Source organism: Ranitomeya imitator, chromosome 2 (genome assembly GCF_032444005.1).
Source record: "Ranitomeya imitator isolate aRanImi1 chromosome 2, aRanImi1.pri, whole genome shotgun sequence".
Classification (NCBI taxonomy): domain Eukaryota; kingdom Metazoa; phylum Chordata; class Amphibia; order Anura; family Dendrobatidae; genus Ranitomeya; species Ranitomeya imitator.
Genome location: NC_091283.1, coordinates 65,238,777 through 65,310,865, shown reverse-complemented (window position 1 = coordinate 65,310,865; position 72,089 = coordinate 65,238,777).

Here is a 72,089-nt window from a genome sequence, read left to right as displayed (position 1 = left end):
GGTTGGAGCTCTTGATGCAAATGTGATCACCAAGCAGGTGTTTGAAGGTTTGGTGGTTAAGTCACCGAGGGTCCCAACCTTTTATCTGTTGCCCAAAGTCCATAAGGATGCCCTCAACCCACCGGGACGTCCTATCGTGTCTGGGATCGACGGCATTTGTGATCCTGTCTGTCGTTTCATTGATTACTATCTTAAACCATTGGTGGAAACGCTACCGTCCTTTATTAAAGACACGACGGACGTCTTGGCTAGGGTCGATGGCATCCTTGTGGACGAGGGCACGATATTTGTGACGGCCGACGTCGAGAGTCTGTATACCTGCATAGATCACTCTGATGGTTTGACAGCTGTCCGCCGCTTCCTGGGGGCCTCCGACCTGGGCGGCCCTCTGTGTGAGCTTATCCTCGAGCTGGTGGGATACATCCTCACCCACAACTTCTTCGTCTTCAAAGATACGTTTTACCTTCAGAAGCGTGGCACAGCCATGGGCGCGGCGTGTGCGCCCTCGTACGCCAACCTCTTCCTTGGCGCCTGGGAGAGGGAGGTCTTTGGCGACGGGGGCTCGCCGCTTGCTGCCCATGTGCTGTGCTGGCTTCGTTATATTGACGACATTTTGTTTTTGTGGGGGGGGTCTGCCCGCCAGCTCGAGGAATTTATGATCAGCCTTAATAAGAACCACTTTAACATACGGCTCACCTATAATTCTAGTGAGGCTGCGGTCGACTTCCTGGATGTCCGTTTGGAGGTCGATGCTGACCGGCGCATCCAGACGGATGTGTACAGGAAGCCGACCTCTGTGAATTCTCTACTACATGCCTCTTCCGCTCACTATTCTGCCACCATTAGGGCCGTCCCGGTCGGACAGTTCCTCAGGATGCGGCGGATTTGCTCTACTGATGCCCTTTCTGAGTCTCGGGCCTTGGATTTAAAGGAGAGATTTGCGGCCCGGGGGTATAGTCGCAGATCCATTAAAGCTGCATATGATCGGGCTCGCAATACACCACGGGGTGATCTTTTGCATTCCAACACTCGACGTTGGTCAATGGGTGGTGATGGGCGTATTAGGTTCATCTCCACCTACAATCATGAGTGGGAGAACATGAGGTCTATCCTGAAAAAACATTGGCCTGTCCTTCAGGTTGAACCCTCCTTGCGTGCTGCCCTTGGCTCCTTTCCCCCTCATGACCCCGAGGAGAGGTACTAACCTGAGCAATGTGTTGGTGAGGAGCCACTATATCCCGACCCCGGAAAAGAATTTCTTTGGCTCCAGTGGTCCCCGTCCAGGGTGTGTTCCGTGTGGGCGCTGTCTTGCCTGCGCCAATGTCCTGCGCTGCTCTGATTTTACCTCCAGCGATGGGTCTAGAACATTCCAAATTAGACAGCGTATATCCTGTGGCTCCACTAATGTCATATATTATGCGACGTGTCCGTGCCCCAGGATATACGTAGGTCTTACTACACGCGAACTGAGAATTCGCGTACGGGAGCATGTGCGGGACATTGGCGCGGCCAAGACGGCGTCCCCCGTGGTGGACCTTAAAACCATTCCCCGCCATTTCAAGTTGCACCATAATTGCAATGAGAAATTACTTGGGGTACGGGGCATTGATGTACTTCATTTGGGGATTAGAGGTGGGGACAATAAGAAAAGATTGGCACAAATGGAAACTAAGTGGATTGTCATTCTTGACACTGTAACCCCTAGGGGCCTTAATGAATCCCTTAGTTTTGCTCCCTATCTCTAGTCTCCATTATCCTCCTGTGGTGTGGTATATTCCATCATATGGGTTTTTAAGTCCCTCCGGTGGGCTTTTTTGTTTCTAATTTGTTTTTAATTATGTTTTTATTCTTTATTCTTTTTTCTTTATTAGTTCTTCACTTTATGTGTGCCCTGTCTGTGGCTCCCCTGGTCGTGGGCTACATCCATCCCCTTATACACAGTGCTGCTATCTACACTTGCCACATGTGCGGACAACAAGATCTTCCATCATCCAGCACTTGGCCTACAAAGCTCATGGAACATCTGCAGCACAAGCGATATGATACTGGCATCACAGTGGATCGGACGATTACTGAGCTTTGCTTCTAGTTATTATATACTGTATCCCTGTGCAATTTCCTGTCTATTGTGGCGCTTTTTCTGTATATACAGCTGGGGATTTGTTGCACTTACGTCACCTCTTTTTCGTACTTGTTCCTATTACCACATCAGTTGGGCACGTCCCCCTGCGGCCGTGCGCATCGCCCTGCGTGTGGGCGGCATCGGCATGTGGGCTGGCGTCCTACTTGTCTAGTGCACGGGTGTCTGGGGGCGTTTCGTCACCCGACCTTTGCACTGGGCTGGGCGCCAGGTCCTCCTGCCGAGCTTTCCCGCCGCAGCGCGCATGCGCCGATAGCGCCACTTGGATTGGTCTATATTGGACAGGTGACCGGGGTTAGGGAGGTTATAGGCAGGTCCTGCGTCATTTTTACTTACACTCCCCTTGAGGAAGCGGCGTGTTTGCGCCGCGAAACGCGCGTCGGGGCGTTCTCACCGGAGAGATCCCCTCATCCCTCTCCCCCCACGGGCATCAGGTGAGCTTACCTTGTGGATTTGTGCTTGCTATCAGGGCTGTTCTGGTCATTTATGGTCACTGACTGTGCGCTCTGTATCGGGTGTTAGTGCAGCGGCGATCCCCTTTCACACCATATCACCTCTACTGCTTGGTATATCTGTTTATATTGGTGTGAGGGGGAACGCCAGGGGTGTTTATACAGATAGTCTGTTTGGCTCTGCACATATGTAGTCACTCACTAGCTAGGCGCTTCCACCGCTGCAGGGTCTCCTTCCTTTTTTGGCCTGTGCACACTTGGCCGACACCTGTTTGGTGGGTTATATCCATTATTGTGGTCCCATTTATCTAATTCTACGATATAATTCTGTCTGCAGAGGTGCTCACCCTTATTGCCAGATTACATTCATCTAATTACCGTACGTTGGGGCAGTGGGATGTGGGATGCTTTTCTTCCCCTTTTTCATGTCATGTCATGGTTTACACGACTATATTTATTGTGTGTCTTATACCCTTTTTTAATTTTATTATATTAATAAAGATGGTTTTATATTATTACTATATGCTCCAGTTTCTCCTTTTGTCTCGCATTCTAAAATTTGCAGATTTCCTTGACATTTTCTTATTCATGGATTCAGCCGTAAAAGACCATTAAAGTGTTGCATCTTCAGATCGGTATCAGTTAAATTCCTAGGTCTCGGTTGCTAGGTCCATGCTTCTGTTTGATATGCCAGGGTGGGTTCTGCATTTGTGCCAGCAAAGGTCATGACCTACAATGAGTCACCTTGTGTGCCTTGACTTTGCGGAATCATGAGAAAACCTCTCCCGTGCCTACAAAACCCAGAAGTCTCTGTCAGGAAATTGAGCGCTGCCGACACCAATCCAAAGATGCGATGACAACAGGACGGATGGTGTTCAGGAGTGGAGGAGTCAAAGAGGTAAATATAAGTATTTTTATTATTTTACATATTACATTTATTATCCTCCGGGGTCTGGATAGAACCCAGAGCATAATAAGGAACATTACATTTTCAGAGGATAATTTCACCGCCGATTGAATTGCCAGCCAAAAACCACAAGAACGGACAAATTCGAAGTTTACCTGGTCCACTTGTCTCCAATAGTGAACCTTGATTGCTGTCTTGTTGATTGCTATCTGGCTCTGGCACTTCAATGACAGTTTTATCCACTCTTTAACTATTTAATATATAATTGTATATTTTGTTCCACAGCCCCAGGGGCATGAAGTCTTATAATATGTCAATAGAGCATAAAAATCTTAAAGATGAATGAAGCTAATTCAGTGATCTGAAGAGCACGCATGTACAAAGCAATTAATTGTCAATGGGACTTCTGGAAATAACCTGTACTTGGCTATCTCTGCCTTTATCAATGAATGGAGCCTTGTTCTTTAGATTATTCTTGGTAGTGGGGTCACCTGCATTCAGCAAGTGTTCTTTGGACAGGTGATAAGTTGGTGATCTGGGAGTAACCTTTTAAATGAAATTGGTAATATAGAAATGAAATGATCCCATTATATGAAGGAAACACTAAAAATGTAATAAATAAATATGAAAGTATTTATAGTACCCAGTATGGATGAGAAAATGTTCTGCTAACCTCTCACCCCAAAGCCATAACTCAGAATATATTTGCAGGTTTATAAGATGGCAAGAAAAACATTTAGCAAAACGCTAATCATTCGTCTAATAGACCGCAGTGAAAAACATGACAAAACTTCTCTTGTAAATTCTCTTTTGTCAGGCTTTTAACACATCAAACGTTGTCTGTCAGCACAATTGAAATAGCTCATGCATGGAACAGTGACAAAGGACAGGTTTTGCATTCTTAAAGCCAAATTACAACCATTTATTTGACTCTAAAAGTGATTGACCGGCAAGTATAAAAATAAATTAGAGGATAGGCAACTTTTTTTTCCTTTCTAGCGCACATAGCATAATAAGATTTCGATATTTGGAATTAAGCCTTGCAAATTACATTAGTTAACAGCTTTCCTAATTAATTTTAAGATTTCTTGCCATTAGTTTCATTACAACGGGACTTTTTAATATTTTTTTACAACGAAATTAAATCAAAAGTTAACTTTCCCCAAAAGATTATATAAAAATTATGTAAATTTAAAATTTTTGTAGCTCATTTGAAAATTACATTAGTGCCTTCTAGTAAGAATTTAACTATTAAATTGGGTGACGAGTTAATTAGATCTTCTTCTTTTCAATTTGTTAATTCTTTTCCAAAAGCTCAGCAACATTTTTAAGCTTTAATGTACTGTTTGGCGCATCTCCTCTTTTACTACTGAAATTGCAGTAGTGATTCATGCAAGAATCTTGCCAAAATAGGTCACTCCTGACTCCCGACATCCAGGCTAGAATGATGAATGTGAGAGTTTTAGCATGAGAGTACAATATTATGCAATGGATTTGAAACGATTGAAAGGATTATATTTTGTTGTTGTAAATTAAGTTGCATAAAGGTCATTTTAACCAATAAAAAAACAAGGTACAGCTAAGGCCAGAAATATTTGGACAGTGACACAAGTTTTGTTATTTTAGCTGTTTACAAAAACATGTTCAGAAATACAATTATATATATAATATGGGCTGAAAGTGCACACTCCCAGCTGCAATATGATAGTTTCCACATCCAAATCGGAGAAAGGGTTTAGGAATCATAGCTCTGTAATGCATAGCGTCCTCTTTTTCAAGGGACCAAAAGTAATTGGACAATGGACTCTAAGGGCTGCAATTAACTCTGAAGGCATCTCCCTCGTTAACCTGTAATCAATGAAGTAGTTAAAAGGTCAGGGGTGGATTCCAGGTGTGTGGTTTTGCATTTGGAAGCTGTTGCTGTGAGCAGACAACATGCGGTCAAAGGAACTCTCAATTGAGGTGAAGCAGAACATCCTGAGGCTGAAAAAAAAGAAAAAATCCATCAGAGAGATAGCAGACATGCTTGGAGTAGCAAAATCAACAGTTGGGTACATTCTGAGAAAAAAGGAATTGACTGGTGAGCTTGGGAACTCAAAAAGGCCTGGGCGTCCACGGATGACAACAGTGGTGGATGATCGGCGCATACTTAATTTGGTGAAGAAGAACCCGTTCACAACATCAACTGAAGTCCAGAACACTCTCAGTGAAGTAGGTGTATCTGTATTTTTTAAACAAACTTTATAATTTAAGTTTTAATCGCATCCCCAGGGAATACATAACTTCTACTGGTGAAAGAGGAGACATTATTTGTATATATATATATATATATATATATATATATATACACACACAAAAAAAATGTACACTTTATGAATTTGTATATTACATAGATATACTTTATAACTATAGTATAAACATATATATATATATATATATATATATATATATACAGGGTGGAGCGCGGTAATTTGCTTTTTTGCACTGCATGCTGTGGCGGCACTGTCGGTCGAAGAGAGGGGAGAGTGGGTGTGGCTTACAGTGGCTGATGGGAGATTTGTATTCCTCTGCCTTTCAGTTGCCATCATGCAGTGGACATGTGAGGAGAGGTCATTTTGTGTTGAAGCGTATTTTTCAAATGCCCACTCGATCATTGCAGTGCAGCGTGCTTTTCGTTTACAATTCGCTGTTCCTCCACGCGGACGTGTTCCTGGACGGCAATCAATTGTAAATTGGGTGAATGCATTCAGAACAGCAGGGAATGTGTCATGTGTACGAAGGGGACCTGAGAGAAGGATTACAACACCACAAAACATCGAGAGAGTTAGAGCAGCAGTACTGCAATCTCCGAAACGCTCTGCTCGGAAGCAATCATTTGCTCTTGGCATTTCAAGACGTTCTCTCCACCGGATTCTTCATGATGAACTGAATTTTCACCTGTATAAAATGTGCGTGGTCCAACATTTGTCAGCATGGGACTATTTGACACGGCGGACCTCTTGTGAAGACATGTTAGCAACGATACCCCGTGACGCAATTGTGTTTTTTTCTGATGAGGCACATTTTCACCTCAGTGGGTGTGTAAACAAACAAAATATGCGTTACTGGAGTGAAACAAACCCCAGAGAAGTTCACGAGAGACCTCTGCATTCGGACCGCGTCACTGTGTGGTGCGTCTAAGTCTAAGGTGTATATCAACCGTCCCAACACCTTGGAAGACCTAAGGAACAATATTGAAGCTGAAATTGGCAGAATACCAGTGGACATGCTTGTTAGAGTTCATGAAAACTTCAGAAAACGTATGCAGCAGTGTGTGGATAGCGAAGGTCGACATTTGCCAGATACACTATTTAAAACCATGTAATTTAAAAATTCCATTACTGTTCAGTATAATTAAAATATAAAATAAATTTTTCTAATGATCATAATTTTTTTATTTCATTCCCAAATCAGCAAATTACCGCGCTCCACCCTGTATATATATATATATACAGTACAGACCAATAGTTTGGACACACCTTATCATTTAAAGATTTTTCTGTATTTTCATGACTATGAAAATTGTACATTCACACTGAAGGCATCAAAATTATGAATTAACACATGTGGAATTATATACTCACAACAAAAAAGAGTGAAACAACAGAAATTATGTCTTATATTCTAGGTTCTTCAAAGTAGCCACCTTTTGCTTTGATGACTGATTTGCGCACCCTTGGCATTCTTTGATGAGCTTCAAGAGGTAGTCACTGGAAATGGTTTACACTTCACAGGTGTGCCCTGTCAGGTTTAATAAGTGGGATTTCTTGCCTTATAAATGGGGTTGGGACCATCAGTTGTGTTGTGCAGAAGTCTGCTGGATACACAGCTGATAGCCCTACTGAATAGACTGCTAGAATTTGTATTCTGGCAAGAAAAAAGCAGCTAAGTAAAGAAAAACGAATGACCATCATTACTTTAAGAAATGAAGGTCAGTCAGTCTGAAAAATTGGGAAAACTTTGAAAGTGTCCCCAAGTGCAGTGGCAAAAACCATCAAGCGCTACAAAGAAACTTGCTCACATGAGGACCGCCCCAGGAAAGGAAGATGAAGAGTCACCTCTGCTTCTGAGGATAAGTTTATCCGAGTCACCAGCCTCAGAAATCGCAGGTTAACAGCAGCTCAGATTAGAGACCAGGTCAATGCCACACAGAGTTCTAGCAGCAGACACATCTCTGCAACAACTGTTAAGAGGAGACTTTGTGCAGCAGGCCTTCATGGTAAAATAGCTGCTAGAAAACCACTGCTAAGGACAGGCAACAAGCAGAAGAGACTTGTTTGGGCTAAAGAACACAAGGAATGGACATTAGACCAGTGGAAATCTGTGCTTTGGTCTGATGAGTCATGAGTCCAAATTTGAGATCTTTGGTTCCAACCACCGTGTCTTTGTGCGACACAGAAAAGGTGAACGGATAAACTCTACATGCCTGGTTCCCACCATAAAGCATGGAGGAGGAGGTGTGATGGTGTGGGGGCACTTTGCTGGTGACACTGTTGGGGATTTATTCAAAATTGAAGGCACACTGAACCAGCATGGCTACCACAGCATCTTGCAGCGGCATGCTATTCCATCTGGTTTGCATTTAGTTGGACCATCATTTATTTTTCAACAGGACAATGACCCCAAAGACAACTCCAGGCTGTGTAAGGGCTATTTGACCAAGAAGGAGAGTGATGGGGTGCTACACCAGATGACCTGGCCTCCACAGTCACCAGACCTGAACCCAATCGAGATGGTTTGGGGTGAGCTGGATGTAGAATCTTGTATATCTCTCTGTTAAATACCATTCTACTACTCGCTGCCCATTGTTAAAGCTTACCTAGATCTTTCTGAATCCTTTATCTGTCTTCTCTATTGCTAGTTACTAAAGCAAGCATGAGGTGTAGCGGAAAACACATATTAAGCATGACAAATCTGAGCCTTCTCTTGCTCACCCTTTTGCTGCACTCTTGGCCTCTTCCTCTCAAACACGTTCAACAAGAGAGGATGTGACAGCAACACCACCCTCACCAGCAGTGTCACCGACAATGTCTAGACCATTCCATGGAAATTTTCAGCTCTCCATCCCCCAAAAACTTGCAAGAAAAAGGAAATTCCACCCTAACCAACCACAAGCCATGTGCCTGAATGTCAGCATTTCTAAATTACTGGTGTTTGAAATGCTACCATTACGGCTGGTGGAGACCACCAGTTTAAAAAAGCTGATGTTGATGGCTGTCCTGTAGTAAGTTGTTCCCAGCTGCCACTACTTTGCCAGGTATGCATTCCCTGCCCTGCACACACAAGTTTCTGACTAAATAAGATTTGCACTGTGCAACACCATCAGTGGCAAGGTCCATGTACAACAGATACATGGACCAGTAAGCACGGGCAGGGATACTACATATTACTAACTGCCCACTAGGTCAATGTAGAGGTGGCAGAGGCAGAGACGGAAGGCGTTCCAGCAAATGTCGTACCACCACCAAGGATTGCTGGACGTTTCTCGGTATATGTTTCCTCTTCCTCCTCCTACTCAGCTTCCTTCACCACCTCCTCATCTGATCACAGTAAGCCCTGTACTACCAATTTCAGCACAGCCAGAGGGAAACACCAGCAGCCTGTTCTGCAACTCACTTGTTTGGGGGCCAGCTCCTACACTACACAGGAGCTGTGGACTGGGATCAAACAGAAGACAGATGAGTAGTTGGTGCCCGTGAACCTCAAGTACAGTCTGGTGGTTTGCGATAATGGGTGAAATCTGGTAGCAGCTCTGAGCCTCGCCAGATTGACTCACATCCCTTTCTTGGCGCATGTGCTCAACTTGGTGGTGCAGAACTTCTTGAAGAACTAACCGAATATGTCTGATTTGCTGCTGAAAGTGTGTACAGTGTGTCGCCGCTTTTGGCATTCTCACGCTGCTGCTGCTGCTTGCCTGTCTGCGCTGCAGCTTCACTTTTGCCTTCCAGCTCACTGACTCATATGTCACATACTAACAAGGTGGAACTTCACCTTGCATATGCTGGAGAGACTGTTCAAGCAACAACAGGCAATAGTAGAGTTTCTACTGCAGCATGAATCGCTTGGCGGAACACCATGTTTCACGAATGAGAGGGACGTGTTTTGCGCTGCTTTGAATATTGACACTCTGCTGGATCCCTGCTACAAGGACAATGTACCATCCCTACTTTTTCGTGTGTGTTATTTTTTTAATATATTTACATACAGTTTGATATTATTAGTTATAATTTACAGTCATATAAAGAATATGTTTTTTGTGTGCAAATGTACAATATGCATGAATATTGCAATAAGGCCATGCAACATTTTATGACAAAAAAAAATAAAACATAAGTTTTGGATTTCATTTTTCATTTGTTTATGAATAACCATGTTTACATGCAATATACTGTAATAATACAACAGGTATTCAAATAAAACACAGAACAAAAAAATGACCATAACATTATACTGTAATTGTAGAGTAGAAACGAACAGAATAGCAGGGTTGAGTAGTCCTTCGCCATCTTGGTCAACTTCTCCCTCCTTGTCATATTTACACTCACAGATAGCCCTTGCTGATGTGATAATTTTATGAAAATAGCCAAGTTGGTGGACATTCCTCCCCCGAGTTGCACCTGGTGTGCGTGGCCCTCCCCTGTAATCCTTGTGGGTGAAAGAGTCGGTACCTCTACCAGCAATGTTGTCTGAGAGTAATCTTTTTAGCAAGTCTTCCACAACGGCCCTCTGACAGGCATGTATTGAACATGGCACATCTGCCTCTGACATGAGAGAAGCAAATATCTCCTTGTACCGAGAGTCAAGAAAGGTGCACAGCCAATATTTCATGTTGAACAAAATGTGTTTCACGTGAGGGTCTTGGGAAAGGCATCTGGACATGAATTCTGCCCTGTGTGGCAGACTACAAAGAGTCATACTTCCAGTGTCCTCACCAGGAAGAACACTAACCATCCTCTCCTCCTCACGATACATAGCCTCCTCCTCCTCTTCAAGCCATCCATGATGGACAGGCATGAAGCTGGGATTGGGAGTCCCCTCTGTAGTGCAGAGCAAAAACTTGTATTCCTCCTTATCCTCCTCCTGTTCCTTGTCATCACTCAATGTGGCCTGAGAATATTGTGTGAGGCTTGGCTGTGTGGTATTAGACACTGTAAAATCTTGCTCCATAGCCAGCTGCTAAGCCTTTAAAACTTCCTCTTTGAGATTTTTCAGTGAAAGTTTTAATAGACAAGGCAGCGGGATGGTTATGCTGATAATAGCATCATCAGCGCTCACCATCTTGGTGCAGTACTCAAAGTTGTGAAGATCCTCACATATGTCAGCGATCCACACCCACTCGGCAGTTGTTATATGTGGGGGTTGAGTGTTACTCTGATGGGCTTTGAGAAACTGGAATTCAGACACTGCCCTGCTGCTCACTAAGCCTTATCAAGATATGAATGGTCGAATTCCAGTGTGTGAGCAGGTCACATATCAGTCAATGACAAAACAAATTAAAGTGCTGCTGCAGCAAAGCTAGACCGGCGAAAGCCTGAGATGACTTTCGTAAATGTGTGCTGACACGGCATACCTTGGCAAGTAGGTCTGGCAAGTCAGGGTTTGTTTTTAAAAACTGCTGTATAACCAAGTTCAGAATGTGAGCCATGCATGGAATGTGTACCAGCTTGCTGAGCTTTAAAGTCAGCACCAATTTACGCCATTATCGCAGACAACCAGACCTGGTTGGAGGTTCAGTGGGGAGAGACACTGATTGGTCTGTTCTATTATCCATTTCAACAACTCGGCTGCATTGTGAGCTTCATCTCCTAAGCAGATGAGCTTCAGCAGAGCGTGCTGCTTTGCCAAGGCAGTGCTGCAGACTTCCTAGCTGGGGAGTGATGGGGAGGCTAGTTTCACTGAGGAGGAGGAGAGACAGGAACTAGAATATGAGGAGACTGACACCCTGATGGAAGTTGGGCCCGCTATTCTTGGTGTGGGCAAGATGTGTGATGTCCAAGCATATGACTCTGTCCCAGACTCCACCAGGTTAACTCAGTGTGCCATCAGGGAAATGTAGCATCCCTGTCCACAAGAACATGCCCACGTGTTTGTGCTTAGGTGGAACTTTCCTGTTACTGCATTGGCCAGAGCACAGCTGATATTGTGCAGCACGTGCTTATGTAACGTGGGGACAGGACACTGGGAAAAATAGTGGTGGCTGGGAATCGAGTACCGTGGGGCTGCCACTGCCAAGAAGTCACGTAAAGACTCAGCTTCCACATGTCAAAATGGCAACATGTCTAGGGCTAGCAATCTGGGTGGGTGGATATTTCTGCTTTCTGTAAAACGTCTGGGGCAGGGACAACTGAACACTGCTCTGGGACAATGAACTAGACGTGGTTGCTGACTGTTGTGTCTGTACAACTGCAGGTTGTGGGCAGGAGGCATCAGTGCCTGGTTCATGGACAGCAGATTGGAAAGGCACACAAGGGAAGGGGCTGTAGTGTTACGATCAGACACAGATTTTGTACCCAGGCATTATGCCCACCTACTGGGGTGCTTGTCTGACATGTGCTTTTGCATGCTGGTGGTGCTCAGAATGGCAGTGTTCTTGCCTCTTCTTAGCTTGGTTTGGCAGATGTTGCAAATAAAAGTTGTTTTAACTGAAGGAATTTCAGAAAAAAAACTGTCATACAGGGGAACAACGCATCCTTGGCCTGTTATCTAGCTGAGTGGGAAGGCTCTGTGGAACAGTTGACCAAGTTCTCTCTCTTGTTAAACCACTACCTCTTCTTGAATTTTTCATGCTACTGATCCATCCCTCTCTGCACTGCTGTGCTCACTAGGCGTACCACCATGACTGGTTGGATCAGTGGCCTGATCATTGACCACGTTGTCTTCCAAGTAATCAGTTTGATCCTCCTTCTGAGTTGCGATTTTAGGCTGAAATGAAAACTTTTTACTTTAGATTGCTAATATAACTACTATGATCACTATAGGATGTATTATACTTTGTCTTGCTTTATTTAAGCTCTAGATTTCTCATTTCTTACTCCAGACTGTCTGTAGGATCATCACAAGATGTACGTTACTCTGTACTATTCTATTTGATTCATAGATTTATCCTCACATCCAGTGTTTGCTTTTTTCCATCACCTGTGTGGCTAGGTTGCATTTCCAATTTTTTTATTGTTCTTTTAAATCATGTATTTCAATAAAATTACTTTTAAATTGTGAAAATCAGCATTGGAGGATTTTGTTTGTTCTGACATTTTTTTTAAAATTAATACTGGAAGCTTGAGCTAGCATTTCTTCTGCAGTGTTGCTATCAGTGTGTCAAGAGTGAGAGAAGAGGGTTGCATTGACAATCCAACACAATCGGCAGTACTTTGAACACATTTTATAAGTCGTCATAAACTTGTAAATAACTCATGAAAGAATAATATTTGCGTTAAAACCAAGCACACCATTGTTTTTCTTGCGATATTCTTAATAAGTTTGATGTTTCATATCACCCTCTTCCCATTGAAAAAATAAAGTTGGATCTAGAATGGTCGACTTCAAAATCGCCGACAAGGTCACCACCCATCTTGAAAGGTTTTCCCCCTCCCATATACTAATGTGCCACAAACAGGAAGTTGATATCACCAACTATTCCCATTTTATTTAGGTGTATCCATATAAATGGCCCACCCTGTACCTATCACACTAATGACAGTATAATTCTGCCACAATTTTAGTCCATGCCCGGCTGTTAACTTACAGAGATTTCAACAGTGCTGCTGTAAAAAGGCAGTGATTTATAAAAAGCTTCATTAAAAAACATCAGCAGTCATGAATGGGTTAAAACCAATACATGAGGAACCTGTCACTAGGTTTTCGCCTTATAAAGTATTGACAGCATGTTTAAGCCCTCTGTTACAGCCTTCTAGTATACTGTATGTGCAGTTGAAACCGGAACTTTACATACACTATATAAAAAGACACATATGCATGTTTTTCTAAACATCTGACATGAAGTCAGAAATTTTTTTTCCCATTTAGGTCAATTAGAATGAACATAATTATTAATATTTGCCAAATGCCAGAATAATGAGAGATAGAGAATGTTTTAAGGCATTTTAATTATGGAAAAGTCAAAAGTTTACATACACTAAGATTTCTGTGCCAGATTAATGTTTGCAAAATCACACAGGAACAAAGACCTTACTTTTTGGAGACATGTCCTGTGGTCTGATGAAATTAAAACTAAGCTTTTTGGGTATAAAGACGATCGTTATGTTTGGAGGAAAAAGGGAGAAGCTTGGAAGCCTAAGAGCTCCATCCCAACTGTGAAACACGGAGGTGGCAGCATCATGTTGTGGGGTTGTTTTGCTGCGGCAAGAACTTGTGCACTTCACAAAATAGATGGCATCATGAAAAAAGATTATATGGCAATATTGAAGCAACATCTCAAGACATCAGCCAGGAAGTTAAAACTTGGGCAGAAATGGGTCTTCCAAGTCGACAATGACCCAAAGCATACTGCCAAAATGGTAACAAAGTGGCTTAAGGATAACAGACTCAATGTTTTGGAGAGGCCATCACAAAGCCCTGATCTTAATCCTATTGAAAATTTGCGGGCAAAGCTTAAAAGGCCGGTGCGATCCAGACGACCTACAAACTTGGATCAGTTACACCACTTTTGTCAGGAGGAATGGGCCCAAATTCCGACCATCTATTGTGAGAAGCTTGTGGAAGGATATCCCAAAAGTTTGACCCGAGTCATTCAGTTTAATTGCGTTGGTACCAAATACTAATGAAATGTATGTAAGCTTTTGGCTTTGCAGTAAGTAATAAAAATGCCTTAACACATTGTTTCCCTCTTATTATTCTGGCACTTGACAAATATTAACAATTATGGTAATCCTTATTGACCTAAAATGGGAAAGGTTTATTCTGACTTCATGTCAGATATCGAGAAAAACATGAATATGTGTCTTTTTATATTGTGAATGTAAATTTCTGGATTCAACTGTATGTCCCCAATCCACTCTGTAAGGCACAAAAAGAGATTTTTTTATAATCACAGACAGCGCGGTCCGGACCAATGGGCATCTCTAGTCTTGTTCAGATGCTTCCTTACTTCGTACCTACTTACCTTCTTCCCTGTTTTATGTAGATGCGCATCTTTTGTCACCCACACATCATGCTCTTACGCAGGTCCACTTCTTTCTGCCCTGCCAAGAGCAGAGCACTGTAGTTAACACGCACCGGGGCTTTACCTACAGGTCATGGACAGTCTTTGGCCTTTCTCGGCTTACTAGAATGATGTAACAGAGGCCTTAAAGATGCTGGCAATTCTTTATATTGAGAAAATCTAGTGACAAGTTCCCTTTAAGAGTTTAATTTTCGATAGCTCAAGGTAAAGCTTGTAGTGTAAGCAATCTCCAAGAACAACCAAGGTGATCCAAAATTTGCTTTGTTGCTGACTTGTAAATATTTGAAATGATAAGACCAAGGTTTGGCAAATTACAGATTAAAAAAAAAAAAATAAGTAAATCACCACTTGTCACTTACATTTTCAAAGTTTCCTTTTTGTACAAAAAAAAAAAGAATTTTATTCTCCTATAGCCATAAAACTTCTATGTCAAATCTGAATGATTCTGTTCACCAATTCCTTTCATGCCAATTTGATGAGTGATGGGTACACATTGTGCCAGGAGTGACATTATAAATCATCGCTTACTTTGGCTTCTCCATTTTTTCCGACTTTTAGTCATTCATAGATTGTCCATTTAGCTCTCCCTAGACTCTGCTCACTCTTCCACTTCAGTGCTTTGTGAGAACTTTAAGCTGCCAAGTTTAACATAGTATGAAAATGTCAAAATCTGGAATACACAAATGGCAATCTGGTTCCAGTACTTTTATTTCATTATAAAACATTTGCAGCAATGTAAAGTTATTACATTGTGTCAGTTCCTTGCCTGGGTAGATGCTCACCAGCAAGATAATGTCATTGCAAGCCAAATGTCCCCGATCCATACTTACACTGAAATGTTTACTTTCTCTCCAGCATAACTCATTTGTTTTTATTTGCATTTCATGTTTTGAGCACAGGAAGAATTCAATAAGTTTTCTGAAAATTATAAAAGTTGAATTGTATCAAGAAAGTGAAAAACATTTTTAATTACCCTCAGTATGACATTTGCATTGATTACTAAAATTGCATTGTTGAGTTATGCTCATAGATATATTACATTTTTTTTTTTGCCATCGGTTTATAAAAAAAAATTTGCGAAAAATATTGTCTAAACATTTTTAATACCAATACTAGTCTCCATTGGTTTTACCAAGAAGAAATTAAAAAGGTATTCTAGCAAAAATAAGAAAATGTGGATAAGTGATAACTAGGGGAAATCAGGCAAAATTAGAATTGCCAGAAAACTTGATTAGCAGGTAAGTTATTGAATGTCCGTTATGATCTGGGATCTCCTTAGACTCCAGAGCCTAGTAAACCTTAGCAGAAAAAATAAAGTGAATATAACATTTTTTATCCCTCACCTTTTTGGCCCTTATACTCCTCTCAACCTTGCTGCACCTCTCTGGACCCTGATCTCCTTACCGCCACCTGTCTTGTCCTCACCTCATCATTGCTTATCATCTGCTTGTCTCTGCCACAATCTCTAAATCACTGGGACTCCTCATGGTAAGTTTGGGATTTCTGACTCTGATGAGAACTAGGAAGGCTCAAAAGTTCATGACTAGTGTTGAGCGATACCGTCAGATACTTGAAAGTATCGGTATCGGATAGTATCGGCCGATACCCGAAAAGTATCGGATATCGCCGATACCGATATCCGATACCAATACAAGTCAATGGGACACCAAGTATCGGAAGGTATTCTGATGGTTCCCAGGGTCTGAAGGAGAGGAAACTCTCCTTCAGGCCCTGGGATCCATATTAATGTGTAAAATAAAGAATTAAAATTAAAAATATTGATATATTCACCTCTCCGGCAGCCCCTGGACATCACGCGGGTAACCGACAGGCTTCTTTGTTTAAAATGAGCGCGTTTAGGACCTGCGGAATGACGTCGCGGCTTCTGATTGGTCGCGTGCCGCCCATGTGACCGCCACGCGACCAATCAGAAGCCGCGACGTCATTCCTCAGGTCCTAAATTCCTAGAATAAGGAGTTTAGTGCCTGAGAATGACGTCGCGGCTTCTGATTGGTCGCGTCGCGGTCACATGGGCGGCACGCGACCAATCAGAAGCCGCAACGTCATTCCTCAGGTCCTAAACGCGCTTATTCTAGGAATTTAGGGCCTGAGGAATGACGTCGCGTCTTCTGGTTGGTCGTGTCGCGGTCACATGGGCGGCACGCGACCAATCAGAAGCCGGACGTCATTCCTCAGGTCCTAAACGCGCTCATTTTAAACAAAGAAGCCTGCCGGTTACCCACGGTGATGTCCAGGGGCCGCCGGAGAGGTGAATATATCAATATTTTTTATTTTAATTCTTTATTTTACACCTCACTATGGATCCAATACCGATACCCGATACCACAAAAGTATCGGATCTCGGTATCGGAATTCCGATACCGCAAGTATTGGCCGATACCCGATACTTGCGGTATCGGAATGCTCAACACTATTCATGACATCATAACATCACAATGTGCCCTGAGACCTTTCATGTGAGAGCAACCATCTCAGGCCTCCCCAGAGCTAGAGGTCCTTCTAGATTTGGATTTCAGCTCTCACCGTGGTGATAATGAGATGCAAGGAGGACCAGATGGGTGATGGTGAGGAGCAAAGGGGTTGGAGAGGCAGGTGGAAAAGTGAGTATAAGTCTTTTTGTTTATTTTTAACCCTTTGATGGCCCCTTATGGTTCATAAAATGGCAGACAGATGCCGCTATATTGCTTGAGCCACGTGAAAGTGAATTATGATCAATCTTCATTTTGGTGGATTCAGATTTTTGGAATATTCTAATAGAATTCAATTTCACTCAAATATATTCGCTCATCTACAGTGATAATAATCAATAAATCAGTGGAGGTCCAACCACTGACAAACCCATCTATTTCCAATCCTGTGAATAGATGATAAGTTGTCCTTACTGGAATACCCTTAAATCACTACAGTGTTTGAGAAAGTGGAAACAGGGGCTTGATAATCACACAGGGGCTTAACCATCACAGTTCTGGGTCTCTCGGGACCCTATTTATGAAACTAGGTGTAAGTATGCTGTAGATTCTAAAAAACAGAATCACTTGCTGCCATCAACCTTACAGATACACAAACAGCAAATAGAGGACCCCATAGATATATAAATGGGTACTAAACCTGTAACCCTGTACTAAGCTGTGCATTAAAGGGACACTGTCACCTGGATTTGGAGGGAACAATCTTCAGCCATGGAGGTGGGGTTTTTGGGTTTTTGATTCACCCTTTCCTTACCCGCTGGCTGCATGCTGGCTGCAATATTGGATCGAAGTTCATTCTCTGTCCTCCATAGTACACGCCTGCGCAAGGCAAAATTGCACATTGTGCAGGCATGTACTACGGAGGACAGAGAATGAACTTCAATCCAATATTGCAGCCAGCATGCAGCCAGCGGGTAAGGAAAGGGTGAATCAAAAACCCCAAAACCCAGCCTCCATGGCTGAAGATTGTTCCCTCCAAATTCAGGTGACAGTGTCCCTTTCAGTCTAACATTTCTAAAAATTTTCTCAAGCATGCATTCAGAACGTGACACTAAAGGAAAATATTATTGCAATGGATTTATTTTTTATTACATTTATTAAACATGCTTTTTTTATTAAAAGTAACAGAAAATGATATGTTTCGAAATCCTAAAAAAATAATTAGTCCAGTTAATTGATATTAAAAATTTAATTTTTGTTTTATGTTTAGATTTTTAATTTAGTGTTTTAGCAAATTGCAAAAATATAAAGAAAAATAAAAACAAAAAAAATAACAGAAATGCTTGTCTGAACTGAGTCGTACCTTATGAACACTGGAAAGGTACTTCTGGCTCATTTCCTTTCACTAGTCACTTCTTTCTGACTCATGTTCTTTATTAGAATGTTTAAGTAACAGTGAGTAACAGTGCCCAAGAAATACAGGATGAGTCACATCTCTATCACACACTGAATCATCTTCATAGCAAGCACTTTACCGCGGAGATAAAGAGATTCAACGCAATCTCTAAATCTTGTTGTCTAATTGCTATAAAAATTTTATAAGTTCACAATAACTTTTTTTAGGCGGATTCTGCCTAGAACTTGCTTAAAAAAACTGCTAAAAAATGTCAAAACAAAAAAACATGCGCACAGCAATGTGAAAACAAAATTTCTGTGCACATGTTCAGTATTTTTCACTTGCTTGATTATATGTGGGGATTGCCTAGCAACCAGGCAACTCCCACATGTACTCAGCCTGGCTAGTAGCTGTAAATCATTCAGCTGCTATGATGAAAACTAAATCTCCGAGCAGTCATAAATACTCAGAGGTCACACGAGCGTGCTCGGGAAAACCCGAGCAACGAGTACACTCGCTCATCACTATTAGTGATTTATAGTAATGTACTGAGAAGCAGACAAAAATGAAAAAATAATGAAAAATGTAACAGGTTATTTCATAGTGGGATTCTGTATTGCGTCACATAATTGCTCTCAATGTGATAATGTATAATAAGCAAGAAAAGGGAACATGTTTGATAGTCCTGGTAGCAGAGGAAAGAATGCGTCATGTTCCTTTACAAATGTATTAACAGAACTTCAAAGTTAAGGAGAAAAAGGCAAAATGGTAGACCTAGATTTTTAACCTGCTCGCAACTAGTGCATTGAACAATGTGATGAGCGCCATAACTATTTCACATGGTGCAAAACAAACCTATGAATTTCAATTTACACTTCCCAGTGTTGCATAAGAAACTTCCTGACTCTCAGATGAACACTAAAGATGGATCCAAGAGGCAAAAAAAAGCTGAACATGACCAACTGTAGACAGAATGTGTAACACCACTGCCTGCATTCCTGCATGGATTCTCATTCCCCACCATCGCAGGAGCTTTGTCCTCTGCTGGCTGTGCATGTTTCCTGGTTGTATGCTTAAAGCACATGAGCAGGGACTTCTGGATTCTTAAAGAGACAATGTGTTAGGTGTTGATTTCCTCCAACTGCACAGGGAGAATCTCAAACCATGTCCTTTGCGGTCTCCCATTTTTCCCCAGCCCTAGTGGAGTCTGCTCAGCAGAGGCATCGGTCCCAGCATCTGGCTCAAGCTGATACTGTGCGTTTTGTTATGGCTGGCAATCAGGCAACACAGCGTGCAGTAATCAGCGCACATACAGAGATCTGGCAATAACCAAAAACAATAGGACGAGCTCTGAGACGTGGAATCTCTGTAGACTGCAGTACCTGATCTATCCTCACACAACTATAAGCAGCAGTGGATTGCGCCTATCACTACCTATGCAACTCGGCACTGCCTGAGGAGCTGACTAGCCTGAAGATAGAAATACAAGCCTGACTTACCTCAGAGAAATACCCCAAAGGAATAGGCAGCCCCCCACATATAATGACTGTTAGCAAGATGAAAAGACAAACGTAGGAATGAAATAGATTCAGCAAAGTGAGGCCCGATATTCTAGACAGAGCGAGGATAGCAAAGAGAACTATGCAGTCTACAAAAAACCCTAAAACGAAAACCACGCAAAGGGGCAAAAAGACCCACCGTGCCGGACTAACAGCACGGCGGTGCACCCCTTTGCTTCTCAGAGCTTCCAGCAAAAGTTAATAGCAAGCTGGACAGAAAAAACAGAAAACAAACTAGAAGCACTTATCTAGCAGAGCAGCAGGCCCAAGGAAAGATGCAGTAGCTCAGATCCAACACTGGAACATTGACAAGGAGCAAGGAAGACAGACTCAGGTGGAGCTAAATAGCAAGGCAGCCAACGAGCTCACCAAAACACCTGAGGGAGGAAGCCCAGAGACTGCAATACCACTTGTGACCACAGAAGTGAACTCAGCCACAGAATTCACAACAGCGTTTGGTTGCAGCTACCATCCCAGGTTCAGCCGTTGTAAGCAGCATTGATCAGCGGCGAGCAGACATTCCAGGAACTAAGTCCTGCTTTTTGTCTACTAAGCATGCCCGTGGGACAACCTCTCATTGGAGGTCAGGGGTCACATGCTCAGGTCCTGTAGCGGCTCCACTAGGAAGGTCCCGGAAGGCTACATCTATAAAAGGCTAGCATGGCCGCTCGGCCATTTGCTAGTATAAACCTGACTAGGTGTGTGAGTGCTGTGTGTTTGAGACTGATGAAAGCTCCTCAATGATCCCCATCCCTTTGGCTGTTTTTTGGGTATTAGAGTGAGTGGAGCAAACCGTCAGCACCATATCTAGGCGGCATAGCCGCGTTTATACCACCGGTCAGTGTAGGGTGGGAATTCCCGCTTGGATTCTGCATCTCACGCAGGGCGTCCTTAGCCGTGGGCACAAAAGCCACCGAGGGCCAGAGTGAGTCCAATCATCAGTATAGTGGGAGTGAATCATAGGGATCCCACTAGCATCTACCAGCGGCACCCTGCTAATAGGGCACAGCGTTCCTTTAGCGCCTCTGTGAAGCAACAGAGTTCGCTTCCATTCACACAGGGTGAAGTCTAACCCAAAAGTGCGCAAGCGTTCATCCACCATCTTGTTCCGCCATTAGGTTCCATCTCTGCACAGTGGACCCCGGGCTGCGAATGCACCTTATATCTCCCTTAATATTATTTGGTGCATTCTGCCAGCCCTAACACAGTGCGTAGGTTCTTAATGTGTCCTCGGCCTATTGCTGAAAGGCACTTGGTACTTAAGGCACCTCCACCTGTTAGAAGGTGCTTGAGCAACATGCTCTATCAGTATATTTTTGCAAGTGCTAAGTTGCCAGGTCTATTCCTGTTTCTGTCACCCTGGGGTCTGATTATGAAGGCCTGAACCTGTGGCAGTCCTTGTCTGAATTAGGACATATCACTCAACCTGTTTGCATCCAAGTCTGGATCTTTCCCTAAAACCTACAGTGTCTGAACCTGTTCCTATCTCTAATATCTGCAATGTCTGAACCTGTACTTATTCCTAAAACCTGCAGTGTCTGATCCTGTTCCTATCTCTAAAATCTGCAGTGACTAAACCTGTTCATATCCCTAAAACCTGCAGTGTCTGAACCTGTTTCTATCCCTAAAACCTGCAGTGTCTGAACCTGTACCTATTCTTAAAACCTGCAATGTCTGAACCTTATCCTATCCCTAAAACTTGCAGTGTCTGAACATGTTCTTTTCTTTAAAACCTCCAGTGTCTGAACTTGTACCATTTCTATAACCTGCAGGGTCTGAACCTGTTCCTATCTCTAAAAACTGTAGTGTCTGGACTAGGGTTGAGCGAAACGGGTCGAACATTTTCAAAAGTCGCCGACTTTTGGCGAAGTCGAGTTTCATGAAACCCGATCCGACCCCTGTGCGTGGTCGGCCATGCGGTACGCGACTTTCGCGCCAAAGTCGCGTTTCAATGACGCGAAAAGCGCCATTTCTCAGCCAATGAAGGTAAACGCAGAGTGTGGGCAGCGTGATGACATAGGTCCTGGTCCCCACCATCTTAGAGAAGGGCATTGCAGTGATTGGCTTGCTGTCTGCGGCGTCACAGGGGCTATAAAGGGGAGTTCCCGCCGACCGCCATGTTACTGCTGCTGATCTGAGCTTAGGGAGAGGTTGCTGCCGCTTCGTCAGAAGCAGGGATAGCGTTAGGCAGGGTCCATTAACCACAAAACCGCTTGTGCTGTAGCGATTTCCACTGCCCAACACCACCTTCGGTGTGCAGGGACAGTGGAAGCTCCCTTTTTTTTTTTTTCCTCAGCGCTGTAGCTCATTGGGCTGCCCTAGAAGGCTCCCTGATAGCTGCATTGCTGTGTGTACGCCGCTGTGCAAACCAACTGCTTTTTTCAAAGCACAAATCCTCTTGTTCCTTCCTTTCTGCACAGCTATCTTGTTTGTTTGTCCACACTTTTTATTTAATTTGTGCATCAGTCCACTCCTTATTGCTGCCTGCCATACCTGGCTGAGATTACTGCAGGGAGATAGTAATTGAAGGACAGTTCCTTTTTTTTTTTTTTTTTTTTTTTTTGTGGGAGATTAAGATTGACATTTCTGCTAGAGTGCCATCTCTGTCTGTGTCATCTCTCACTCAGTGGGCCATAGAAAGCCTATTTATTTTTTTGCTTGATTTGGGTTCCAAAATCTACCAGAAAAAATCACAACATCAATCAGTGGGAGAAAAATATTGGCCTCAGGGCTTGTGTGCCACTCCTTACTCCTGTGTGTGCCATCTCTCACTCAGTGGGCCATAGAAAGCCTATTAATTTTTTTGCTTGATTTGGGTTCTAAATTCTACCTGAAAAAATCAATAAATCAATCAGTGGGAGATTAATATTGGCCTTTGGGCTTGTGTGCCAGTCCTAAGCGTGCCATCTCTCTCTCTCTCAGATAGTGGGCCATAGAAAGCCTATTTTTTTATTATTTTATTGGGTTTATAAATTTTCCCTGGAAAAAAAAAAAAAGTGGGAGATTAATATTGGCCTCTGGGCTTGTGTGCCAGTCCTGAGCGTGCCATCTCTCTCACAAATAGTGGGCCATAGAAAGCCTATTTATTTTTTTGGTTGATTTGGGTTCATAATTCTACCTGAAAAAATCAATCAATCAATCAGTGGGAGATTAATATTGGCCTTTGGGCTTGTGTGCCAGTCCTAAGCGTGCCATCTCTCTCTCTCAGATAGTGGGCCATAGAAAGCCTATTTATTATTATTTTTTTTATTGGGTTTATAAATTTTCCCTGGAAAAAAAAAAAATGGGAGATTAATATTGGCCTCTGGGCTTGTGTGCCAGTCCTGAGCGTGCCATCTCTCTCACAAATAGTGGGCCATAGAAAGCCTATTTATTTTTTTGGTTGATTTGGGTTCATAATTCTACCTGAAAAAATCAATCAATCAATCAGTGGGAGAAAAATATTGGCCTCAGGGCTTGTGTGCCACTCCTTACTCCTGTGTGTGCCATCTCTCACTCAGTGGGCCATAGAAAGCCTATTAATTTTTTTGCTTGATTTGGGTTCTAAATTCTACCTGAAAAAATCATTAAATCAATCAGTGGGAGATTAATATTGGCCTTTGGGCTTGTGTGCCAGTCCTAAGCTTGCCATCTCTCTCTCTCTCAGATAGTGGGCCATAGAAAGCCTATTTTTTTATTATTTTATTGGGTTTATAAATTTTCCCTGGAAAAAAAAAAAAGTGGGAGATTAATATTGGCCTCTGGGCTTGTGTGCCAGTCCTGAGCGTGCCATCTCTCTCACAAATAGTGGGCCATAGAAAGCCTATTTATTTTTTTGGTTGATTTGGGTTCATAATTCTACCTGAAAAAATCAATCAATCAATCAGTGGGAGATTAATATTGGCCTTTGGGCTTGTGTGCCAGTCTTAAGCGTGCCATCTCTCTCTCTCAGATAGTGGGCCATAGAAAGCCTATTTATTATTATTTTTTTTATTGGGTTTATAAATTTTCCCTGTAAAAAAAAAAAATGGGAGATTAATATTGGCCTCTGGGCTTGTGTGCCAATCCTGAGCGTGCCATCTCTCTCACAAATAGTGGGCCATAGAAAGCCTATTAATTTTTTTGCTTGATTTGGGTTCCAAAATCTACCAAAAAAAATCACTAAATCAATCAGTGGGAGATTAATATTGGCCTCTGGGCTTGTGTGCCACTCCTGACTCCTGTGAGCGTCATCTGTCACTCAGTGGGCCCTAGAAAGCCTATTTTTGTTTTATTTGTTCTCTAAATTCTCCCTGAAAAAATCATTTTATTTTCTTTGGTTTCTAAATTATTCCTGAAAAAAATCATTTTTTTTGTATTTTTTTTTCTCTAAAGTCTCCCTGAAAAAAAAAAAAAAAAATCTGTGGGAGATTCATATTGCCCCTTCTGCTTGTGTGCCAGTCTTGACTCCTGGGTGTGCCATCTCTCTCTCTCTCCCCAATTGTGGGCCATAGAAAGCCTATTAATTTTTTTGCTTGATTTGGGTTCCAAAATCTACCAAAAAAAATAACTAAATCAATCAGTGGGAGATTAATATTGGCCTCTGGGCTTGTGTGCCACTCCTGACTCCTGTGTGCGTCATCTGTCACTCAGTGGGCCCTAGAAAGCCTATTTTTTGTTTTATTTGTTTTCTAAATTCTCCCTGAAACAATCATTTTATTTTCTTTGGTTTCTAAATTATTCCTGAAAAAAATATTTTTTTTTGTATTTTTTTTTCTCTCAAATCTCCCTGAAAAAAAAAAAAAAAAAAATCTGTGGGAGATTCATATTGCCCCTTCTGCTTGTGTGCCAGTCTTGACTCCTGGGTGTGCCATCTCTCTCTCTCTCCCCAATTGTGGGCCATAGAAAGCCTATTAATTTTTTTGCTTGATTTGGGTTCCAAAATCTACCAAAAAAAATCACTAAATCAATCAGTGGGAGATTAATATTGGCCTCTGGGCTTGTGTGCCACTCCTGACTCCTGTGTGCGTCATCTGTCACTCAGTGGGCCCTAGAAAGCCTATTTTTTGTTTTATTTGTTTTCTAAATTCTCCCTGAAACAATCATTTTATTTTCTTTGGTTTCTAAATTATTCCTGAAAAAAATATTTTTTTTTGTATTTTTTTTTCTCTCAAATCTCCCTGAAAAAAAAAAAAAAAAAAATCTGTGGGAGATTCATATTGCCCCTTCTGCTTGTGTGCCAGTCTTGACTCCTGGGTGTGCCATCTCTCTCTCTCTCCCCAATTGTGGGCCATAGAAAGCCTATTAATTTTTTTGCTTGATTTGGGTTCCAAAATCTACCAAAAAAAATCACTAAATCAATCAGTGGGAGATTAATATTGGCCTCTGGGCTTGTGTGCCACTCCTGACTCCTGTGTGCGTCATCTGTCACTCAGTGGGCCCTAGAAAGCCTATTTTTTGTTTTATTTGTTTTCTAAATTCTCCCTGAAACAATCATTTTATTTTCTTTGGTTTCTAAATTATTCCTGAAAAAAATCATTTTTTTTGTATTTTTTTCTCTCTCAAGTCTCCCTGAAAAAAAAAAAAAAAAAAATCTGTGGGAGATTCATATTGCCCCTTCTGCTTGTGTGCCAGTCTTGACTCCTGGGTGTGCCATCTCTCTCTCTCTCCCCAATTGTGGGCCATAGAAAGCCTATTAATTTTTTTGCTTGATTTGGGTTCCAAAATCTACCAAAAAAAATAACTAAATCAATCGGTGGGAGATTAATATTGGCCTCTGGGCTTGTGTGCCACTCCTGACTCCTGTGTGCGTCCTCTCTCACTCAGTGGGCCCTACAAAGCCTTTTTTTTTTTTTTTTTCCTAAATTCTCCCTGAAACAATCATTTCATTTTATTTGTTTTATAAATTCTTCTGTAAAAAATAATTTTTTTTTAATTTTTTTTTTTTCTGAAGTCTCCCTTTTAAAAAAAACAAACACAAATCAGTGGGAGATAAATATTTACATTTGCGCTTCAGTGACAGTCCTGCGTGTGTGCCATCTCATTTGTTGCCAACAACAACAGAGTGTGTAACATTGTGGCTGATTTTCGTTGTGGTCTCACCCACCTGTAAAGGGGTAGCTAAATCATACTGAAGTTATAGCTCACCGTGTAAGTTGTGTGACAGCAACAAATACCGTTCGTTTGGTAACGTTTTTAAAACAATGAGGAAGTCTGGTGGAAGAGGTCGTGGCCGGGGGCGTTCATTGTCAGCTAGTAATGAGGGTAGTGGTAGTGGTGGAGCATCAGGTGGTCGTGGGAAAAAAAATATTGCACCTAAGTCTGGAGCTGTGGAGCCAGGTTCGTCGTCTGGCTACACAAGGCCTCGAACCCTCCCTTTTCTGGGAGTAGGAAAACCGCTTTTAAAGCCGGAGCATCAAGAGCAAGTTTTGGCTTATCTTGCTGACTCAGCCTCTAGCTCTTTTGCCTCCTCTCGTGAAACTGGTAAATGTCAAAGCAGCGCGTCGTTAGTGGATGTTCATGGTCAGGGACAAGTCGCTTCCTTGTCCTCTTCAGCAAAAACAACAACAGAGAAGAATGCAGCAGGCGACACAACGGGTTACTCCATGGAGCTCTTTACACATACCGTCCCTGGCTTAGAAAGTGAAGCAGTTAACAGTCCATGCCCATTACAAGTTGAATCTGACATGGAGTGCACTGATGCACAGCCACAGCCAGACTACTATGCTGGTCCTTTGACTCAGACCACAACATTGCCCTCGCAGGGTGCTGATCAAGAATCAGACCCTGATGAGACTATGTTGCCCCATCACGAACGCTATACCACCGACCGACACGGTGACACAGACAAAGTTGCACACGAGCTACAAGAAGAGGTAATAGATGACCCAGTTCTTGACCCCGATTGGCAGCCATTGGGGGAACAGGGTGCAGGCGGCAGCAGTTCTGAAGCGGAGGAGGAGGGGCCGCAGCAGGCATCAACATCGCAACAGGTTCCATCTGCTGGGCCCGTATCTTGGCCAAAACGCGTGGCAAAGTCAAAACCTGTTGGAGGACAGCGTGGCCATCCGGTCAGTCTGCAATGCCTGAAAAGGTATCCGATGTTAGAAAGAGTGCAGTCTGGCATTTTTTTAAACAACATCCAATTGATCAGCACAAAGTAATCTGTCAAAAATATTCAACTACCTTAAGCAGAGGGCAGAATCTGAAAAGTCTCAATACAAGTTGCATGCATAGACATTTAACCACCATGCATTTGCAAGCTTGGACTAACTACCAAACGTCCCTTAAGGTTGTAGCACCCTCGGCCAATGAAGCTACTCATCAACGCAACATCCCTTCCGGCAGTGTAGGGCCACCATTTTCTGCACCACCTGCAGTATCTGTGCAGGTTTCTTTGCCAGGCCAAAGCAGTCAGGGTCAGGGAATCTCCAGTTTCGTAGTAGGAAACACTGCATCTAGGGCACCGGCGGCAACAATACCATCTCCCACCGTCTCTCAGTCTGCCATGTCCACCGGCACCCCCGCTAGTTCCACGATCTCCAGCTCTCCAGTCCAGCTCACCCTACATGAGACTATGGTTAGAAAAAGGAAGTACTTAGCCTCGCATCCGCGTACACAGGGTTTGAACGCCCACATAGCTAGACTAATCTCGTTAGAGATGATGCCCTACCGGTTAGTTGAAAGCGAAGCTTTCAAAGACCTGATGGACTACGCTGTACCACGCTACGAGCTACCCAGTCGACACTTTTTTCCAGAAAAGCCATCCCAGCCCTCCACCAGCATGTTAAAGAGCGCATCGTCCATGCACTCAGGCAATCTGTGAGCACAAAGGTGCACCTGACAACAGATGCATGGACCAGTAGGCATGGCCAGGGACGTTACGTGTCCATCACGGCACACTGGGTAAATGTGGTGGATTCAGGGTCCACAGGGGACAGCAAGTTTGGGACAGTTCTGCCTAGCCCACGGTCTAGGAAACAGTTGGCTGTAGCCGTTCGCACCCCCTCCTCCTCCTCCTCCTCCTCGTCCTCCTGCAGAAGCGAGAGCTCGTCCACAGACCGCAGTCGCACAACCACTCCATCCGCAGCTGCCACTGTTGCACACCAGGTCTCCCATTATGGGGCAGCTACTGGCAAACGTCAGCAGGCTGTATTGGCTATGAAGTGTTTGGGCGACAACAGACACACCGCGGAAGTTCTGTCCGAGTTCTTGCAGCAAGAAACGCAGTCGTGGCTGGGCACTGTAGATCTTGAGGCAGGCAAGGTAGTGAGTGATAACGGAAGGAATTTCATGGCTGCCATCTCCCTTTCCCAACTGAAACACATTCCTTGCCTGGCTCACACCTTAAACCTGGTGGTGCAGTGCTTCCTGAAAAGTTATCCGGGGTTATCCGACCTGCTCCTCAAAGTGCGTGGACTTTGCGCACATATCCGCCGTTCGCCTGTACACTCCAGCCGTATGCAGACCTATCAGCGTTCTTTGAACCTTCCCCAGCATCGCCTAATCATAGACGTTGTTACAAGGTGGAACTCAACACTGCACATGCTTCAGAGACTGTGCGAACAGAGGCGGGCTGTTATGTTTTTGTGGGAGGATACACATACACGGGCAGGCAGTAGGATGGCAGACATGGAGTTGTCAGGTGTGCAGTGGTTGAAGATTCAAGACATGTGTCAAGTCCTTCAGTGTTTTGAGGAATGCACACGGCTGGTTAGTGCAGACAACGCCATAATAAGCATGAGCATCCCCCTAATGTGTCTGCTGATGCAAAGTTTGACGCACATAAAGGATCAGGCGTCTGCACCAGAGGAAGAGGAAAGCCTTGATGACAGTCAGCCATTGTCTGGTCAGGGCAGTGTACAGGACGAGGTAGCGGGCGAAGAGGAGGTGGAGGATGAGGAGGATGATGGGGATGAGTATATTTTTAATGAGGAAGCTTTCCCGGGGTCATTGGAAATTGGTGGCGTGGCAAGGGCGGGTTCTGGTTTTTTGAGGGACACAAGTGACGTAGATTTGCCTGCAACTGCCCCTCAACCAAGCACAACCGCAGATTTGACAACTGGAACTTTGGCCCACATGGCGGATTATGCCTTGCGTATCCTCAAAAGGGACACACGCATTACAAAAATGATGAACGATGACGATTACTGGTTGGCCTGCCTCCTTGATCCTCGCTATAAAGGCAAATTGCAAAATATTATGCCACATGAGAACTTGGAACTAATATTAGCAACAAAACAATCAACTCTTGTTGACCGTTTGCTTCTGGCATTCCCTGCACACAGCGCCCGTGATCGTTCTCACACGAGCTCCAGGGACCAGCAGACCAGAGGTGTTAGAGGGGCAGAAATCAGAAGTGGCGTTGGCCAGAGGGGTTTTCTGACCAGGTTGTGGAGTGATTTTGCTATGACCGCAGACAGGACAGGTACTGCAGCATCAATTCAAAGTGACAGGAGACAACATTTGTCCAGTATGGTTACAAACTATTTTTCATCCCTTATCGACGTTCTCCCTCAACCGTCATTCCCATTTGATTACTGGGCATCCAAATTAGACACCTGGCCAGAATTGGCAGAATATGCATTGCAGGAGCTTGCTTGCCCGGCAGCTAGTGTCCTATCAGAAAGAGTATTCAGTGCTGCAGGTTCAATACTAACTGAAAAAAGGACTCGTCTGGCTACCCAAAATGTAGATGATCTAACCTTCATTAAAATGAACCACAACTGGATTTCGAAATCTTTTGCCCCACCTTGCCCGGCTGACACCTAACTTTCCTATGAAAAGGTCTTGCCTGTGGACTCTTCTGAATGACTTTTCCAATCTCATAATTTTCTGCACCTGATTGTCCAGCATACGACATGTTTACTCCTAACAAAATGGCCAAACTCCCCACACGGGGCCGTGGTATCGCCACTTTGCGCCAGCACCCGTGAGAGTGCTGTTTGTCTGAAGAGGTGGGTGTGCCCGCTTTTGGTCGACGGCACTGCCACTGGGTCCCTCATAGTACAATAAAGTGTCTCTGGCGGTGGTGGTGCGCACCCAACGTCAGACACACCATTGTAATATGAGGGGCCCTGGGCCTGTACCGCCGGCCACAAGACAGTTCCCCCCCCCAGCTCAAACAGTGCTCTACCACTAGCAAAATTATCTCTCACAGCTTCACCAATGTTTAGTCTATGCGCTGACATCCTTCAATGCCTGGCACTGACAATACCATTGTTTTGACATTTTTGTTATGTTAGGCCTTCGAAGCCTGTCTGCGGTCCGTTCTTTCTACAACTACTACACTGACCAGGCCACTGCTGGCCGTGTTCCCCTGGAACCAATTTAAACTTGCCTACAGCCAGCCCAATTTTGTTATGTTAGGCCTTCTTAGCCTGTCTGCTGTCACTCCTTCCACTAGACTTCCACTGACCAGACCACTGTTGCCCGTGTACCCCTGGAACCAATTTTAAATTGCCAACAGCCAAATGTTATTATGTTAGGCCTTTGATGCCTGTCTGCCGTCACTCCTTCCACTAGACTTCCACTGACCAGACCACTGTTGCCCGTGTACCCCTGGAACCAATTTTAAATTGCCAACAGCCCAATGTTATGATGTTAGGCCTTTGATGCCTGTCTGCCGTCACTCCTTCCACTAGGCCTCCACTGACCTGTCTACTGCTGCCCGTGTTCCCATGGAACCAATTGTAAATTGCCTACAGCCAGCCCATTTTATTACGTTAGGCCTTCGAAGCCTGTCTGAGGTCCCTCCTTCCACTAGGCCTCCACTTACCTGTCTACTGCTGCCCGTCTTCCCCTGGAACCAATTTTAAATTGCCTACAGGCAGCCCAATTTATTATGTTAGGCCTTCGAAGCCTGTCTGCGGTCCCTCCTTCCACTAGGCCTCCACTTACCTGTCTACTGCTGCCCGTGTTCCCCTGGAACCAATTTTAAATTGCCTACAGCCAGCCCATTTTATTATGTTAGGCCTTCGAAGCCTGTCTGCGGTCCCTCCTTCCACTAGGCCTCCACTGACCTGTCTACTGCTGCCCGTGTTCCCCTGGAACCAATTTTAAATTGCCTACAGCCAGCCCATTTTATTATGTTAGGCCTTCGAAGCCTGTCTGCGGTCCCTCCTTCCATTAGGCCTCCACTTACCTGTCTACTGCTGCCCGTGTTCCCCTGGAACCAATTTTAAATTGCCTACAGGCAGCCCAATTTATTATGTTAGGGCTTCGAAGCCTGTCTGCGGTCCCTCCTTCCACTAGGCCTCCACTGACCTGTCTACTGCTGCCCGTGTTCCCCTGGAACCAATTTTAAACTGCCTACAGGCAGCCCAATTTATTATGTTAGGGCTTCGAAGCCTGTCTGCGGTCTCTCCTTCCACTAGGCCTCCACTGACCTGTCTACTGCTGCCCGTGTACCCCTTGAACCAACATCATAAAATAAAAAAAAAAGTATTTTGCTTATAAAAAAGAAAATACTGGTGAGATATCAAATGCAGACATTTTAACATTAAAAACAAACACACAACTAAAATCTGGTACAGTACTAAAAATGGCCACCAGCTACAATTACTTTATCCTGCAAGTATTTAACTGAAAGGTTTTTTAAATTGAAAACACAGATATGGCATCCACCGAGTGTTGTCCTGTCGCGTCTTCTTTATATTATTGCCGAGAAGATGCAAAACAATGAAAATAATAAAATCATTAATTACCAAAATAATAGAGAAAGTCAACACCACATTGCAAATAAACATTCATTCCAAATAAAGAAGCAGGGCGCGTCCGAGGGTGAGTATATACCTAATAAGAATATAATCACCCTCGGACGCGCAATGCTTATTTCCAACAGCCTTCCTTCCTAAGAATCAGCCCTTCCGTGGTGTAGAGAGACGTTGTGTTACACTCCAAGGTGTTCCCCAGGTTGCCTTTCCTGAGCTTCGATCTTCCGGCTCTCGTTTAGTAGTTGTTGGAAACTACGCTGCATTAGGCCTTCAAATTGGGTATGGGGTGTAGAGAGATGGTGTGTTCCACTCCAAGGTGTTCCCCAGGTTGCCTTTCCTGAGCTTCGATCTTCCGGCTCTCGTTTAGTAGTTCTTGGAAACTACACTGCATTAGGCCTTCAAATTGGGTATGGGGTGTAGAGAGAGGGTGTGTTACACTCCAAGGTGTTCCCCAGGTTGCCTTTCCTGAGCTTCGATCTTACATAGTAACATAGTAACATAGTTAGTAAGGCCGAAAAAAGACATTTGTCCATCCAGTTCAGCCTATATTCCATCATAATAAATACCCAGATCTACGTCCTTCTACAGAACCTAATAATTGTATGATACAATATTGTTCTGCTCCAGGAAGACATCCAGGCCTCTCTTGAACCCCTCGACTGAGTTTGCCATCACCACCTCCTCAGGCAAGCAATTCCAGATTCTCACTGCCCTAACAGTAAAGAATCCTCTTCTATGTTGGTGGAAAAACCTTCTCTTCTCCAGACGCAAAGAATGCCCCCTTGTGCCCGTCACCTTCCTTGGTATAAACAGATCCTCAGCGAGATATTTGTATTGTCCCCTTATATACTTATACATGGTTATTAGATCGCCCCTCAGTCGTCTTTTTTCTAGACTAAATAATCCTAATTTCGCTAATCTATCTGGGTATTGTAGTTCTCCCATCCCCTTTATTAATTTTGTTGCCCTCCTTTGTACTCTCTCTAGTTCCATTATATCCTTCCTGAGCACCGGTGCCCAAAACTGGACACAGTACTCCATGTGCGGTCTAACTAGGGATTTGTACAGAGGCAGTATAATGCTCTCATCATGTGTATCCAGACCTCTTTTAATGCACCCCATGATCCTGTTTGCCTTGGCAGCTGCTGCCTGGCACTGGCTGCTCCAGGTAAGTTTATCATTAACTAGGATCCCCAAGTCCTTCTCCCTGTCAGATTTACCCAGTGGTTTCCCGTTCAGTGTGTAATGGTGATATTGATTCCCTCTTCCCATGTGTATAACCTTACATTTATCATTGTTAAACCTCATCTGCCACCTTTCAGCCCAAGTTTCCAACTTATCCAGATCCATCTGTAGCAGAATACTATCTTCTCTTGTATTAACTGCTTTACATAGTTTTGTATCATCTGCAAATATCGATATTTTACTGTGTAAACCTTCTACCAGATCATTAATGAATATGTTGAAGAGAACAGGTCCCAATACTGACCCCTGCGGTACCCCACTGGTCACAGCGACCCAGTTAGAGGCTATACCATTTATAACCACCCTCTGCTTTCTATCACTTAGCCAGTTACTAACCCATTTACACACATTTTCCCCCAGACCAAGCATTCTCATTTTGTGTACCAACCTCTTGTGCGGCACGGTATCAAACGCTTTGGAAAAATCGAGATATACCAGGTCCAATGACTCACCGTGGTCCAGCCTATAGCTTACCTCTTCATAAAAACTGATTAGATTGGTTTGACAGGAGCGATTTCTCATAAACCCATGCTGATATGGAGTTAAACAGTTATTCTCATTGAGATAATCCAGAATAACATCCCTCAGAAACCCTTCAAATATTTTACCAACAATAGAGGTTAGACTTACTGGCCTATAATTTCCAGGTTCACTTTTAGAGCCCTTTTTGAATATTGGCACCACATTTGCTATGCGCCAGTCCTGCGGAACAGACCCTGTCGCTATAGAGTCACTAAAAATAAGAAATAATGGTTTATCTATTACATTACTTAGTTCTCTTAGTACTCGTGGGTGTATGCCATCCGGACCCGGAGATTTATCTATTTTAATCTTATTTAGCCGGTTTCGCACCTCTTCTTGGGTTAGATTGGTGACCCTTAATATAGGGTTTTCATTGTTTCTTGGGATTTCACCTAGCATTTCATTTTCCACCGTGAATACCGTGGAGAAGAAGGTGTTTAATATGTTAGCTTTTTCCTCGTCATCTACAACCATTCTTTCCTCACTATTTTTTAAGGGGCCTACATTTTCAGTTTTTATTCTTTTACTATTGATATAGTTGAAGAACAGTTTGGGATTAGTTTTACTCTCCTTAGCAATGTGCTTCTCTGTTTCCTTTTTGGCAGCTTTAATTAGTTTTTTAGATAAAGTATTTTTCTCCCTATAGTTTTTTAGAGCTTCAATGGTGCCATCCTGCTTTAGTAGTGCAAATGCTTTCTTTTTACTGTTAATTGCCTGTCTTACTTCTTTGTTTAGCCACATTGGGTTTTTCCTATTTCTAGTCCTTTTATTCCCACAAGGTATAAACCGCTTACACTGCCTATTTAGGATGTTCTTAAACATTTTCCATTTATTATCTGTATTCTTATTTCTGAGGATATTGTCCCAGTCTACCAGATTAAGGGCATCTCTAAGCTGGTCAAACTTTGCCTTCCTAAAGTTCAGTGTTTTTGTGACTCCCTGACAAGTCCCCTTAGTGAAAGACAGGTGAAACTGCACAATATTGTGGTCGCTATTTCCTAAATGCCCAACCACCTGCAGATTTGTTATTCTGTCAGGTCTATTAGATAGTATTAGGTCTAAAAGTGCTGCTCCTCTGGTTGGATTCTGCACCAATTGTGAAAGATAATTTTTCTTGGTTATTAGCAGAAACCTGTTGCCTTTATGATCTTCCGGCTCTCGTTTAGTAGTTCTTGGAAACTACACTGCATTAGGCCTACAAATTGGGTATGGGGTGGAGAGAGATGGTGTGTTACACTCCAAGGTGTTCCCCAGGTTTCCTTGCCATTGCTTCGGTCTTCCGACTCTCGTTTAGTAGTTGTAGAAAAGTACACTGCATTAGGCCTACAAAATGGGTATGGGGTGGAGAGAGATGGTGTGTTACACTCCAAGGTGTTCCCCAGGTTGCCTTTCCTGAGCTTCTATCTTCAGGCTCTCATTAAATTGTGGTTAAATGGAACAACTGCATTTGGCATACTAGTTGGTTTGGGGCCTACTATCGGTGTCTGCCACTCCTTGCTGTTCTCCTGGTTTCCTGTCCTGAAATTCCATTTTCAGGCTCTCGTTAAGTAGTTGTTAATGTTAGACTGCATTTGGCCTACTAGTTGGGTTGGGGCCTACTATCGGTGTCTGCCACTCCTTGCTGTTCTCCTCCACTGAACAAAGCTGTGCCGCCTGTTTACTACGGTTGCCAATTTTGAACTGCATTTCGACTACTTACTGATTTGGCCCTACTCTCTGTGTCAGCCTCTCATTCCAGTTGTCCTCCACTGCAATGCCCCCTGGTTATTCCTGTGTTACCAATTTTGAACTGCATTTAGTCCACTTTATTCTTTGGGCCTATATCTGTGTTTCCACTTCATCGTGCCCATTGCCCAGCCAGTGATAGATGAGTCTGCTGGTACATTGACCCATAACGCAACATTCCCCGTGCATGCTACACAACAACATTGTGACCCTGCTGAAAGTCAGGTTGCTCTTCCCGCATACCATACCACCTTACACGGGGACAAAGAGGAAGGTGCAGATGAAAGTGCAGGTTCCTTCATCAGGTGGGGGGAGGAATACTAGTTGGCGACGTCACTGGCACAGGGCCTCTCATAGTACGCAAAAGTGTTGCTGCCGGTGGGAGGCGCCCCCGCCGTGCAAACACACCGCTGTACTTTGAGGGGCCCTGTGCCAGTGCCAATGCCAACAAGTGGGCCCCCCCTGCTTGCTCAGGATCACAGCACTTGCAAAGTTGAAATACTTACCTCTCCCTGCTCCACTGCCGTGACGTGGTCCAGATTTCCTGGGCCCACTAATTACTTGAACCAGCCCTACCCCACACAACTTTAGCCAAATGACCCCCAATTTCAAATGCCTTCCAATTATTATAAGGTAAATTACGCTTGACAAGCTTCATTAAGAAGAATGGATGGTTTTGACATTAAAATGGGCACTCTAGGTGTTTTCCTGGCCCCCACTCACTGCCGACTATGCTGCCCCATTGACTTGCATTGGGTTTCGTGTTTCGGTCGATCCCGACTTTTCGCCATAATCGGCCGATTTCACTCGACCCGACTTTTGAGATAGTCGGGTTTCGCGAAACCCGGCTCGACTCTAAAAAGGTCAAGGTCGCTCAACTCTAGTCTGGACATGTTTCTATCCCTAAAACCTGCAGTGTCTGAACCTGTACCTATTCCTAAAAATTGCAGTATCTGAACCTAATCCTATCTCTGAAACCTGTAATGTCTGAATGAGTGCCTATCTCTAATCTGTTGACACTGTGCAACATTAATACTTAGTGAGTACACTTGCTACTTCATTGTAAGTACCTTGTGTGAACTTGTCCCACCCTGTTTTGTCTTGTCTTGTCTTGAATTTGACCCTGTTTACTCTTTGTGAACAGTCATGTATTAGATGTCCGCATCTGCAGTTTCCTGTCTGTCCGCACTTGCAGTCCAGTACCCCCTTGCCAGTTCTTCTTGAAGGATAGAAAAAATGTAACGTTCCAGCTCCTTAAAATTAGTGGTTCTTTATTTATCCATTTAAAAATTTCTTCATCTCAATAAATCCTTGCACAAACAGGAATGCATGCCAGTGAAAAAAAGAGTTAAAGCGACGCGTTTCGATCTAATACGATCTTAGTCATTGCATAGCTGTGTGTGGCCAGGATTGTTCTTTTGTAATGTTCACTGGACACTCACAAACGCTATACTGGTCAACTGACTCTCCCAAAGGTCCTGATCGGGATTTCTCCCCAAGACTATACAGGTGACATATAATTTGATTAATAAAAAAAAAGACAGTGATAAACATTTGTATAACAATATTAAAAATAAATCCAGAAAGCTTCTCTGGTAAGGAGGCGTCTTTTTACATCTCCTTCCCGCTGAGGGGTTTTTACCTACCTGCTCTATAACTTGAACTAGCAGCGAGGATATATCACCTTCATGATAAGTATGGAAATGTTTAGCTACCACTGAGAAATTACGACTAGTGGAATTACTGATGCCTATGTCTCTTAGATGTTCCGATACTCTGGTTTTTAATTTTTTTGTGGTGCATCCTATATATGACATATTGTACAGTCAATTTTGTACACTACATTTTTAGTATTGCAATTGATGAACTCTTTGATGTAATACGTTTTTGATTCATCCGTATTTTTAAAGATTTTACTGTTTTTAGCGGATGAACAAGTACTGCAAGCAGAGACGCCACATTTAAAGAATCCTTTGCATTCCAGCCACGTTTTTGATGTGGACTTGGATGCAAATAAACCAGGGGATATCATGCTCCCAACGGTTGGTGCTCTTCTAGCCACCACATTTATACCGTCTTTTAATATTTTCGAGAGTACATCATCCTCATATAATATGGGCAATCTTTTTTGAACTATGTTTTTTTATGTCTTAAAACTGAGAACTAAACTGAAAACATATATATGGTTTTTGCTATCTTTTTTCTTATTTCTATTTATTTTCCCTATCTGGCACCAAATGGTTATCTCTTGATTTATTATCCACTATTTGTTGCGCCCTTTTTAAAGTCCAATTCGGATAATAACATTTTTTTAATTTTTTGTTTAAATCCTCAAATTCTACGCTTCTTTCTGCCTTTCTACTGCAATTTCTCTTTAGTCTCGTATATTCTCCTACCAGTATGGATTTCATCGTGTGTTTGGGGTGACTACTTTTTGCATGTAGAACAGTGTTCCCACTAAGAGGTTTGATATGCATTTTGCTCACTATAGTCTGATCCACTACCCCAATTAGCTCCAAATCCAAAAATGACATTTCATACCCGATACAATCAGTCTCATAGCCGGCAATCCATCTCCCTTATGTACTTTAGGTAGTCCATATATTATCGGTAATTTTGAATGTGGGACATACAGGTAATCAGCCTGTTTTTTTTATTAAGGACACCCAAACTTAAACCCTCATTTATAATGATATTGATTTCTTCATTGTATTTTCTTGAGGGATTATTGCTAAGTTTTTCATACGTCTCTTCATCTTTTAACATATCCAAAATTTTATCTCTATAGTCATTCCTGTCCATAATAACTATCATGCCCCCTTATCACTTTCTTAAAGATAATATTTTTCATTTCCTTTAACTCTTGAAGGGCTTTCCTTTGTTTGCATGAAAGATTGTTATTTTTCTTATCATTTATTTCCTCTTGTTGGTTGTCCTTCAATAATTTCAAATCCTTTTCTGACATCTCCTGAAATTTGTCCATGCACTCTGCCCTGGATTGTATGGGGTAAAAATAAGGATTTTTCATGTTGAAAGTTTTTGATTGATTGACGTGTGCGTTTTCCCTCGTCTCTTCTGTGGATAAACTTTTCAAACAAATAATCACCAATTGTTCCTTAAAGTCTAAATTACTATATTCATTGTCTCCATATCCGTCCAATCTCACTATTGCTTCCTCCTCATCTTTCGCAAAGTGTTTTTTATTGTCAAATTAACGATAAACTTATTCACATCCATGATAGTCATAAAGAGAATAAATTGAGTGTCGGGCACAAAATTAAGTCCCAATGATAGTACACTTAAGGTACCGTCACACATAACGATATCGTTAACGATATCGTTGCTTTTTGTGACGTAGCAACGATATCGTTAAGGAAATCGTTCTGTGTGACAGCGACCAACGATCAGGCCCCTGCTGGGAGATCGTTGGTCGCTGAACAAAGTCCAGAACTTTATTTCGTCGCTGGATCTCCCGTGGACATCGCTGGATCGGCGTGTGTGACACCGATCCAGCGATGTCTTCACTGGTAACCAGGGTAAACATCGGGTAACTAAGCGCAGGGCCGCGCTTAGTAACCCGATGTTTACCCTGGTTACCAGCGTAAAAGTAAAAAAAAACAAACACTACAAACTTACCTTCCTCTGTCTGTCCTCGGCGCTGTGAGCGTCGGTCAGCCGGAAAGCAGAGCGGTGACGTCACCGCTCTGCTTTCCGGCCGCTGTGCTCACAGCCAGTACAGGAGGAGTGCAGAGAAGCAGAGCGCCGGGGACAGACAGCGGAAGGTAAGTATGTAGTGTTTGTTTTTTTTTACTTTTACGCTGGTAACCAGGGGAAACATCGGGTTACTAAGCGCGGCCCTGCACTTAGTAACCCGATGTTTACCCTGGTTACCGGCATCGTTGGTCGCTGGAGAGCGGTCTGTGTGACAGCTCTCCAACGACCAAACAGCAACGCTGCAGCGATCCGGATCGTTGTCGGTATCGCTGCAGCGTCGCTTAATGTGAAGGGGCCTTTAGCTGATCCTTTGTTAATTTCTGCGATGATAAATTTACTACATTGCATTTGTTTAATGTCTCTGTTTCCTCTTGTACGTGGGGGTTACTCCTGGCATATTTCTTGTGTTTTCTCCCACCTCGTCTTTTCCATTTTTTGGCGAAGCCATACCTGTCCATCCTGTCTAAACTGGGTCCCATCCATTCCTGTAATCCAGTCGTACCTGGCAGTGACCCAGTGCTTCCTGGAGCTGTTCCTGTCGTCCAGTTTGAACTGGGTCCTACACCTGCCTGCCTATATATCAGACATGTCCGCTGTTATGGACCTGGTGGTTAGGAGCACCCGGAACGACCTGATGGTTAAACTCACACAGGACAAGCTCTGGGAAGTGGGAGCTCTGCTGACCGCAACCCCTAATCCTATCACACAACTAGAAATAGCCGTGGAGCGTACCTAACTCTGCCTAGATGCCTCTTCACAGCCTAAGAGCTAACTAGCCCTGAGAGAGAAAATAAAGCCTACCTTGCCTCAGAGAAATTCCCCAAAGGAAAAGGCAGCCCCCCACATATATTGACTGTGAGTTAAGATGAAAGTCACAAACACAGAAATGAAACAGGTTTCAGCAAAGGGAGGCCAGACTTACTAAACAGACTGAGGATAGGAAAGGTATCTTTGCAGTCAGCACAAAAAACTACAAAAAGACCATGCAGAGTGTGCAAAAAGACCTCCGCACCGACTCACGGTGCGGAGGTGCCACTCTGCATCCCAGAGCTTCCAGCTAGCAAGGCAAAATAATGATAGCAAGCTGGACAAGGAAACAATGAACAAATAATTAACTAGCAGGGACTTAGCTTCAGCTGGACTAGACAGGTCACCAGAAAGATCCAAGAGCGAACTGAACCAGTACAAGAACATTGACAGCTGGCATGGAGTAACGATCAGAGTGGAGTTAAATAGAGCAGCCAGCCTAAGAATAAACTAGGTCACCTGTGGAAGGAGCCTCAGAACCAGCAGCTCCACTCACAGCCACCAGAGGGAGTCCATGGACAGAACTCGCCGAAGTACCATTCATGACCACAGGAGGGAGTTCGATAACAGAATTCACAACAGTACCCCCCCTTGAGGAGGGGTCACCGAACCCTCACCAGAACCCCCAGGCCGATCAGGACGAGCCAAATGAAAGGCACGAACCAGATCGGCAGCATGAACATCAGAGGCAACAACCCAGGAATTATCTTCCTGACCATAACCCTTCCACTTGACCAGGTACTGGAGTTTCCGTCTCGAAATACGAGAATCTAAAATCTTCTCCACCACATACTCCAACTCCCCCTCGACCAACACCGGGGCAGGAGGGTCAACGGAGGGAACCATAGGCGCCATGTATCTCCGCAATAACGACCTATGGAAAACATTATGGATGGCAAAAGAAGCTGGAAGGGCCAAACGAAATGACACAGGATTGAGAACTTCAGAAATCTTATACGGACCAATGAAACGAGGCTTAAACTTAGGAGAGGAAACCTTCATAGGAACATAACGAGACGACAACCAAACCAAATCCCCAACACGAAGTCAGGGACCAACACAGCGCCGGCGGTTAGCGAAACGTTGAGCCTTCTCCTGAGACAATGTCAAATTGTCCACCACATGAGTCCAAATCTGCTGCAACCTGTCCACCACAGTATCCACACCAGGACAGTCCGAAGGCTCAACCTGCCCTGAAGAGAAACGAGGATGGAAACCAGAATTACAGAAAAAAGGCGAAACCAAAGTAGCCGAGCTGGCCCGATTTTTTCATTGTATTTTCTTGAGGGATTATTGCTAAGTTTTTCATACGTCTCTTCATCTTTTAACATATCTAAAATTTTATCTCTATAGTCATTCCTGTCCATAATAACTATCATGCCCCCTTATCACTTTCTTAAAGAGAATATTTTTCATTTCCTTTAACTCTTGAAGGGCTTTCCTTTGTTTGCATGAAAGATTGTTATTTTTCTTATCATTTATTTCCTCTTGTTGGTTGTCCTTCAATAATTTCAAATCCTTTTCTGACATCTCCTGAAATTTGTCCATGTACTCTGCCCTGGATTGTATGGGGTAAAAATAAGGATTTGTCATGTTGAAAGTTTTTGATTGATTGACGTGTGCGTTTTCCCTCGTCTCTTCTGTGGATAAACTTTGCAAACAAATAATCGCCAATTGTTCCTTAAAGTCTAAATTACTATATTCATTGTCTCCATATCCGTCCAATCTCACTATTGCTTCCTCCTCATTTTTCGCAAAGTGTTTTTTTATTGTCAAATTAACGATAAACTTATTCACATCCATGATAGTCATAAAGAGATTAAATTGAGTGTCGGGCACAAAATTAAGTCCCAATGATAGTACACTTAGCTGATCCTTTGTTAATTTCTGCGATGATAAATTTACTACATTGCATTTGTTTAATGTCTCTGTTTCCTCTTGTACGTGGTGGTTACTCCTGGCATATTTCTTGTGTTTTCTCCCACCTCGTCTTTTCCATTTTTTGGCAAAGCCATACCTGTCCATCCTGTCTAAACTGGGTCCTATCCATTCCTGTAATCCAGTCGTACCTGGCAGTGACCCAGTGCTTCCTGCAGCTGTTCCTGCCGTCCAGTTTGAACTGGGTCTTACACCTGCCTGCCTATATATCAGACATGTCCGCTGTTATGGACCTGGTGGTTAGGAGCACCCGGAATGACCTGATGGTTAAACTCACACAGGACAAGCTCTGGGAAGTGGGAGCTCTGCTGACCGCAACCCCTAATCCTATCACACAACTAGAAATAGCCGTGGAGCGTACCTAACTCTGCCTAGACGCCTCTTCACAGCCTAAGAGCTAACTAGCCCTGAGAGAGAAAATAAAGCCTACCTTGCCTCAGAGAAATTCCCCAAAGGAAAAGGCAGCCCCCCACATATATTGACTGTGAGTTAAGATGAAAGTCACAAACACAGAAATGAAACAGGTTTCAGCAAAGGGAGGCCAGACTTACTAAACAGACTGAGGATAGGAAAGGTATATTTGCGGTCAGCACAAAAAACTACAAAAAGACCACGCAGAGTGTGCAAAAAGACCTCCGCACCGACTCACAGTGCGGAGGTGCCACTCTGCATCCCAGAGCTTCCAGCTAGCAAGGCAAAATAATGATAGCAAGCTGGACAAGGAAACAATGAACAAATAATTAACTAGCAGGGACTTAGCTTCTGCTGGAGTAGATAGGTCACCAGAAAGATCCAAGAGCGAACTGAACCAGTACAAGAACATTGACAGCTGGCATGGAGTAACGATCAGAGTGGAGTTAAATAGAGCAGCCAGCCTAAGAATAAACTAGGTCACCTGTGGAAGGAACCTCAGAACCAGCAGCTCCACTCACAGCCACCAGAGGGAGTCCATGGACAGAACTCGCCGAAGTACCATTCATGACCACAGAAGGGAGTTCGATAACAGAATTCACAACAGTCCGCTAGCACCATAATATCTCATTGAAGGCTCAGCTGCAGTGTGACGAAGGTCAGTTCTGGTGTAGCACCTGGTCTCACCTCCCCAGCTCTTCTCGGATCACAGCACTACTTGTTACCATGCATCCAGAGTCAGTCTTGGAGAGGTACTTAGCCTCGGCCCTCCAGGCTCTCCTTGGTCCACAGCATAGTGGGACCACAATCCATGCTTGTGCTAACTAGTTCAAAAATGAACATAACAGAATAACCTCTGTCAGGTTCAAAGTTCAGCTTTACATAGCTGGATCTTGATGTGGTGATATTTATCGCTTAAACTGACAGGTATTGCACAAGTAACTGTAACCGGACAGGTTCCTGATGGGCCAGTATAGTGTGTGGATTGGCCGCCATAGGATAATTAAGGGAATGATGGTAGCATTCTTTTTAAATACAGTGTACATTTCTGCAAAGAAAGTGGAGAAAAACTTACCCTGGCTTAGAGACAGCAGTCATAAATCCAAGGAGAGATGAACAGCTGAACATTTTCGACTGTTGAGAGTTGTCAGCCTGTGTGCAGTGGCATCATTGTGGCCAAGAACTGGAGGAAGCAGGTAAGTGTGGAAACAGAAGGAGAAAGTAGACAGAGAGAAGATTAAGGAGAAAGAAGATAATCTGAAAAAGATGGAAAGGGGTCAAGAAGAAGAGAAGAAAGAAGAGAAGTAAGAAGAAAGAAATAGAAGTCAAGAGAGTGACTCCACTGGCTGCAAGCAAAGTGTCAGTGCAAGACTTAGGCAAAGTGAACTGATTAAGTGAGGCCACAAATAAGTGGATAGTAAAAAAGCCCCATCAGCCCCTTGGCCACAAGCTCACTCCTAGATTGCACAAAACCACACTCCAAGATATTATTCAGACAGTGGGATTGAGGTATGGTTCTTGCCTAGTAGATGAAAAGTGTTGTAAAAAAACAAATCCACAAAAGCAGGAAATGACCAATGTAAAACATCTAGCAGTAAGTCGGATTTTCATAAAAGCATCTGTATTTTTTGCTGCATCATTCTAAGAAGCATAGCAAAAACTGAACACCAATCAAATCTCCGTGTCTACTATGGAGTTGCCTAGGCATGTTTTTAGAGTTGCACCTCAGGAACAGTTCCTAGTTTAGTTCAGGAAATGTGTAAGGCCTGCTTTACACATCAGTGTCTCTAATATGTGTGGTGACAGTTTTCACACATACTGGAGACTCTTACACAAGTAGAATAATTCAAATCTATGGGTCTGCGCACTTGTCAGTGTGTCTCCATGAACTGTATTAATTTTGAATGCAGAGTTAGTAATGGGGGTGTCTGATAGACAGTTCTGCATTACTAACCACTAGTGTTGAGCATTCCGATACCGCAAGTATCGGGTATCGGCCGATACTTGCGGTATCGGAATTCCGATACCGAGATCCGATACTTTTGTGGTATCGGGTATCGGTATCGGATACATAGAGATGTGTAAAATAAAGAATTAAAATAAAAAATATTGATATATTTACCTCTCCGGCGGCCCCTGGACTCAGCGCGGGTAACCGGCAGGCTTCGTTGTTCAAAATCAGCGCTTTTAGGACCTGAGAATCACGTCCCGGCTTCTGATTGGTCGCGGGCCGCCCATGTGACCGCCACGCGACCAATCACAAGCCGCGACGTCACCGCAAGCTATTAACGCGCTCATTTTTAAAAATGAGCGCGTTAATAGCTTGCGGTGACGTCGCGGCTTGTGATTGGTCACGTGGCTGCGACCAATCACAAGCCGCTACGTCTTTGAAAGCCATTAACGCGCTCATTTTTAAAAATGAGCGCGTTAATAGCTTGCGGTGACGTCGCGGCTTGTGATTGGTCGCGTGGCGGTCACATGGGCGGCCCGCGACCAATCAGAAGCCGGGACGTGATTCTCAGGTCCTAAAAGCGCTGATTTTGAACAACGAAGCCTGCCGGTTACCCGCGCTGAGTTCAGGGGCCGCCGGAGAGGTAAATATATCAATATTTTTTATTTTAATTCTTTATTTTACACATTTCTATGGATCCCAGGGCCTGAAGGAGAGTTTCCTCTCCTTCAGACCCTGGGAACCATGAGAATACCTTCCGATACTTGATGTCCCATTGACTTGTATTGGTATCGGATATCGGTATCGGCGATATCCGATATTTTTCGGGTATCGGCCGATACTATCCGATACCGATACTTTCAAGTATCGGACGGTATCGCTCAACACTACTAACCACTGAACTTGATGTCAATGGACATAAAACAGCTGACATCAGCCCAAAAACTATTACCCCACTTGCTAATGCACTAAGGCAAGTGGGAAGAGCTGAGGCTAAGCATCAGATTTGGAATATCTAATGAATGTGCCATTTTGGGGCAGATGAGGGCTGAAGTTCTTAGTTTTGGAGGGGGAAAATATCCATGGCCCCTTCACAGGCTATTGATATCAGCCCCAAGCTATCTGTTTAGCCTTTGCTGATTAGTAATATTAGGGGGGACCCCATATCATATTTTTTTTCCATCTTCCCCACTTTTGACTAACCAGTAAAGGTTAAGCAGAGAGCTGTGAGCAGTTGTTAATAGGCTGGGAATCTTTATGGCTATTAGCACCTTCCCAGAATAACAACAGCCCCTAGCTGTCGACTTTCCCTCAGCTGATTAGGAAAATTAAGGGGGACTCCACTCTGTTTTTTTAATTAATTAATTAATTTATTTATTTCATATGCGCCATACACAGACGGCGGGTGCTGACTACAAGTCTCATCAGCGTCACCTGGTCGCGCTGATCATAGGGAGTTCAGGCATCGATGATGAGACTTCTAGTTAACGCTATTCCCAGGCAGCACGTGACAACTACAAGTGTCATCAGCATCACCAGGTCTCACTGATCACACGGACACCAGGCGACAATTATGAGAGTTTGATTCAGCACCCAGTGCCTGGAAACAGCTCTCACTGTACTTCATTTTGCCAAACATCGGTATGTGTCACACTGATGGTGCACATGGATGGCACAAGGACGGCACATGGTTCCCACACAGATGTGACACACGGACATGTATAGGACCAGTACTGTTTTTCCAGTACCGTTCATATCAGGACACGTGAAGGAGGCCTAAGAGTAGGAAATGTATTGCAAGAAGGTACTTCAAAATGTAGTGCATACACAGTGTGCAGACTGCAGCAGAGGCGTGTGTCTGTGTCTGTATACGTGTTGATGTAGAAGAGCAGTAAGTTGATTTAGTGACGTCTCCAATGACAGGCACTAATTTTTCCGTTTCTTGACCACTATGATTTTTTTCAGCCAGAATAGATCTCTGCAGAATGTAATACCCACACATCTATGGCTGACTTCTTCTAGGATGCCATCCCTGCATTTTCACCACATTTATACAAACTCTATAGTGCCATTGTGCTGCCATGGGGCCCTACAGACTACAAGTATCTTGTTTTTATTCCCCTTAAGGCAGCATTGAATCAAAATTAAAATATATTACAGTAGTGATAATCTGTGTCCCCTATACAATAGTAATTCTTTTGGTACCTTTGGTGGCCCCCTATATTAGTAAAATTCCTCTACAGTAAAGGGATAATACATTTAGTGGTGTCATCGTACAGAGATTAAACACAGTGATGTCACAATACTGGGATAATGAACAAAGTGATGTCACAACACAGAGATAATAAATAGTGATGTCACAGTACAGGGATAATACACAGTGATGTCACAGTGCAGGGATAATACACAGTGATGTCACAGTGCAGAGATAATAAACAGTGATGTTACAGTACAGAATGTACAGTGATCAGTACAGTGATGTCAGAGTAAAGAGATAATAAACAGTGAAGTCAAAGTACAGTGATAATAAACAGTGATGTCACAGTACAGAAATATGAAAAAAACACACTGATGTGGGAGTACAGGAATAAAACACAGTGATGTCACAGTACAGGGATAATAAACACAATGATGTCACAACACAGAGATAATAAACACTGTGATGTCACAGTACAGGGATAATAAAGAGAATTATGTCACACAAGTTATTACAGTACATGGATAATACATACAATGACATCACAGTACAGAGATATTACTCAGTGAGGTCAAAGTGCAGAAATAATATAGACAGTGATGTCCCAGTACAGGAATAATTTACAATGATATCATAGTACTAGATGGTGGCCCGATTCTAATGCATCGGGTATTCTAGAATATGTATGTATGTATATAGCAGCCACATAGTATATAGCACAGGCCACGTAGTATATAGGAGCCACGTAGTATATAAGAGCCACGTAGTATATAGCAGCCACGCAGTATTTAACACAGCCACGTAGTATATAACACAGCCCACATAGTGTATAGCACAGGCAACACAGTATATAACACAGGCCACGCAGTATATAACGCAGCCCACGTAGTATATAACACAGCCCATGTAATATATAACACAGCCATACAATATATAACACAGGCCACGCAGTATATAACACAGGCCACGCAGTATATAACACAGGCCACGCAGTATATAACACAGGCCACGCAGTATATAACACTGCCCACATAGTATATAATACAGCCCACGCAGTATATAACACTGCCCACGTAGTATATAACACTGCCCATGTAGTATATAGCAGCCATGCAGTGTATAGCACAGCCCACGTAATATATAGCACAGCCCACACAGTATATAACACAGCCCATGCAGTATATAACACTGGCGGCCACGACCAATCAGCGACGCGGGATTTCCGTTACAGACAGACAGACAAACAGATGGAATTGCCCCTTAGACAATTATATATATAGACTAGATGGTAGCCCGATTCTAACGCATCGGGTATTCTAGAATATGTATGTAATTTATTTATGAAGATTTTAGAATAATACATTGAATACACAGGATTCGGCCGGACTGCACCTGTCGCTGATTGTTCGCGGCCAGCCACGTAGTATATAGCACAGCCACGTAGTATATAACAGCCCACGTAGTATATAGCACAGCCACGTAGTATATAACAGCCCACGTAGTAAATAGCACAGCCACGTATTATATTGCACAGCCACATAGTATATAGCACAGCAACGTAGTATATAGCACAGCCCACAGAGTATATAGCACAGCCCATGGAGTATATAGCACAGCCCACGGAGTATATTGCACAGCCCACACAGCATATTGCACAGCCCACGCAGCATATTGCACAGCCCACATAGTATATTGAACAGCCTGCGTAGTATATTGCACAGCCCGCGTAGTATATTGCACAGCCTGCGTAGTATATTGCACAGCCCACGCCGTACCAAGCTCGCAGTGTATAACACAGGCCACGTAGTGTATAACACAGGCCACGTAGTGTATAACACAGGCCACGTAGTGTATAGCACAGCCCGCGTAATACATTGCACAGCCCACGTAGTACATTGCACAGCCCGCGTACTATATTGCACAGCCCACGTAGTACATTGCACAGCCCGTGCAGTACATTGCACAGCCTGTGCAGTAGATTGCACAGCCCACGCAGTACGTTGCACAGCCCGCGCAGTACATTGCACAGCCCGCGCAGTACATTGCACAGCCCGTGCCGTACATTGCACAGCCCGCATAGTATATTGCACAGCCCGCGTAGTATATTGCCCAGCCCACATAGTAAATAACACAGCCCACGTAATATATTGCACAGCCCTCGAAGTATATAGCAATGTGGGCACCATATCCCTGTTAAAAAAAAGAATTAAAATAAAAAATAGTTATATACTCACCCTCCGTTGGTCCCTGGATCCAAGAGAAGCATTACCATACAATATATAACACAGGCCACGCAGTATATAACACAGGCCACGCAGTATATAACACAGGCCACGCAGTATATAACACAGGCCACGCAGTATATAACACTGCCCACGTAGTATATAATACAGCCCACGCAGTATATAACACTGCCCACGTAGTATATAACACTGCCCATGTAGTATATAGCAGCCATGCAGTGTATAGCACAGCCCACGTAATATATAGCACAGCCCACACAGTATATAACACAGCCCATGCAGTATATAACACTGGCGGCCACGACCAATCAGCGACGCGGGATTTCCGTTATAGACAGACAGACAAACAGATGGAATTGCCCCTTAGACAATTATATATATAGACTAGATGGTAGCCCGATTCTAACGCATCGGGTATTCTAGAATATGTATGTAATTTATTTATGAAGATTTTAGAATAATACATTGAATACACAGGATTCGGCCGGACTGCACCTGTCGCTGATTGTTCGCGGCCAGCCACGTAGTATATAGCACAGCCACGTAGTATATAACAGCCCACGTAGTATATAGCACAGCCACGTATTATATTGCACAGCCACATAGTATATAGCACAATAACGTAGTATATAGCACAGCCCACAGAGTATATAACACAGCCCATGGAGTATATAGCACAGCCCACGGAGTATATTGCACAGCCCACACAGCATATTGCACAGCCCACGCAGCATATTGCACAGCCCACGTAGTATATTGCACAGCCTGCGTAGTATATTGCACAGCCCGCGTAGTATATTGCACAGCCTGCGTAGTATATTGCACAGCCCACGCCGTACCAAGCTCGCAGTGTATAACACAGGCCACGTAGTGTATAACACAGGCCACGTAGTGTATAACACAGGCCACGTAGTGTATAGCACAGCCCGCGTAGTACATTGCACAGCCCACGTAGTACATTGCACAGCCCGCGTACTTTATTGCACAGCCCACGTAGTACATTGCACAGCCCGCGCAGTACATTGCACAGCCTGTGCAGTACATTGCACAGCCCACGCAGTACGTTGCACAGCCCGCGCAGTACATTGCACAGCCCGTGCCGTACATTGCACAGCCCGCATAGTATATTGCACAGCCCGCGTAGTATATTGCCCAGCCCACATAGTAAATAACACAGCCCACGTAATATATTGCACAGCCCTCGAAGTATATAGCAATGTGGGCACCATATCCCTGTTAAAAAAAAGAATTAAAATAAAAAATAGTTATATACTCACCCTCCGTTGGTCCCCGGATCCAAGAGAAGCATTTACCAACGCTCCTCACGCGCTCCGGTCTCAAGAGTGTATTGAGGTCTCACAAGATGATGACGTAGTGGTCTCGTGAGACCGCTATGTCATCATCTCGCGAGACCGCAATGCATGGAGCGGTCACCGGGGCATCGCAAGGAGCGGGAAAGGCCTGTTCCTGATCCGGGGGGCCGACGGACAGTCGGTGAGTATACAACTATTTTTTTATATTATTATTTTTAACATTAGATCTTTTTACTATTGATGCTGCATAGGCAGCATGAATAGTAAAAAGTTGGTCACACAGGGTTAATAGCAGTGTTAACCGAGTGCATTACACCATCGTCAACGCTGCCATTAACCCTGTGTGAGCGCTGACTGGAGGGGATTATGGAGCGGGCACTGACTGTGGGGAGGAAGGAGCGGCCATTTTGCCGCCGGACTGTGCCCGTCGCTGATTGTTCGTGGCTGTTTTGCCACAACCAATCAGCGACTTGGATTTCCATGACAGACAGAGGCCGCGACCAATGAATATCCGTGACAGACAGACAGACAGAAAGACGGAAGTGACCCTAAGACAATTATATAGTAGATAGGAAAAATGAACAATCGTTTCCAGGTGCAGGAATAATGAACACAGTGATATCACAATACAGGGATAATACACAGTAATTGTTATGTAATTACATTGTGCTGATGGTTCTTTCTCCTTACTGCACTCCCTGCTACGTTTCTTGTGGCACCTCCTGCCTGTATTATTCCCATGTTGTCCTCTCACATAATCACATTGTTCTTTCATTTGTGATCCTGTTCCTTCCTCATCAAATTTTGGCACTTGATGTCCTGCTCTGTCCAGCAGGGAAAGAAGGGGTCTGGACTGACTTTTGCTAGGGTCCTTAGACCTCTGGAAAAAAACAACATCCAGTGAACATGAGGTTTCTCTACCTTTATCATTGCTGCAAATGATGCCCATAGCTCCCGTAGGGTTTGGGAGGTGGGATCCGTTCATGGCTCTGGAACCCACTGGGGTATTCACCAATCAGTTCACTTGTGGGCCGGACTAAGGCTACTAGCGCATTAAATTGAGTGATATTGACCCCTCTACTTCTTTATACCATGAGAGAAGTAGGCATTTTTTACACTCCGAAAAATTACAGTAGTTTAGTTTATTATGATGCTGCATTTAAGGAGAAGGAGCTTGGGGAAGGGGGACCAGAAAGAGAAAGTAGAGACAGAATAAAACAAGGAAAAAAAAAGAGACAGAAAAAGATAGAAGGGGGATCAATAAGATGATAGATATTTCTGCAACTAGAGAAAGAATTGTGCCTTTTATAATGACTTCTGCACCCAAAATGCTAATAGTTATGGCTTCTACCAAGGGGGATGTTCCTCACAGGCTTCTCTGGGGCAATGTCTTTAGGTTATTATGCATAATTACCCTGTGAGCAACGCCCCTTCATAAAGACCATAAAAGTAGCATATTGGGAGCACTAAATAAAAAAATGTCCATATCTCTGGAACTGTATGGCGGATTTAAAATAACAAAATGAAAAAGGAAGTATATTCTAAGCTATTATTCAGGTAAAAAAAATTGTGTGTCGGTGAGTGATTGCTATGCTGTTTTATGGAAACTGTCTTGCTGAGTTGTCTGTGTCTTACTTGACAGCTTGGCTGTCCAATCCTGTGATGGGCTTGCTGAGCTGTTGGTGCCTTGATTGATAGCTCTTATATCCAATTTGTGACTGGGAGCTGCGGGACTGATTCTGATTCTGTTGCTCTGAGTTCTGATCTTCTACTGCCTGACCTTTTGGACCATGTTCTGACTATCCCTTTGTTTTGTCCTTTTGGCTTTTGATCCACTATCTCTTGTTATTGACCCTGGACTGTGACCTGACTTGCGCCTTCATCTTTTCCTTTGGCTATCTACGTACTCTCTTTGCATTGACCCCTGAACGTCTGACTCTTCTGCCTCACGTTCTGCCCATAAGTAGTTACTAACATCACATTGTGTTGGCTCATATGAAAGTATTATTTGTGGTCAGCCTTAGTTACTAATTTAGCCTATGAGTTTTAAAAAGAGAAGGATGCTGATCGAGAGATATTTAGACGTAGTCAATACCATAGAAAAAAAATCTCAAAAAATCAATCTAATACTACTACTTTTTTCTTTCACCTCAATTTTACTTATGTATGATTTATTTTATCTTCTTTATGTCCGTGTTTCATTCTCACATCGCATACTTAGGCGTGATATTTTCATGTTATGGATTATTTATGATTGGCATCAAATTTCCAGAGAAGAAACAAACGTATTATTTTTTTTTTACTTGCGATAACATTCTGCAAACTCTGGTAAATAAAAAAGCTGAAGACTTTCCCTGATGGAGTAAACAATCTGGTATGTGGAGATAATTGTAGCACGGACCCTAAACTCTGATTAGGCCACATAGCTCATTACATAGAGAAGCTGGCATGTGAACAGCAAATTCTCATGTCTTCACACTCTCGAGTTTCTATTTACATAAAGGTTATTTGAAGAAAAAACCATTTTATTTTGGACGATGCCCCTTTAACCCACAGCATTTAAAGTTTTAACTAGGACATTGAATGTATAAATATATCTTTCCAAGACCTTTTGATGATGAAGTATTTTAAATAATCCAAAGCAAAGAATAGGAAAGAGAAAACATAAATATAGGTTTTATAACTAAATGTAACATGTAAGAATTTGCCAAAACAGAAGTCATCATAAGATGAGCAAATCTGTAAATTTGTTTAGTTTACCAGCCAATTTGCCTATTACTGAGTTGTATATCTTGCTTATAGTGGCATAATAGAATCAGATGGGCCAGGGTGCAAAATGTAGACCTGGGCCCCCACCTGCATGTCGGTCAGATGTACGGGTCCTTGTAGCATTCTAAATCATATAATGGTGTGTGTTCACCCCCATGTAATAATGTCTCCTGTCCTGGCTGTTCCCTATAATAATCTTCAACATCATGACCCCCATCCTGTAATAATATCTCTCATCCTATGCCCCCTCCTAGTATAATGTCCTCCTTCCTGTGCCCCTTCCTGTTATAATATCCCCATTCCTGAGCCTCTTCCTGTTACAGTGCCCCCCATCCTGAGCCGCATGCTAATATAATGATTCCTTACTGGTGTAATGCTTCCCATCCTGGGCCCTTTCTTTCTATATTGCTCTACATTCTAACTTTACTAACTATGTTACTATAATTCTGGGCCCCTTCACTGTGTAATACTCAGCATCCGGGGCTCCTTCTTTGTACAATGCTTCCCATCACATGTCCTGGTATAATGTTCTGCCTCTCTTTTCCAATACATTAACTAAAAAAATAAACAATTAACACAAAGCATGTTAAACTGCATGCATGAAATATTGAATCCACACAAAATTTTGAAAGTTTTTTAAGGAGTTTAATATACCAGCAAAATGTAACAAGAACAGCAGTGTATGGATGATGAATTGAATCCCTAAACATTTTTAGAAGGGTTTTGGTGAGATTAATTTACCAGCGAAATATAACAAGAACTACATTGCAGTGTATGGATGAATTCTTGAACCCATAAAAAGTTTTGGAAGTTCTTTTTAGAGTTTAATGTACCTGCGAAATGCAACGAGAACCGAGTGACAGTGTATCAATGAATCATTGAATCTATAGACATTATTTCAAGTTTGTCTTATATTTATATAAGACTGAACAGGAAGCACATATTGCTGTATGTATCAGTAATTGAATCAATAAAACAAAGCAAAAATGTGTTTTTGGAGTTTTATGCAATACTCACTGAAATTTAACAGAAAGCACATAAAACTATATGGATGAGTAATTGAATACAGACAAATTTCTCTCTGCTTTTTAGTAGTGTTATATAGGGTTGAGCGAAACGGGTCGTTCATTTTCAAAAGTCGCCGACTTTTGGCAAAGTCGGGTTTCATGAAACCCGATCCGACCCATGTGCGGGGTCGGCCATGCGGTACGCGACTTTTGCGCCAAAGTCGCGTTTCAATGACGCGAAAAGCGCCATTTCTCAGCCAATGAAGGTAAACGCAGAGTGTGGGCAGCGTGATGACATAGGCCCTGGTCCCCACCATCTTAGAGAAGGGCATTGCAGTGATTGGCTTGCTGTCTGCGGCGTCACAGGGGCTATAAAGGGGCGTTCCCGCCGACCGCCATGTTACTGCTGCTGATCTGAGCTTAGGGAGAGGTTGCTGCCGCTTCGTCAGAAGCAGGGATAGCGTTAGGCAGGGTCCATTAACCACCAAACCGCTTGTGCTGTAGCGATTTCCACTGCCCAACACCACCTTCGGTGTGCAGGGACAGTGGAAGCTACATTTTTTTTTTTCCCCTCAGCGCTGTAGCTCATTGGGCTGCCCTTGAAGGCTCCCTGATAGCTGCATTGCTGTGTGTACGCCGCTGTGCAAACCAACTGCTTTTTTCAAAGCACAAATCCTCTTGTTCCTTCCTTTCTGCACAGCTATCTTTTTTGTTTGTCCACACTTTTTATTTAATTTGTGCATCAGTCCACTCCTTATTGCTGCCTGCCATACCTGGCTGAGATTACTGCAGGGAGATAGTAATTGTTGGACACTCCCTGTTTTCTTTTTTTTTTTTTTTTTTTTTTTTGTGGGAGATTAAGATTGACATTTCTGCTAGAGTGCCATCCCTGTGTGTGCCATCTCTCACTCAGTGGGCCATAGAAAGCCTATTTATTTTTTTGCTTGATTTGGGTTATAAAATCTACCTGAAAAAATCACTACATCAATCAGTGGGAGAAAAATTTTGGCCTCAGGGCTTGTGTGCCACTCTTGACTCCTGTGTGTGCCATCTCTCAGTCAGTGGGCCATAGAAAGCCTATTTATTTTTTTGCTTGATTTGGGTTCTAAAATCTACCTGAAAAAATCATTACATCAATCAGTGGGAGAAAAATATTGGCCTCAGGGCTTGTGTACCACTCCTGACTCCTGTGTGCATCATCACTCACTCAGTGGGCCATAGAAAGCCTATTTTTTTTTTTTTGCTTTATTTGGGTTCTAAATTCTACCTGAAAAAATCAATAAATCAATCAGTGGGAGATTAATATTGGCCTTTGGGCTTGTGTGCCAGTCCTAAGCATGCCATCTCTCTCTCTCAGATAGTGGGCCATAGAAAGCCTATTTATTATTTTTTTTATTGGGTTTATAAATTTTCCCTGGAACAAAAAAAAAAAAAGTGGGAGATTAATATTGGCCTCTGGGCTTGTGTGCCAGTCCTGAGCGTGCCATCTCTCTCACAAATAGTGGGCCATAGAAAGTCTATTTATTTATTTTTTTTTTGGTTTTATAAATTCTCCCTGAAAAAAAAAAGGGAGATTAATATTGGCCTTTGGGCTTGTGTGCCAGTCCTAAGCGTGCCATCTCTCTCTCTCAGATAGTGGGCCATAGAAAGCCTATTTATTATTTTTTTTATTGGGTTTATAAATTTTCCCTGGAACAAAAAAAAAAAAGTGGGAGATTAATATTGGCCTCTGGGCTTGTGTGCCAGTCCTGAGCGTGCCATCTCTCTCACAAATAGTGGGCCATAGAAAGCCTATTTATTTTTTTTTTTTTGGTTTTATAAATTCTCCCTGAAAAAAAAAAGGGAGATTAATATTGGCCTTTGGGCTTGTGTGCCAGTCCTAAGCGTGCCATCTCTCTCTCTCAGATAGTGGGCCATAGAAAGCCTATTTATTATTTTTTTTATTGGGTTTATAAATTTTCCCTGAAAAAAAATAAAAAGTGGAAGATTAATATTGGCCTCTGGGCTTGTGTGCCAGTCCTGAGCGTGCCATCTCTCTCACAAATAGTGGGCCATAGAAAGCCTATTTATTTATTTTTTTTTGGTTTTATAAATTCTCCCTGAAAAAAAAAAGGGAGATTAATATTGGCCTTTGGGCTTGTGTGCCAGTCCTAAGCGTGCCATCTCTCTCTCTCAGATAGTGGACCATAGAAAGCCTATTTATTATTTTTTTTATTGGGTTTATAAATTTTCCCTGGAACAAAAAAAAAAAAGTGGGAGATTAATATTGGCCTCTGGGCTTGTGTGCCAGTCCTGAGCGTGCCATCTCTCTCACAAATAGTGGGCCATAGAAAGCCTATTTATTTATTTTTTTTTGGTTTTATAAATTCTCCCTGAAAAAAAAAAGGGAGATTAATATTGGCCTTTGGGCTTGTGTGCCAGTCCTAAGCGTGCCATCTCTCTCTCTCAGATAGTGGGCCATAGAAAGCCTATTTATTATTTTTTTTATTGGGTTTATAAATTTTCCCTGAAAAAAAATAAAAAGTGGGAGATTAATATTGGCCTCTGGGCTTGTGTGCCAGTCCTGAGCGTGCCATCTCTCTCACAAATAGTGGGCCATAGAAAGCCTATTTATTTATTTTTTTTTGGTTTTATAAATTCTCCCTGAAAAAAAAAAGGGAGATTAATATTGGCCTTTGGGCTTGTGTGCCAGTCCTAAGCGTGCCATCTCTCTCTCTCAGATAGTGGGCCATAGAAAGCCTATTTATTATTTTTTTTATTGGGTTTATAAATTTTCCCTGAAAAAAAATAAAAAGTGGGAGATTAATATTGGCCTCTGGGCTTGCGTGCCAGTCCTGAGCGTGCCATCTCTCTCACAAATAGTTGTTTTATTTGTTTTATAAATTCTCCCTGAAAAAATCATTTTTATTTTATTTGGTTTCTAAATTCTTCCTGAAAAAAATCTTTTTTTTTTAATTATTTTTTTTTTCTAAAGTCTCCCTGGAAAAAAAAAAAAATCAAATCAGTGGGAGATTAATATTGCCCTTTCTGCTTGTGTGCCAGTCTTGACTCCTGGGTGTGCCATCTCTCTCTCTCTCTCCAATTGTGGGCCATAGAAAGCCTATTATTTTTTTAGCTTGATTTGGGTTCCAAAATCTACCATAAAAAATCACTACATCAATCATTGGGAGAACAATATTGGCCTCTGGGCTTGTGTGCCACTCCTGACTCCTGTGTGCGTCATCTCTCACTCCGTGGGCCATAGAAAGCCTATTTTTTCTTTTATTTGTTTTCTAAATTCTCCCTGAAAAAATAATTTTATTTTATTTGGTTTCTAAATTCTTCCTGAAAAAATCATTTTATTCTATTATTTTTTTTTCCTAAAGTCTCCCTGAAAAAAAAAAAAATGAAATCAGTGGGAGATTAATATTGCCCTTTCTGCTTGTGTGCCAGTCTTGACTCCTGGGTGTGCCATCTCTCTCTCTCTCTCCAATTGTGGGCCATAGAAAGCCTATTATTTTTTTAGCTTGATTTGGGTTCCAAAATCTACCTGAAAAAATCACTACATCAATCAGTGGGAGATAAATATTGGCCTCTGGGCTTGTGTGCCACTCCTGACTCCTGTGTGCGTCATCTCTCACTCAGTGGGCCATAGAAAGCCTTTTTTTGTTTTATTTGTTTTCTAAATTCTCCCTGAAAAAATCATTTTATTTTATTTGGTTTCTAAATTCTTCCTGAAAAAATCATTTTATTCTATTTTTTTTTTTTCCTAAAGTCTCCCTGAAAAAAAAAAAAAAAAACAAATCAGTGGGAGATTAATATTGCCCTTTCTGCTTGTGTGCCAGTCTTGACTCCTGGGTGTGCCATCTCTCTCTCTCTCTCCAATTGTGGGCCATAGAAAGCCTATTATTTTTTTAGCTTGATTTGGGTTCCAAAATCTACCTGAAAAAATCACTACATCAATCAGTGGGAGATAAATATTGGCCTCTGGGCTTGTGTGCCACTCCTGACTCCTGTGTGCGTCATCTCTCACTCAGTGGGCCATAGAAAGCCTTTTTTTGTTTTATTTGTTTTCTAAATTCTCCCTGAAAAAATCATTTTATTTTATTTGGTTTCTAAATTCTTCCTGAAAAAATCTTTTTATTCTATTATTTTTTTTTTCTAAAGTCTCCCTGAAAAAAAAAAAACAACTAATCAGTGGGAGATTAATATTGCCCTTTCTGCTTGTGTGCCAGTCTTGACTCCTGGGTGTGCCATCTCTCTCTCTCTCTCCAATTGTGGGCCATAGAAAGCCTATTATTTTTTTAGCTTGATTTGGGTTCCAAAATCTACCTGAAAAAATCACTACATCAATCAGTGGGAGATAAATATTGGCCTCTGGGCTTGTGTGCCACTCCTGACTCCTGTGTGCGCCATCTCTCACTCAGTGGGCCATAGAAAGCCTTTTTTTGTTTTATTTGTTTTCTAAATTCTCCCTGAAAAAATCATTTTATTTTATTTGGTTTTTAAATTCTTCCTGAAAAAATCATTTTATTCTATTATTTTTTTTTCCTAAAGTCTCCCTGAAAAAAAAAAAAAAACTAATCAGTGGGAGATTAATATTGCCCTTTCTGCTTGTGTGCCAGTCTTGACTCCTGGGTGTGCCATCTCTCTCTCTCTCTCCAATTGTGGGCCATAGAAAGCCTATTATTTTTTTTAGCTTGATTTGGGTTCCAAAATCTACCTGAAAAAATCACTACATCAATCAGTGGGAGATAAATATTGGCCTCTGGGCTTGTGTGCCACTCCTGACTCCTGTGTGCGTCATCTCTCACTCAGTGGGCCATAGAAAGCCTTTTTTTGTTTTATTTGTTTTCTAAATTCTCCCTGAAAAAATCATTTTATTTTATTTGGTTTCTAAATTCTTCCTGAAAAAATCATTTTATTCTATTATTTTTTTTTCCTAAAGTCTCCCTGAAAAAAAAAAAAAATCAAATCAGTGGGAGATTAATATTTACATTTGTACTTCAGTGACAGTCCTGCGTGTGTGGCATCTCTCTCATTTGTTGCCACCAACAACAGAGTGTGTAACATTGTGCCTGATTTTCGTTGTGGTCTCACTCACCTGTAAAGGGGTAGCTAAATCATACTGAAGTTATAGCTCACCGTGTAAGTTGTGTGACAGCAGCAAATACCGTTAGTTTGTTTACGTTTTTAAAACAATGAGGAAGTCTGGTGGAAGAGGTCGTGGCCGGGGGCGTTCATTGTCAGCTGGTAATGAGGGTAGTGGTAGTGGTGGAGCATCAGCTGGTCGTGGGAAAAAAAATATTGCACCTAAGTCTGGAGCTGTGGAGCCAGGTTCGTTGTCTGGCTACACAAGGCCTCGAACGCTCCCTTTTCTGGGAGTAGGAAAACCGCTTTTAAAGCCGGAGTAGCAAGAGCAAGTTTTGGCTTATCTTGCTGACTCAGCCTCTAGCTCTTTTGCCTCCTCTCGTGAAACTGGTAAATGTCAAAGCAGCGCGTCGTTAGTGGATGTTCACGGTCAGGGACAAGTCGCTTCCTTGTCCTCTTCAGCAAAAACAACAACAGAGAAGAATGCAGCAGGCGACACAACGGGTTACTCCATGGAGCTCTTTACACATACCGTCCCTGGCTTACAAAGTGAAGCAGTTAACAGTCCATGCCCATTACAAGTTGAATCTGACATGGAGTGCACTGATGCACAGCCACAGCCAGACTACTATGCTGGTCCTTTGACTCAGACCACAACATTGCCCTCGCAGGGTAATGATCAAGAATCAGACCCTGATGAGACTATGTTGCCCCATCACGAACGCTATACCACCGACCGACACGGTGACACAGACGAAGTTGCACACGAGCTACAAGAAGAGGTAATAGATGACCCAGTTCTTGACCCCGATTGGCAGCCATTGGGGGAACAGGGTGCAGGCGGCAGCAGTTCTGAAGCGGAGGAGGAGGGGCCGCAGCAGGCATCAACATCGCAACAGGTTCCATCTGCCGGGCCCGTATCTTGCCCAAAACGCGTGGCAAAGCCAAAACCTGTTGGAGGACAGCTTGGCCATCCGGTTAAAGCTCAGTCTGCAATGCCTGAAAAGGTATCCGATGCTAGAAAGAGTGCAGTCTGGCATTTTTTTAAACAACATCCAATTGATCAGCGCAAAGTCATCTGTCAAAAATGTTCAACTACCTTAAGCAGAGGACAGAATCTGAAAAGTCTCAATACAAGTTGCATGCATAGACATTTAACCACCATGCATTTGCAAGCCTGGACTAACTACCAAACGTCCCTTAAGGTTGTAGCACCCTCGGCCAATGAAGCTAGTCAGCAACGCAACATCCCTTCCGGCAGTGTAGGGCCACCATTTTCCGCACCACCTGCAGTATCTGTGCAGGTTTCTTTGCCAGGCCAAAGCAGTCAGGGTCAGGGAATCACCAGTTTCGTAGTAGGAAACACTGCATCTAGGGCACCGGCGGCAACAATACCATCTCCCACCGTCTCTCAGTCTGCCATGTCCACCGGCACACCCGCTAGTTCCACGATCTCCAGCTCTCCAGTCCAGCTCACCCTACATGAGACTATGGTTAGAAAAAGGAAGTACTTAGCCTCGCATCCGCGTACACAGGGTTTGAACGCCCACAAAGCTAGACTAATCTCGTTAGAGATGATGCCCTACCGGTTAGTTGAAAGCGAAGCTTTCAAAGCCCTGATGGACTACGCTGTACCACGCTACGAGCTACCCAGTCGACACTTTTTTTCCAGAAAAGCCATCCCAGCCCTCCACCAGCATGTTAAAGAGCGCATCGTCCATGCACTCAGGCAATCTGTGAGCACAAAGGTGCACCTGACAACAGATGCATGGACCAGTAGGCATGGCCAGGGACGTTACGTGTCCATCACGGCACACTGGGTGAATGTTGTGGATGCAGGGTCCACAGGGGACAGCAAGTTTGGGACAGTTCTGCCTAGCCCACGGTCTAGGAAACAGTTGGCTGTAGCCGTTCGCACCCCCTCCTCCTCCTCTTCGTCCTCCTGCAGAAGCGAGAGCTCGTCCACAGACCGCAGTCGCACAACCACTCCATCCGCAGCTGCCACTGTTGCACACCAGGTCTCCCATTATGGGGCAGCTACTGGCAAACGTCAGCAGGCTGTATTGGCTATGAAGTGTTTGGGCGACAACAGACACACCGCGGAAGTTCTGTCCGAGTTCTTGCAGAAAGAAACGCAGTCGTGGCTGGGCACTGTAGATCTTGAGGCAGGCAAGGTAGTGAGTGATAATGGAAGGAATTTCATGGCTGCCATCTCCCTTTCCCAACTGAAACACATTCCTTGCCTGGCTCACACCTTAAACCTGGTGGTGCAGTGCTTCCTGAAAAGTTATCCGGGGTTATCCGACCTGCTCCTCAAAGTACGTGTACTTTGCTCACATATCCGCCGTTCGCCCGTACACTCCAGCCGTATGCAGACCTATCAGCGTTCTTTGAACCTTCCCCAGCATCGCCTAATCATAGACGTTGCAACAAGGTGGAACTCAACACTGCACATGCTTCAGAGACTGTGCGAACAGAGGCGGGCTGTTATGTTTTTGTGGGAGGATACACATACACGGGCAGGCAGTAGGATGGCAGACATGGAGTTGTCAGGTGTGCAGTGGTCGAAGATTCAAGACATGTGTCAAGTCCTTCAGTGTTTTGAGGAATGCACACGGCTGGTTAGTGCAGACAACGCCATAATAAGCATGAGCATCCCCCTAATGCGTCTGCTGATGCAAAGTTTGACGCACAGCTGAGGAAGAGGAAAGCCTTGATGACAGTCAGCCATTGTCTGGCCAGGGCAGTGTACAGGACGAGTTAGCGGGCGAAGAGGAGGAGGAGGACGAGGAGGATGATTGGGATGATTATATTTTTAATGAGGAAGCTTTTCCGGGGCCACTGGAAATTGGTGGTGCGGCAGAGCCGGGTTCTGGTTTTTGGAGGGACACAAGTGACGTGGATTTGCCTGAAACTGCCCCTCAACCAAGCACAACCGCAGATTTGAGAACTGGAACTTTGGCCCACATGGCGGATTATGCCTTACGTATCCTCAAAAGGGACACACGCATAACTAAAATGATGAACGATGACGATTACTGGTTGGCCTGCCTCCTTGATCCTCGCTATAAAGGCAAATTGCAAAATATAATGCCACATGAGAACTTGGAACTAATATTAGCAACCAAACAATCAACTCTTGTTGACCGTTTGCTTCTGGCATTCCCTGCACACAGCGCCCGTGATCGTTCTCACACGAGCTGCAGGGGCCAGCAGACCAGAGGAGTTAGAGGGGCAGAAATCAGAAGTGGCGTTGGCCAGAGGGGTTTTCTGACCAGGTTGTGGAGTGATTTTGCTATGACCGCAGACAGGACAGGTACTGCAGCATCAATTCAAAGTGACAGGAGACAACATTTGTCCAGTATGGTTACAAACTATTTTTCATCCCTTATCGATGTTCTCCCTCAACCGTCATTCCCATTTGATTACTGGGCATCAAAATTAGACACCTGGCCAGAATTGGCAGAATATGCATTGCAGGAGCTTGCTTGCCCGGCAGCTAGTGTCCTATCAGAAAGAGTATTCAGTGCTGCAGGTTCAATACTAACAGAAAAAAGGACTCGTCTGGCTACCCAAAATGTAGATGATCTAACCTTCATTAAAATGAACCACAACTGGATTTCGAAATCTTTTGCCCCACCTTGCCCGGCTGACACCTAGCTTTCCTATGAAAAGGTCTTGCCTGTGGACTATTCTGAATGCCTTTTCCAATCTCGTAATTTTCTGCACCTGATTGTCCAGCATACGACATGTTTACACCTCACTAAATGGCCAAACGCCCCACACGGGGCCGTGGTATCGACACTTGGCGACAGCACCCGTGAGAGTGCTGTTTGTCTGAAGAGGTGGGTGTGCCCGCTTTTGGTCGACGGCATTGCCACTGGGTCCCTCCTAGTACAATAAAGTGTCTCTGGCGGTGGTGGTGCGCACCCAACGTCAGACACACCGTTGTAATATGAGGGGCCCTGGGCCTGTACCGCCGGCCACAAGACAGTTCCCCCCCCCAGCTCAAACAGTGATCTACCACTTGCAAAATTATCTCACAGCTCCACCAATGTTTAGTGTATGCGCTGACATCCTTCAATGCCTGCCACTGACAATACCATTGTATTGACATTTTTGTTATGTTAGGCCTTCGAAGCCTGTCTGCGGTCACTCCTTCCACTATGCCTCCACTGACCACACCACTGCTGCCCGTGTACCCCTGGAACCAATTTAAAATTGCCTACAGCCATGTGTTATTATTTTAGGCCTTCGATGCCTGTCTGCGGTCAATCCTTCCACTAGGCCTCCACTGACCACACCACTGCTGCCCGTGTACCCCTGGAACCAATTTAAAATTGCCTACAGCCAGCCCAATTTTTTTATTTTAGGCCTTCGATGCCTGTCTGCGGTCCGTTCTTTCTACTACTACTACACTGACCAGGCCACTGCTGCCCGTGTACCCCTGGAAACAATTTAAAATTGCCTACAGCCAGCCCATTTTTTTTATTTTAGGCCTTCGATGCCTGTCTGCGGTCACTCCTTCCACTAGGCCTCCACTGACCACACCACTGCTGCCCGTGTACCCCTGGAACCAATTTAAAATTGCCTACAGCCATGTGTTATTATTTTAGGCCTTCGATGCCTGTCTGCGGTCACTCCTTACAATATGCCTCCACTGACCACACCACTGCTGCCCGTGTACCCCTGGAACCAATTTAAAATTGCCTACAGCCAGCCCAATATTTTTATTTTAGGCCTTCGATGCCTGTCTGCGGTCACTCCTTCCACTAGGCCTCCACTGACCACACCACTGCTGCCCGTGTACCCCTGGAACCAATTTAAAATTGCCTACAGCCATGTGTTATTATTTTAGGCCTTCGATGCCTGTCTGCGGTCACTCCTTCCACTAGGCCTCCACTGACCACACCACTGCTGCCCGTGTACCCCTGGAACCAATTTAAAATTGCCTACAGCCATGTGTTATTATTTTAGGCCTTCGATGCCTGTCTGCGGTCACTCCTTACAATATGCCTCCACTGACCACACCACTGCTGCCCGTGTACCCCTGGAACCAATTTAAAATTGCCTACAGCCAGCCCAATTTTTTTATTTTAGGCCTTTGATGCCTGTCTGCGGTCCGTTCTTTCTACTACTACTACACTGACCAGGCCACTGCTGCCCGTGTACCTCTGGAACCAATTTAAAATTGCCTACAGCCATGTGTTATTATTTTAGGCCTTCGATGCCTGTCTGCGGTCACTCCTTCCACTAAGCCTCCACTGACCACACCACTGCTGCCCGTGTACCCCTGGAACCAATTTAAAATTGCCTACAGCAATGTGTTATTATTTTAGGCCTTCGATGCCTGTCTGCGGTCACTCCTTCCACTAGGCCTCCACTGACCACACCACTGCTGCCCGTGTACCCCTGGAACCAATTTAAAATTGCCTACAGCCATGTGTTATTATTTTAGGCCTTCGATGTCTGTCTGCGGTCACTCCTTCCACTAGGCCTCCACTGACCACACCACTGCTGCCCGTGTACCCCTGGAACCAATTTAAAATTGCCTACAGCCATGTGTTATTATTTTAGGCCTTCGATGCCTGTCTGCGGTCACTCCTTCCACTAGGCCTCCACTGACCACACCACTGCTGCCCGTGTACCCCTGGAACCAATTTAAAATTGCCTACAGCCATGTGTTATTATTTTAGGCCTTCGATGCCTGTCTGCGGTCGCTCCTTACAATATGCCTCCACTGACCACACCACTGCTGCCCGTGTACCCCTGGAACCAATTTAAAATTGCCTACAGCCAGCCCAATTTTTTTATTTTAGGCCTTCGATGCCTGTCTGCGGTCACTCCTTCCACTAGGCCTCCACTGACCACACCACTGCTGCCCGTGTACCCCTGGAACCAATTTAAAATTGCCTACAGCCATGTGTTATTATTTTAGGCCTTCGATGCCTGTCTGCGGTCACTCCTTCCACTAGGCCTCCACTGACCACACCACTGCTGCCCGTGTACCCCTGGAACCAATTTAAAATTGCCTACAGCCATGTGTTATTATTTTAGGCCTTCGATGCCTGTCTGCGGTCGCTCCTTACAATATGCCTCCACTGACCACACCACTGCTGCCCGTGTACCCCTGGAACCAATTTAAAATTGCCTACAGCCAGCCCAATTTTTTTATTTTAGGCCTTCGATGCCTGTCTGCGGTCACTCCTTCCACTAGGCCTCCACTGACCACACCACTGCTGCCCGTGTACCCCTGGAACCAATTTAAAATTGCCTACAGCCATGTGTTATTATTTTAGGCCTTCGATGCCTGTCTGCGGTCACTCCTTCCACTAGGCCTCCACTGACCACACCACTGCTGCCCGTGTACCCCTGGAACCAATTTAAAATTGCCTACAGCCATGTGTTATTATTTTAGGCCTTCGATGCCTGTCTGCGGTCACTCCTTCCACTAGGCCTCCACTGACCACACCACTGCTGCCCGTGTACCCCTGGAACCTATTTATAATTGCATAGAGCATCCTTTTTTTAATAGTAGGCGTACAAAGTCTGTCTGCGGTTCACTATTGAAATTGTCCTCCACTGCCCAGAGCACTGCAGCTTGTGTACCCCTGTAACTTTTCTGCTGCAGTGAGCCACATTTTTGGTTTGAGTCCTACTACCTGTGTCTGTCTGCGCCACTCAATTCAGCTGTGTTCCTTTGAAAAAAGCTGAGCGTCAATAGTCTTGTTTTCAGCCTCTAGGAATTTTAAAACTGCATTGGGTGTACAACTTTGGTAGGGCCTACTAACGGTGTCTGCCTCCCCAAGGTGTTCCCCAGGTTTCCTCTCCATTGCTTCAATCTTCATGCTCTCGTTTAGTAGTTGTTGGAAACTACGCTGCATTAGGCCTACAAATTGGGTATGGGGTGTAGAGAGATGGTGTGTTCCACTCCAAGGTGTTCTCCAGGTTGCCTTTCCTGAGCTTCAATCTTCATGCTCTCGTTTAGTAGTTGTTGGAAACTACGCTGCATTAGGCCTACAAATTGGGTATGGGGTGTAGAGAGATGGTGTGTTCCACTCCAAGGTGTTCCCCAGGTTTCTTCTCCATTGCTTCGATCTTCATGCTCTCGTTTAGTAGTTGTTGGAAACTACGCTGCATTAGGCCTACAAATTGGGTATGGGGTGTAGATAGATGGTGTGTTCCACTCCAAGGTGTTCTCCAGGTTGCCTTTCCTGAACTTCTATCTTCAGGCTCTCATTAAATTGTAGTTAAATGGAACAACTGCATTTGGCGTACTAGTTGGTTTGGGGCCTACTATCGGTGTCTGCCACTCCTTGCTGTTCTCCTGGTTTCCTGTCCTGAAATTCCATTTTCAGGCTCTTGTTAAGTAGTTGTTAATGTTAGACTGCATTTGGCCTACTAGTTGGGTTGGGGCCTACTATCGGTGTCTGCCACTCCTTGCTGTTCTCCTCAACTGAACAAAGCTGGGCCGCCTGTTTACTACGGTTGCCAATTTTGAACTGCATGTCGACTACTTACTGATTTGGGCCTACTCTCTGTGTCAGCCTCTCATTCCAGTTGTCCTCCACTGCAATGCCCCCTGGTTAGTCCTGTGTTACCAATTTTGAACTGCATTTAGCCCACTTTATTCTTTGGGCCTATATCTGTGTTTCCTCCTCATCCTGCCCATTGCCCAGCCAGTGATAGATGAGTCTGCTGGTACATTGACCCATAACGCAAAATTCCCCGTGCACGCTACACAGCAAGATTGTGACCCTGCTGAAAGTCAGGTTCCTCTTCCCGCATACCATACCACCTCACACGGGGACAAAGAGGAAGGTGCAGATTAAAGTGCAGGTTCCTTCATCAGGTGGGGGGAGGAATACTAGTTGGCGACGTCACTGGCACAGGGCCTCTCATAGTACGCAAAAGTGTTGCTGCCGGTGGGAGGCGCCCCCGCCGTGCAAACACACCGCTGTACTTTGAGGGGCCCTGTGCCAGTGCCAATGCCAATGAGTGGGCCCCCCCTGCTTGCTCAGGATCACAGCACTTGCAAAGTTTAAATACTTACCTCTCCCTGCTCCACTGCCGTGACGTGGTCCAGATTTACTGGGCCCACTAATTACTTGAACCAGCCCTACCCCCCACAACTTTAGCCAAATGACCCCCAATTTCAAATGCCTTCCAATTATTATAAGGTAAATTACGATTGACAAGCTTCTTTAACAAGAATGGATGTTTTTGCCATTAAAATGGGCAGTGTAGGTGTTTTCCTGGCCTCCACTCACTGCCGACTATGCTCCCCCATTGACTTGCATTGGGTTTCGTGTTTCGGGCGATACCCGACTTTTCGCGATAATCGGCCGATTCCACTCGACTCGACTTCTAAGATAGTCGGGTTTCGCGAAACACGGCTCGACTCTAAAAAGGTCAAGGTCGCTCAACCCTAGTGTTATATATACCACTAAAATGTACCCAAAAACATGTAATGCTGTATGGATGAGCAATATAGTACCGATACATTTATGAACAACATTTTTGAAGGTTATATACCACCAAAATGTACACAAGAACAAGTAATACTGTGTGGATGAGCAATATAATACAGATAAATGTTTGAACAATTTTTTGGGGGGTTAGAATAGATACCAATGAAACGCACTCAAGAAAAAGTAAACTCTATAGATGAGAAATATAATGCCGATAATGTTTTAACAATTTTTTCAGGGTTAGATACCAACTAAATGTACTCAAGAACATGTAATGCTTTAGAGTAGTGTTGAGCATTCCGATACCGCAAGTATCGGGTATCGGCCGATATTTGCGGTATCGGAATTCCGATACCGAATTCCGATACTTCCCGCGTATCGGATACCGGAATCGGAAGTTCCCAGAATTCAAACTGAACGCAGCAGCCAATGAGGAATGATTGGAAGTGTGGGCACATCCTATTTAGCATGGTGGGCATGTAAGTACTGGCAAGGCTGTGATTGGCTGCTGAAATGATGTCACTCTGCACTATAAAAAACGCTGCCGCCATTTTGCGCTCACTCTGCTGTGATTTCAGTTAAGGACAGGACGCTGTGTTCTAACTGAGGGCCAGTTGAGCTAGCTAATTGCTTTATTTTCCTTTCCAAAGGCTAATTTAGCAAAACGCTGTGTGTTCTTCACTGTTCACCTTGCTCTTGCCTTGCAGCGCTGTTTTAACAGTGTTCTGCAAGGTCTCTGTGTGTGTGTGTGTGCAGCTCACTCTGTAGTCTGTGTGCAGCCATATACCCGGTTGTATTCAGCTCAGGGGGGGTTCACACTGCCTCACACAGTTGTCCTTTTTTGCCCATAGTGCAGCCTGCTGCACATTTTTTCTCAAATTTCCTATTAGTGTTTTTCCACCAGTCTCCAGCTAAATTGTGGAAAAACACTACATAGGATAACCTAGAGGGGAGTTTTTGGGCCTTGCAGCGCCATTTACGGCTGTCTGCACGGTCTCCGTGTGAGCCCAGCTCGCCCTGTAGTCTGTGTGCAGCCATAGCCGGTTGGATTCAGCTCAGGGTTCGTTACTGGCTCATACCTTGAGAAAAATTTTACTTTTTTTCAAATAGTGCAGCCTGTTTAAAAATTTTAAAAAAAATTCCCTATTAGTGTTTTTCCACCCGTCTCCAGCTAAATTGTGGAAAAACACTACATAGGATAACCTAGAGGGGGGTTTTTGGGCCTTGCAGCGCCGTTTACGGCTGTCTGCACGGTCTCCGTGTGAGCCCAGCTCGCCCTGTAGTCTGTGTGCAGCCATAGCCGGTTGGATTCAGCTCAGGGTTCGTTACTGGCTCATACCTTGAGAAAAATTTTCCTTTTTTTCAAATAGTGCAGCCTGTTTAAAATTTTAAAAAAAAATTCCTATTAGTGTCTTTCCACCCGTCTCCAGCTAAATAGTGGAAAAACACTACATAGGATAACCTAGAGGAGGGTTTTTTGGCCTTGCAGCGCCGTTTACGGCTGTCTGCACGGTCTCCGTGTGATTTAAACTAGCTCTGTAGCCCGATCTGCACCAAAAAAAAAGTTAAGTTCACCAAACACAACTTAACACTTGTGTAGGCCACATTTGAAAAATAATAAAGTTTAGTCCACAATTTACAACATTAGTGTTTCTTACACCTGTTAGGAGGAGCATTTCAGGAATAAGCACACTAAGGCCTTAGTACTTTTCTGCTTATCTTTATCTGTCAACCAAGATGAAGAGGGCAGGGAGTAAGGCACGTGGGCGTGGGCGCGGAGCAGGGAGAGGAGCAGGGAGAGGACGTGGTGATTCTGTGCCTGCTGCGGGCGCCGGTGACTCGTCGTCACTCAGTTTCAGCAGGGAACAGTCCTTCATGCGCAGCTTTGTCGGAGAGCGCCGTGCACCGCTGCTGCGTGAAGACCAAATTGAAGCCGTTGTCGGGTGGATGGCAGCTAACGCCTCGGCATCGACTTCAGTTAGTGCCACATCCTCTCAGGCACAGAGCACTGGAGAGCAGCCATCTGTCTCTTCACCACCTGCCAAATTGGCCAGGCAGTCAGAGAGCCCAGGACAGGAGCCGTCTCTACTTCTGTTCTCTGAATCTCTTGGCTTGGAAACAGGGGGCCAGCCAAGCAGCATTGGAGAAATGGAAGAAGAGGCAGTGTGCAGTGATGCCCAACAGCTTTTTCTCTCTGACTCTGAAGAGGCAGGTGGGCCAGTGCCTCCGGTGACCACAGCGCAGTACGCATCTGATGATGAAACTCAGGTGCCGCTTTCTGATGCGTACTGTGCTGCCGAGACTACCCAGGAGGAGCAGTTGGTGGCAGAGGGTAGTGGAGATGATGAGGTCCTTGACCCATCGTGGCGTGAGGAACAGGAAGGTGTTGGGTGAGCAGCTCTGAGGAAGAGCTTCCCCTTACGGGCCAAAGAGGGAGAGGGAGGGGGAAGACTGCGGAGCCTGTAGCCTCCACTTTGGCACCCGTTAGGAGCCTGTCTCTTTCCAAAGCCAAAAAGGGCGCTCCCAAGACTTGCAGTGCCTGGTCCTTTTTTGACACAGTTGCAGATGACATTTGTTTTGTCAAATGCAAGCTGTGTCATCAGAAAGTAAAAAGAGGGAAAAATGTCAGCAACCTCAATACCACAAATATGTGGAAACATGTGCGGACCAGGCACGCGGTGGAGTTACAGAAACAGACTGAAGATGTAGGCCAACCAACAGCGGCAGCTACCACCTCTTCAGCTCGTGTTGCCTCTTCCTCCAGCTCACGCACAGCTGGTTTGGCTTCCTCCCAGGATCGCCATGGAAGAACCTCTGGCACTGTTGTCCAGAGACCTTGTGTAATTCCACCCACAGCACCACCTTCCCAGTCATCCTCACACTCCCAGTCTACTCTACAGCCATCGGTAGTACAGGCATGGGAGAAAAGGCGGGCATTCTCGGCCAACCACCCCCGAGCACAGGCTCTCAATGCAGGCATTGCCAAACTGTTGTCCCTGGAAATGCTCTCGTTCAGGCTGGTGGAGACTGACAGCTTCCGTGACTTGATGGCATTGGCAGTCCCACAGTACAAGGTGCCCAGCCGCTTTTACTTCAGCAGGCAGGCTGTCCCTGCCCTGCACAGGCATGTTGAGGCAAACATAAAACATGCGCTACTGAACGCCGTCAGTAGCAAGGTCCACCTCACCACCGATGCGTGGACCAGTCAGCATGGACAGGGGCAATATGTTTCCCTCACTGCCCATTGGGTTAATGTTGTTGAGCCAGGTACAGATCGTGCGAGTGGCGCAGGACGTGTCCTGCCCACTCCAAGGATTGCAGGAATCCAGTCTGTACGCATCGACTCCTCCTCTTACACCAGTTCCTCAGATTCCTCTCTGCAGGATCCGTCACAGTCCACCTCCACATGGACCCGTGAACGTTTACCTATGACCGACATGAGCACAGCCGTGGCCAAACGTCAGCAGGCCGTCTTGAAACTAGTTTCATTGGGGCATCGAAGCCACACAGCGCAGGAGCTCTGGAATGCCATCAAGCAGGAGAGCGATGTGTGGTTACTGCCAGCGAATCTCCAGCCAGGCATGGTAGTGTGTGACAATGGCCGAAATCTGGTGGCAGCTTTGGCCCTTGGCAACCTCACTCACATCCCATGTCTGGCACATGTGCTCAATTTGGTTGTGCAGAGTTTTCTGAGGGACTATCCGGATCTTGATGCCCTGCTGCACAAGGTCCGCCTAGAGTGTGCTCACTTGCGGCGTTCCAGCTTGGCCAGATCCCGCATTGCTGCTCTGCAGCGCCGATTCCGCCTTCCGGAACATCGCATCATATGTGACCTACCTACCCGGTGGAATTCCACGTTACATATGTTGGAGCGGTTGTGTGAGCAGCAGCAAGCATTTATGGAGTACCAGCTGCATCAGGCGCAAAGAAGTCGCAGTCAGCGCCGATCAGACTTCACAACCACAGAGTGCGCCACTATGAAGGACGTCTGCCAGGTTTTGCGTCCTTTTGATTATTCCACGCGGATGGCAAGTGCAGATGATGCACTAGTCAGCATGACTGTCCCCCTTATCTGCCTGCTTCAGCAAACTTTGCAAGGGTTAAGGGATGATGTTGTGGAAGAGGTGGAGGATGAGGAGTCACCTTTTCCATCAGCTTCTGGAGAGTCAGCGCCACGTGGTTCCTCACAAAGGGGTACGCAGGGGCCAATTTGTGAGGAGGATGAGGAGGAGTCAATGGAGGAGGAAGAGCTCCATCCAGAGGAGGGAGCGACACAATTGTCCAGTGGTCAGTGTGTACAGCGAGGGTGGGGTGATGACGAGCGGGCAGAGATCATGTCTCAAGCAGGGGACAGCGTTTCTGGGCCAGTTGGCACTCTGCAGCACATGGTGGATTTCATGCTGCAGTGCCTGAGAAACGACCGCCGCATCGACCACATTCTCAACATGCCTGATTATTGGGTGCTCACCCTCCTCGATCCTCGCTACCGGGACAACGTCCAAAACCTCATCCCTGCGTTGACCCGGGAGCGTAAATTGCGGGAGTACCACGACACACTGGTGAATTCCATCATCTTCTCCTGTCCAACTGAGAGGAGTGCTGCTAGTGCTTTACAAAGCAGCTCAGTGCGTCGAGGCAGTGGGGGAGGCTCTGCCCAAAGAGGGAGCAGAAGCAGTGCCTCTGCCCAAGGCAAGCCCAGTATGGCACAACTCTGGCACACTTTTGTGTGCCCGCCCCAAATGTCTACACCATCACCGGCGGCTCCAGTCAGCAGGAGGAAACGGTTCCGTCAGATGGTGACAGACTACATGGCTTGCCCTCTTACTGTACTCCCAGACGGCTCTTCCCCGTTCAAGTTTTGGGTCTCTAAGCTGGATACATGGCCAGAGCTAAGCCAGTATGCATTGGAGGTGCTGGCTTGCCCTGCGGCTAG